The 70,069-nt window shown below is 51.2% G+C and overlaps 1 protein-coding gene, 1 long non-coding RNA gene and 1 pseudogene across 3 annotated transcripts; 1 reads left to right on the top strand and 2 right to left on the bottom strand.

Moving 5' to 3' along the window:
• Positions 1 to 28,515: 28,515 nt before the first annotated feature.
• LOC129023255 (uncharacterized) lies at positions 28,516 to 31,602 on the bottom strand. Of its 2 annotated transcripts, XM_063663148.1 has the most exons (5): positions 31,503 to 31,602; positions 31,282 to 31,347; positions 30,370 to 30,458; positions 29,466 to 29,582; positions 28,516 to 28,926 (listed from the first exon to the last, which is right to left on the bottom strand). In XM_063663148.1, the coding sequence occupies exons 1-5, from the start codon at positions 31,536 to 31,538 to the stop codon at positions 28,827 to 28,829; spliced, it is 408 nt and encodes a 135-aa protein (XP_063519218.1). In that variant the 5' UTR covers positions 31,539 to 31,602; the 3' UTR covers positions 28,516 to 28,826. The 2 variants fall into 2 exon arrangements, with proteins under 2 accessions (XP_063519218.1, XP_054325831.2); XM_054469856.2 differs by lacking the exon at positions 31,282 to 31,347.
• Positions 31,603 to 32,685: 1,083 nt separating this feature from the next.
• Positions 32,686 to 52,218, bottom strand: LOC129023170 (keratin, type I cytoskeletal 18-like; annotated as a pseudogene).
• A 731-nt stretch (positions 52,219 to 52,949) lies between these two features.
• LOC134739322 (uncharacterized) lies at positions 52,950 to 66,114 on the top strand. The gene is made up of 4 exons (XR_010125940.1): positions 52,950 to 53,214; positions 53,506 to 53,700; positions 58,916 to 59,062; positions 63,405 to 66,114. It is a non-coding gene; the product is annotated as an uncharacterized LOC134739322 (long non-coding RNA).
• Positions 66,115 to 70,069: the final 3,955 nt, after the last annotated feature.

Here is a 70,069-nt window from a genome sequence, read left to right as displayed (position 1 = left end):
TGGAGAGAGTGGGCTGGTGGCACGTAGAGGGACACAGTCCTGGGAGTGGGTCCAGAGTGCCGAGATTTGTGGGGGTCATTTCACCTCCCAGAGCCTCGACTTTTCTTATCTGTAAAATGGGGATTAAAAACATGTTCCCCACAGGATCACCATGAGAAGGCGGGTGGGACGCCCTTTGCGAAATGAAGGGTTGACCTGTGTGATCCAGTTCTGCCGATGCTCTGGCCACGCGTGTGACCGCCGGCTGCTGTGGCTTTTTCTCTGCACATGCTGCTTCTTCTGAGCCTTCAGGTCTCAGGTGAGAGGCCTCCCCCTCCGAGAGCCCTCTTTGACTGCTCTGTCAAGGTTGCCTTGCTGGAGACACCTACCGTCCCTGTGGGACTCACCATGGTGCAGATTCTGTGTGACATTTGTGTGTTCCTCTGTCTGTCCCCTGCACTGAGTTACAAGCTCTGCAAGGCCAGGGCTGGGTGTGGCTTTCCTCACCAACACTCTGGGGCAGTCCTTAGCGTGAAGGAGACACTCAGTGAACATCTGCGGTTAAAAAAAAAAAAAAAGCACACAAAAACACCTGCCGGCTGGGCGCGGTGGCTCACGCCTGTAATCCCAGCACTTTGGGAGGCCCAGGTCGGCAGATCACTTGAGGTCAGCAGATCAAGACCATCATGGCTAACATGGTGAAAGCAGGGTAAAAATGCAAAAAAGTTAGCAGGGTTTGGTGGCATGTGTCTGTAATCCCAGCTACTCAGGAGGCTGAGGCGGGAGAATCATTTGAACCCGGGAGGCGGAGGTTGCAGTGAGCCAAGATCCCACCTCTGCACTCCAGCCTGTGTGACAGAGTGAGACTCTGTCTCGGGAAAAAAAAAAAAAAAAAGAAACACACCTGCTGTGTTGGTGGGACTCCCCTTATTCAGCCTGCGCAAAAGTCCCACCAGGTTCTGACCCCCTGAGGCCAGGGACCGGGAAAGCTGGAGGCTCTCCAGCCAAGGGCAGGCCAAGCCCTGGAGGATGCCCCAAGCCCTGGAGCTGCCCGGGCCTGGGCACCCCTGGAACCCAGCTTCCCTCCCCCTTCCTGCTGTAACTCACAGCCACTTGGTGTTTTTCCACGAGAGGCGGGAATCAAAGTCTTCGGGGCTTTGAAGCTACAGAGCTGATCTTTTCAACTAATTAAAACACAATTTGCAAATAGGCTGGCAGGAGCATCCTGTCTCTGCCAGGTTGGCAACCTGGGTCCCACTCATCTGGAAAAGAGCATCCAGGGCTGGAGGGAGGCCATGTTCCCTCCCTGGGCCTCAGGGTCCTCAGCTTGCAGCCAATCCCATGGGTTCTGGCTTCTGAATACCCCAGGGGAGCCACTGCTCAGCCTCCGTGTGGCCACACCAGCTTCATTGCAGAGGCCCCTGTTGCCACCCTTAACCCCGGCTGTCTCTTCCACACAGCGGTCAGAGTGGCCGGTTGGAGTGCACAGCAGGCCCTGCCACATGGCCTCCGCACTCTCCAGCTGCTCCCCAAGTCTTCACTGTGGTCTTTGGGGGCCTCAGGACCTGAGCTCCGGCTCCTGGCCTCCTCACCCTCCCCAGGGCCTCCCCACCCCACTGGCTCCACCCCAGGACTTGCTGTTTCCAGGGCGGGCAGAGCACCATCCTAGGGTCTTTGCACCTGCTGTGCCCCCTAAACTGTGGGGAACAGTTTTGCCTTCTCACCGGGCTAAGGTCAAGGTGAAGGACCCACTTATCTCCCCCATGGCCAGGGGCGGGGGAAATGCCTGAGTGTCCCCAGTGTTCAGGGAACCCCCTCTCTGGCTTCTCAGCTCCCCACACTGCTTCCCCAGGGAGGTGGCTGGGCTATGGGTCCAAAGATGAGCTCACTTTGGAAATATGGAGGTTCTGGAAACCTGCCTTTTCTTCTTCCCCTTCTTCCTCCTCCTCTTCTCCTCTCCTTCCTCCTCTTCTTCTCCCCTCCTTCCTCTTCTTAGCAGCCTCTTCTTCTCCCTATTTTCCTTTCTCTTTTTCTTGATGATGTCTTAGGGCTTCTGATGACAGAGGCAGAAGGGCTCCTCTGAGCATGGCTTATAATAGATACTCACAGTCCACTGTGTTCCGATGTCCCTCTGGCATCCGTTTGTGAAGCGCACCCGTCTGTGTGTCTGTCCAGCCTTTCTCTGTCCCCCAGTGGGGTGGGGCTGGCCATTTGTTGCTGAGTCTTCAGGGACTACCTGAAAAGCCTCAGTGGGCATATCTGGAACACATGAATTACCAAGTCTACGAAATGGGCTTAGTGATGCTTCCGCCTTCACCAGCAGCCTCACAGGATTCACAAAACCACCTTCATCTGGCTACAGTTTGTTGACATGGACTGGGGCTGGGCACTGTGCCTTTTATGCCGTGGTCCTGGTCTCGTGGTGCTGCAGATTTTTAGAGCATGAATTATCCCTGTTTTACAGCAAGGAAGTTCGGTGAGGATCCAGGGTGGCGAGCAGGGGAACGCACGTTGCAGGATCCTAAATTCTCCCTCTTGGCGGCTGTTTCCTGTAAACCCAGGATCTGGAAGTTTCCATGGTTAGGGTCCTAGAGAACTTGGTGTCCGCCCCCCAGCTCTGAGCTCGCTGCATTGTCAGGACCTCTTTCCCTCAATCTCTGCACGGGTGGGCTCCTCTCACTGAGGGACAGGGGCTGGGTCACCTCGTGGCCCCAGGAGACACGGGGGAGACATTCTGTCCCAGGTGGAGATGGAGATGTGGGAGGGATTGTGTTTGGGTCTAAGCAGCACTAAACAGGGTGAGTTCTAGTCCCAGGGGAAGGTTCTGGATGGCAGCTAACAGCAGAACCACTGCCTAGCGTGCTCTGGAGGAAGGAGCCTTAAAGAGCCTTCCCCCGGACGGGGTGCCCTGCGCTCAATCCGGACAGGCTGTTTCCACCTTCCCATCACTGCCGTGCTGAGGCCGTGCCTGTTTTGAGATGTCAGATGAGACAGGAACAGCTGCTCCAGTGGGTTGGGAATGTTTACCTGCTAAACATGGAGTGCCCGTCACCATGGCAACAGCCCAGTCCTAGGAACAATCCCCCACATCTGCCCGGCACCTGGCATTTCTCAATGTACCACCTCAGACGTTGGCTCATCCAGTCCTTACAATGTCCTGGGCGTAGATTCTCTAATGGCCCCGTCCTACAGGTGGGGGACTGAGGCTGCGAGAGGTGAGAGGACTTGGCCAGACTCTCACGGCAGGGGGCCGATGCAGAGGGGCTTCCTGGTGGCAGCCTCCACACCCTAATCAGGGCCCCTTCGAGTTGGTGTGACCTGGTGCTGTGGAAGCCCACGGCCTACTTTGGAAAGCACCACTGCTTGTTCTGATGACCCCAGCGGGGGCTGGTGTGGGGCCTGGGGGGTGTACAGATGGCTCCTGACCACTTCAGAAGGAGCCCAGTGCTGGGAATGCAGGGCGCTTGCAGACGTGTGGGCTATGGACAGGAATGGGGAGCTGGGCACCCACTCGGACCTGTCCCGGGCCATTGAGTCAGGCAAGCCACCTGACTCCTACCTCATCCTCCTCATTTGGGGAGTGGGCTGATGTAAATGTTGAATGCGCACACAGTTGGTGTCTCCTTCACCTGACCCTTCAGCCTCCTGCCCCTGCCCGAGCACGCACACCCTCCCTTCCCCAGCCACGTTCCTGAGTGCTCTCAGCCCTGGCCTGCCCCCAGTTGCCTGTGTGTCCCCAGGCCAGGCCCTCTCCCTCTCCCTCTCTGGGCAGGGCTGCTCCCACATTGCTGGGATGAGCTCCCTGGGTAGTAGGCTGTGCCCTCTGGGTCTGGCCTTCTTGGCTTCTGGTGTCCTGCTTGTCCCCAGTCTTGCCGGTACCAGCCTCTCACTGGATAGAGCCAGTAGGGGAAGAGCGTGGCCCAAGTGGCCGTCCCAGCCTTTGTCCTAGAGGACAAAGGCTGCCCTGCACTGCTGTGGTGGTTGGTGACCCCACTAAAGTCACAGAAGCCACTGCTATGGGCCTGCAGTGGGCACCGTCCTGGGTGCTGCTCATTGTCCACCAAAGCTGGCCAGGGTCCTGCTGGTCAACGCTGTCGAAGGGGTGGGATTTGGTGCCCCTCTGCTGGGTGTGACGGTGGAGAAGGTGCACTGGGTCCTGGGCTAATGGGGCCAAAGAATCAGCTTTGTCCTCTCAGGCTCTCAGGGTGTCATTTTGCTGTGCTTGTCCAGGCAGCTGCAGGCTGAGTTGCAGGGTTACGGGGGCAGTTCCCACAATCAGGGCCAGCAACCCCACCTGTTAGTAAGCCAGGGCTGGTGCAGGTCAGAACAGGGAAATGAGCCTTCTTCTCCCTTCATCCCCCAGGGTGAGTATCCCAGGACTCTCCGGGTACGACCTGCAAATGCCCCTGGGATATTCACCCTAAGGGATGAAGGGAGAGGGCCACGCTGTCCTCTCTGTGATCATATTAGACAATGAATGCAAGAGTGTGTTTCAGAACAAGATGCTGTTCCATGGGAGCAGCAGCAGAAGGGCTCATGTCAGATGGTGACGGAATCGCAATCACCTGCCAGAAGCTTCCCAGGCAGCCTCCTGTGTCCCCCGCTGGGAGCTCCCCTACCCCCACTGCCCCAACTTCTGGCAAGGAGAGATTACCAGCTCACTCAAGCGTGACCCTGCTTGTGTCAGGCGGGAAGCTGTCGGGAACGGGCGCAAGTCCCATTTCCTCGCCGCTAACTGCCTGCTGTATAAATGTCAGCCTGGCTGTTAAATGACCCTGGTGAAAGGGCTGCTCCATTAGGCAGAGGGCAGAGTGATGGCTGAGCAGATCCACACAAACAGCCGCGGTGATTGCTTCCGCCGTGGAGCAGGGTGACATTTGCGTCATCATTTGGTGGTCTCCTAGGAGAAGCTGCAAGCAATTGCGTGGGATAACAACCAGAAAAAACAGCCTAAATGACAGCACGGCTGCCCAGGCTCCATCAGAGGGGCTCTGGGGACGGGGAACGGCTGGGGGTTGGCCCGGGTGGGGGCGGGTACTGTTATTTCATTCTCCAAACTTGTGGTTCATCATTCATTCACTCATTCACTAGTTCAGTCAGTGTTTTTATCAGTAAAATTCTTTTTTTTTTTTTTTTTGAGACAGAGTTTTCCTCTTGTTGCCCAGGCTAGAGTGCAGTGGCTCGATCTCGTCTCACTGTAACCTCTGCCTCCCGGGTTGTAGCAATTCTCCTGCCTCAGCCTCCTGAGTAGCTGGGATTACAGGTGTGTGCCACCACGCACAGCTAATTTTTTGTATTTTTAGTAGAGACAGGGTTTCATCATGTTGCCAGGCTGGTCTTGAACTCCGGACGTCAGGTGATCCACCACCTCGGCCCTCCAAAGTACAGGGATTACAGGCATGAGCCACCTTGCCTGGCCTATGAGCAAAATTCGTGATTTTCACCCTCTTCTCTTTACTATCTCCTTCATCTCTCATGCACTGTCCCTGAAGATCCGGCGTGCGTAGCAGCGCTCGAGGGGATCTCTTTTCCTCCCCCACGCCCCCTTTTCCTGGGCCTGGAGCTGGGATAAGGTTTCCCCTCGATGCATGCTGCTTCTCCCGAATCATTCTCCCCCTTCCCCAAACCCTGGCTTTGAATCGCAAAACACCAGCTTGTACAACTCACTGCCCAGCTCTGGCCACTCCCTGCTGGTTTCTGCCGCTGCTTTTCCCATCTCTGTGACCTCTGACCACAGTCACACCCCGTAGGCCTCAGCCCTCAGGTCTCTTCTCTCCCTTCCCTCATTCCTCCCTGGAAGCCCCTCCAGCTGCCCGGCTCACATGCACCTGGCAGCCTTTGAATCCATCTCCAGCCCAGACCTCTCCCTTGACTCCTAAACTCACACATCACTGCCAGCTCCATGTCCCCATCTGGGTGTTTGGGGGTGGACTCCCAGGCCCCCTCCACTCCTGCTGTTCCCCCAGACCTGCTCCAACCTTCCAGTGGCTCAAAGAAAAAATCTGGGGGTCGTCCTTGATGTCTCCCTCTCTCTAACATCCATAGGTGACCCACTTGCAAATCCGTCTGCAAAATACGCGGCCAGAATCGGGCCCCATCTTCCTACCTGCACAGTCTTTGCCCTGGGCTGAGCTGTCCTCATGGCTTACTTGGATTTTTGCAATATCCCCAACAGGTCTTCCTGCCGTCCGGCACCCACTGCTATGTGCTCCCCGCCACAGCACCTGCCACCCTTTAACGCCCGAGTCTCATGTAAGCAGCTGCATCTTGTTCAGGAAAAAGCTGTGTCCTTGGGGCTATAAGGTCCTCCATGATGCAGCCTCTTCCCCTCCAGACTGGTCACAATAGGGAGGTGAGGGAGGGAGCTTTGAGGCTGCCTAGCGGTGGGAGGGGGCAGGAGGAAGTGGGGCGTCAGGGCCTCCTGCAAACTTTGGCTTTACTCTGAGTAGGTGAGGAGGGAGGTGGTCGGCCCCTGAGATGTTGCTGCACTGTGGGCCATGACTGGAGAGAGACTGGGGATGGTGGGGGTCAGGGGACAGCTCAGACTGAGGACAGGGACCTGGGCCAGGCCAGGGAATGTGGTTGACAAGTGACTGGAGTTTTTGGTTTTTTTGTTTTTTGTTTTTTGGAAATGGAGTTTTGCTCTTGTTGTCCAGCCTGGAGTGTAATAGTGCCACCTCGGCTCACTGCAATCTCTGCCTCCCGGGTTCGAGCGATTCTCCTGCCTCAGCCTCCCAAGTAGCTGGGATTACAGGTATGCACCACCACGCCCAGCTAATTTTGTATTTTTAGTAGAGATGGGGTTTCGCCATGTTGGCCAGGCTGGTCTCGAACTCCTGACCTCAGGTGATTTGCCCGCCTTGGCCTCCCAAAGTGCTGGGATTACAGGCGTGAGCCACTGCACCCGGCCACAAGTGACTGGATTCTAAATAAATCTGTAAGTAGACCCGAGAGTATTTTCTGATCAACTGGACACAGGGTATGTGAAATGGAGGAGTGGAGAGGGATCCTGAGCTTGCAGCCACTGACAAAGAGTGGTCCTGTCACTCTAAAATCCAGTCACTTGTCACCATGGTTGCTGGCCTGGTCCTGGCCCCCGTCTCCAGCCTCTGTGGTCCCCTCACCATGCGCCCCGTCCCCACAACTCCAAGGCTGTTGGAGGTCTTTCAAGGTGACCTGGGCGCCTGCCATGCACTCAGGGATGAAGGCCTTTGTTCTGTGAATGTTGTTTTGATCTCGCAGGGCTGGTTAAGGATGAAATGAGGTGATAGCATGTCGGAGACTATGGTTCTCATCTTCCTTCTGCCCAGTCTGAGATGACTGCATTTGTGTCCCCAGAGTCTGGAGGGCAGGTGTCTCCCGGACAGCCAGGACCACTTCGTCATTGGTGGGGTGGGGTCGGCATGAAAGTGTGGGCCTCTTGCTTCGGAATTGTCACAGGCTGGGCACGGTGGCTCACTCCTGTAATCCCAGCACTTTTGGAGGCTGAGGCAGGCGGATCACTTGAGGCCAGGAGTTCAAGACCAGCCTGTGCAACATAAGGAGATGCCCTCCGTCTCTACAAAATATACAAAAGTTAGCCAGGGGTGGTGGTGTGTGCCTGTAGTCCCAGCCACTCTGGAGGCTGAATTGGGAGGATTGCTAGAGCCCAGGAGGTTGAGGCTGCAGTCAATTTCACATCATTGTACTCCAGCCTGGGCAATAGAGCGAGACCCTGTCTCAAAACGAACAAACAAAAAGAATTGTCACAAACCACAGAGGGCTAAGCACTGCACAGGCTCTGGGTAGCTGCACCGGTCACATGCTTGTGAGGCCCACCCTGCTCAGTGTCTCGCGGCCTTTTGTGGTGTGGGGGACGGGCAGAGGGACAGCACGGAGAAGCCAGCCCCATGGTTTCACGTCACCTCATCAAGCATTTGTGCTGGACAAAAATTGCCCTCCTTCCTTTTGGACCTATTTTAAGCTTGGCAGGCCCATGAATATTTGATCAGGAAATCATTTTCTCCATAAATGCCGGAGGTTGGAAGCTTTGCTATAGGAGGGGGCCTGAGAGTTAAGTGTCCCCTGAGTGATGGTGGAGGGGCTGGCCAGCCTGGAGGAGAGCAGGCTCAGGGCCGGGCTGGCTCCAAACTGCTGACCAGCTCTTCTGGGCGGGGGAACCACGGGTCTGAGGCCTCTAGCATGGAGCTGGTCTTGGTGGGGCAGCCACGGGAGGAGGCAAGCTCCCTTCTCAACAGGGGCTTGGGCTGGCCCTAGTGTGGAGGTGGGCTCCCTGTGTCCAGGTGTGCGCAGGGGAGGGGAATGGGAGGGGTGTCAAACCTCAGGGTGGTGGGTAGGTCAAGTGATTCCTAAATATACCATTACAACTCCCAGAACCGCAGTAGAAAAAAACCGCCCCTGCCATGCCTCTGCATGAAAAGTTCTTCTAAAACAGTGCATTTGAGTGAGAAGTTGCCCCAAATCATACCCGAGTGCCTGCTACTAACGTCAAGATTCCCCACATCAATGGGGCCCTGAGAGCTAGTGGGCTCTGCTTTTCTGCACATGGCTGTCTCTGGGAACAGCCCCAGTGCCTGAAGAAAACAGAGCCCCGCTCTGGGTTGTCCTCTGTGTCCTCCCCACACAGCTGGGAGACACATGCTGTTCTCTCCCCAATTTAGAGACCTGAAAATTGGCCTATAGCTTCAGTGGGCAGGCCCACTGTGCCTTCAAGGTCAGCGTCTGCGAGGGCTAAGCCCTCTCCCAGTGGTCACAGGTCACAGGGCAGCCTGGTTGTGTCCCCATGCCCTGCATTGGTGGAGTTAGGAGTGGGGGTGCTGACGGTGTGTGCCTGCGGAGCCTGTGTCTCCCCATGTGCTGGCTGCTGCCTGCTGCTTTGTTTCTGCCCCTGTATCAGCATCTCCATCCCATCTGCACACCCAGATGCAGTGAGCAGGGCCTCCTGGTGCCAGGAGGAGGCCGTAACAGCAGAAGGAAAAAGGAGGGGCACCCCCACTCCCCTTTATCTGCCTTGAAATTTTTAGCTCTGAAGTTGCCTGCAAATACGGCCTCAAAGAGCTGCAGCCGCAGTTTGGAGGTTGGTTGCCTGGAGGGGTTGCTGGGGTCTCAGAGTCTCTGGGCGAGGACAGGGGGCTGAGCTGGGGGCCTGCCTGCTGCAGAGCGGGGCAGAGCCTTGCAAGGACTTGGGTCGGCAGCAGTGTGGTCACAGGCAGGACAGCCCAGCAGGATGTTGAAGGAGGCATCTTTTACCTCCCAGTTCGTGGAGGCGGTCGGGCAGCTGTGGGCAGACAAGGACGCCAGCGCTGCTGTTGAGGGTGAGCAGCTCCAGCCCGGGTATGGGTCCTCACTTGTCCTTACCGCAGGCCCGGGAGGGAGTATGACTGTTTAGGTCTCTGCTGCTTCCTCCTTGCATGGCCAGGTGAGGCGGCCTCTTGGGAGACCCCAAGTGGGTGAGGGAATTGGCACTCACAGAGGGAGGCTCCCACAGTCACAGCCACACCTGGGACCCTTCTGCCACTCCCCAAGCCTAGAAGTCCGGGCTGGGCCCCACTCTCAGTGCTAGTTGACCTTGGGGACATCTGGCTTCTGCCTGAGCCTCAGTGTCCTCATCTGTGCTATGGGTGTTCTCTTCACCATGTTAGCATGTAGTGAGGTGAGATGGGATGGGTGCTGGGGTCATTGTCCCAGCTCCTCTGCTGGGTCTAATTTGGTGGCCCCGCCTCCTGGTGACTTTCTGACACCTGACTTTCCTGGTCTCCTCTTGCTGGGATGCCAGCATCAGAGGTGCCTCTCCAGCTCCTCAAATCCAGCCCTGGAGGTTTCTTCTCCTGTCTCCACCTGCCTTGGCCCAAGTGTGGCTTCCAGCTGCTTCCAGCCCTTAATTGCACTAAAGCACCCACTCTCATAGGCCACGGTGTGTCTTAGGCTCTGCAGAAGGTTCTAGACAGGGGGACGTGGTGGTGGGGAGTGGGCAATTACCTCCACCAGCCTGGTATGGCATTGCTGATCTTAGAGCTGGTCCAGGAATTCTCACCACCAGGAATTCCTCAGCTCCAAGGGTCTCAGCCCAGGGCCCTGTGTGGTCTCGATTCCCCTCTCTCAAAGCCCCTATCTTCCACTCGGTGGTCTGAACTGTTGTCTTCTCTTTGGCCCTCTTGGGAGCCTCTAGGAACAGGCCTCTGGGAAAGCCACACTCTCACCAGCCGTGGGTAAAGGGGGCTGGGGTGTGGGCAAATCCCAGACAGCCTCCCTGAAGAGGAGCTCCGTGACCACCTTTCATACAACGGCCCCTTTCCTTCCTCCCATGGGGCCTCTCAACATGCCTGGTGTCCCACAGGGTGCCGGCCGCCTCGCCCACAGCCGCTTAGCCCTGGGCCAGTGCTGCCCCTCTCCTCGCTCACAGGGTGGCCTTGGCAGCCCGGCCCCAAGGTCTACCCGGTGGTCCTTTAACCACCCAGAATACACTTAGGTCCTGGCCCGGAAGCTCTCTCGGCCCTGGAGCCATGACACTTTAAATCCATCCCGAGAGGCCGGCTGCCCTCATGAGGGATGGAGAGACTTAGAGACCAGCCCGGAGCTTGAATTTGACCTCCCTTACTTGCCGTATAGCCTCAGACAAGTTGGCCAGTCTGATGTGAGCTTTGCCATTTACCAAGTGGGGCTGTAGCCCCTGCATTGTGAGGTCGGTTAACTGTGCAAGATGGAGCAGACCCTTGGTGCCAGTGCTTGCATGGCTGGAGGGCCCAGAAGGTCTGGCCTGAGGTCTGTCTGGCCTCTCTACTAACTTGAGAGTCTCCTCCGGGACTGTAACAGCATCTGCAGATGCCATGAGTGGTCTGTGGCTGGTGGTCAGCGTGGCAGGCTTGGTCCAGCAGGTGGACTTGGATGTCTATCATGGGGACTTTGTGCTGAGGTGGCAGTGGCCTCTCGAGCTACTACTGTTGATTTCATTTCATGAAAAAAATTGTTTAATGAAAAGAAATACGAAAACTTCAAAGGACTAACAAGGATGCAGGTTTCTACCTCACAAAATTAATTACATAACATTTTGGCATATTTGCTTCTAATTTTCTTTTTCCCTCTCTCCTTCCCTCCTTTTCTGCCTCCTCCTTTCTCCTCCTTCTTATTGGAAAAAAAAAAACACTCTACGGTTTTTTATAAAACGATCCGTGCTCATTGTATCAGTCAGAAGAATGTAGGTTGTGTTGCAGTAACAAACAGCTCCACATATCGGTGACTTTAAAGCCTCTCCTCTGAAGTGACAGCTCTCATTTTCTCACATCTCATTTCTACATGCATAGGCCAAAGCAAGCCACACGGCCACGCCTGGCGTCAAGGGGACCAGGAGGTGCGTGACCCCATCATGTGCCCCGGGGAGACATCTGGACACTCAAGTGACCACCACGCTCAGCAAACAGGACACAAATAAGGGAGGAAAAAAGCAATACTGAGGGTGCAGAAAGTACCCACATCCTGCTCTCCAGAAGTGACCATCTCTGATAGCATTTGAATATCACTCTGGACAAATGAAGGGAGAGAGGGAGACTTTTTTGAAGATGTTATCTCACTATAAAAGATGACTAATGGGCTGGGCACTGTGGCTCATGCCTGTAATCCCAGCACTTTGGGAGGCCAAGGCAGGTGGATCACTGATCAGCAGTTTGAGACCAGTCTGGCCAACATGGCGAAACCCCGTCTCCACTAAAAATACAAAAATTAGCTGGGTGTGGTGGCAGGTTCCCATAGTCCCAGCTACTTGGGAGGCTGAGGCAGGAGAATTGCTTGAACGTGGGAGGTGGAGGTTGCAGTGAGCTGAGATCACACCACTGCCCTCCAGCCTGGGCAACAGAGTGAAACTCCATCTCAAAAAAAAAAAAAAGATGATTAATGAACATATTCTATTTAATTTTTACATTCAAGTAAAATTAAGAAGAATTTGAAGCAATTGTGAAACTTCAAGTAAACTATTTCTTCAAAGATCTCTTTATGAATTTTTTTTTAAAAAAAGCTTCTGAAGAACATTAAAGGATGAAAATTATGGTCAGTATTTACTCACTGACTTGTGCCAATTTCAGACGGTGTCCACCAGCTCCCTGGAGGGAACGTGAATCCAGAGCCCCACTTCCCCTCCCCTCGCCCCCGCCTTCAGTTATATTATCATCATTTTACAATATCTTAGTCTGAAACATTCGCATTATTTTTTGTAACCACAATTCCTATAATTATTTGTTATTAGTTGTATCTTTTTTTGTTTTTTTAAAGACAAAGTCTCGCTCTTTGGCCCAGGCCGGAGTGCAGTGGCGCAATCTCAGCTCACCACAACCTCTGCCTTCCGGGTTCAAGAGCGTCTCCTGCCTCAACCTCCCGAGTAGCTGGGATTACAGGCACCCGCAACCACGCCAGGCTAATTTTTGTATTTTCAGTAGAGACAAGGTTTTGCCATGTTGCCCAAGGTGGTCTCGATCTCCTGGCCTCAAGTGCTCCACCCGCCTTAGCCTCCCAAAATGTTGAGATTACAGACGTGAGCCATCATGCCCAGCCACTAGTTGTATCTTTACATGCATTGGACATTCAGCAGTTCTTTAGTCGGCTGGATTTTATTCTAGCTTATTTATGTTTTTTCCCAAAAAGGTGCGTGGGTATGTGCTCCCTAAGTTTTTCTGTCAGGTCAGTTTATTTACCATACAATAAGTGACATCCCGGAAGTGAATAATTTTGCAAGCCATGCTTTCTTTCCTTCAAAGCCTGGTGCCTCATGGCCTTAGGAACCAAAGGTTGCTGTGCAGAGCCTGAGGCAGGCAGTTCTCCTTGCAAACGATTTTCTCATTTATCCTAAATGCTGGAAGGATTCTTTTTCCTTGAAATTCATAACTTTGCTAAGAAATCTGTGTGGAGCACTCTAGCAGATTTTCCTGAAATGTGGAGTGCTTGCTCTAATTTTGGATCCAATGCCTCCTCCCTTTCCAAGCCTCTCTCTCATCTGCTGTATTTACTGCATCATTTGCAGCATGTATCAGGGGCTCTGAATCAGGGACGCCAATTATCTTTGGGTTGTGCTCATTCTCCAAGTCTAGGAACTGTTCTCAAATTCCCTTTTATCTCTGTCTTTTCAGCTGCAATCACTATGGTTATCTCAAGGTTTTCCTCTATACCGGTAATTCCACGTTCATCAGTGTCTAGTCATCCATTTAGTCTTTCACTAAGTATTTATCAAGTGCCGGCCAGGTGCCAGGCGAAGACGGTATTGGGGCAAGAGCATGGCAGGACAGGGAAGGCCTCCTCTTGGAAGTGGTGGGGTTAGAGAGAGGATTGGCAAAATAAACAGTGCCTCTAGCACACGAGATGTCCACAAGGGCTGTGAGGAGCGTGAACCACGATGGGGAGGATGGCTGGGAATGCTTCCTGGGAAGGGGATGTTTGAGCAAAGTCGTGAGGGAGGTGAGGTCCTTTGCTGCTTCAAGTCTGTTAGGTTCACAAGGATGGACTGTCCCACGTTTCTTTCCTCAGGTTCCAAATCTCCCTTTTTATCTCATTCTGCTGGCTTCTCGCCTCTGGGAGTGTTGCTTTTGTGGAATTCATGTCCTCAGCCATTTGTTCTCCAGCGTGAAGCCACCGGGAGGCCACACCTGTTTCTGGCTGATGCGGTCTGGGTTGGGCTGTTTGCCTCGCTTTTGCTTATGAGATCCCCCTTCTTTCTCCCTTCTTTTCGGTGCCGTCTGCTTGCGCGGTTGCCATGGCATCGTTTCATCTCACTCACGCTTCGGCAGCTTGGTCCTGACCGTCTATTTGTTCTGGGGAATTGGCGTATTTGGTTCCAGTTTCTCTTTTGATGCGTTCTCTCTTGTTTTTCTTTGAAAATCGCATCTTAGTGTTTGCAAAATGATGCACACTTGCCATGGGTGACTTTTGGGGTGCCCCGGTGATTGGCCCCCACTTTTCCGGGAAGTCGCTTTACCCTCCAGCTTCTGCCCACGGTGGGTGTCTGGCTGCAGCCCCTGTCTCTGAGCACAGCAGGGGAAATGCCAGCTGGGCTGGAAAACCCGGCTTGGTTTTCTCTCTTGAGATGGTGTTAAATGTCTACACTGCAGCTCACACACCTACTTAGGAGCCTCTGTGAGGATCCCACAGAATGCCGTCTGTAGTTCCTGAGTCTTCCCGTCGTGTGAAGAGGCTCAGCCCTGCAGCTCACATTCTCCATTCTGCCTACCCCCCGGCCAGAGCTGGGTTCACTCCTCTGTGGTCAGAAAGCAGTGAAGCTTAGAACACCACCCACCTTGCTGTGTTCGTTTGGAAGGAGGGGGCAAGAGACGGTCGGGGCTGGGGCATGAGAGCGCCGAGCTGGAAAGGTGGGGCTGGTGGTGACTGCTTCCCACTGAGCAGGAGCTCTGTGCTTCAGTGGCTGTGGATGGTGAGGCGCAGGGCGGGGTGAACGCAGGGTTGGTGCACACCTGCATGGCCACACCTGTCTGCAGGGCCACCCCTTCCCAGGCTGGCTGTTAGGGATTTGAAATCACTCCTGACCCTAGGAGTGGGTGGCTGAGATCAGGTGGAGGAAGGTTATGAGAAAAGGGGTCCCGGGAGCCCAGAGGCCAGGCTGTTGGGAGGATCAAGCCTGTGGCTGCAGCAGTCACCAGGAATTCTACCAGGAGTGGTGTTGAGGGGATGATAGTGACTGAGGAGCGGTGTGACCTGGGGGTAGGCCGCAACTGTTGCAGGGAGGGTGTTGGGTGACAAAGTCCAACAGCGTGAATTGGGTGAGTGGGGGACATTCAGGACGGAGGGAGGAAGAATGGCACAGAAGCCACAGTGAGGCACAAGGAGACCACCATGGCCAGTGGGATGTGGGCAAGGGAACAGCCCCCCGAAAGCAGACCCCATGGGGGTGGCAGGATCCTTGGGGACCGACTGGATTTAACTCGAGCAGAGTCTGAAAGTGTAGGTGGTTTTGTTGACAGTTGACTGAAGCCCGGGGGGTGTCGTGGAGGGGAAGGGAGAGGAGCCGAGGGGGGCATCGCTGTGGGAGGGATATGCAGGGCCTTATGCGGCAGAGGGTGACGGGGTCCCCGGCTTCTCTTGAGGACTGATACCATCAGGACATAGGATGAGATGAACTTCATCTCAACGCCTAAGTCAGATGGTGATGGCGGCGGGGTGCTGGAGGGAAGCTGTCTTGCTCCAGACCACAGGGCTCTGAGGCGACCCCCCGGCTCCTGCTGCTGGAGCATGGGCCCCTGAGGACCCGCATCTCATTCCTAGCGGGCAGGTTTTCTTCCAGCCCCTAACGATGGTCGACTCCTCCATGGCGTGCAGGGCAGGTACTTGGCTTCTAACCCATTTTGTCTTCAGGTAATTAATGCCAGTTTATGATTCCCCTAAGTCTGTCCTCCTTCCTGCCTTCCCTTCTTTTCTCGGGTCCTGCTTTTTTTTTTTTTTTTTAATTATTTTGTTTTGAGATGGAGTCTTGCTTTGTTGCCCAGACTGGAGTGCAGTGGCTTGATCTTGGCTCACTGCAACCTCCTCCTCCCCGGTTCAAGGGATTCTCCTGCCTCAGCCTTCTAAGTAGCTGGGGCTACAGGCGCCTGCCACCATGCCCAACTAATTTTTGTGTTTTTAGTAGAGATGGGGTTTCGCCATGTTGGGCAGGCTGGTCGCGAACTCCTGACCTCAGGTGATCCTCCCGCCTCAGCCTCCCAAGGTGCTGGGATTACAGGCGTGAGCCACCACACCTGGCCTCTCCATTCTTTCTTTTCCTAGAGTTTCTGTAGTTTCTGTTTTCTATCACTGCATACTTATTCCACCTGCCATTTGTGGAAGTTTTTTACTAGCAAAGCTGTGACTTTTAGGCCCAAACCCTACCGAATGTGTTATTTATTAAGAGAAATAATGAACTGCTGTGAAGAGTCAGGGCTCACATCATTTTGAATCTTGGTCTACTCATTATCTGGGTGACCTTGAAGGAATCGCTTGGCTTCTCTGAGCCTCAGTTTCCCCACCTGTAGGAGGGAGGCAGTAACAGTGCATAATTTGTGAAGCTATCATAGGGATTCACTCTGCAGCCCTTCACACAGGTGTGGACCAAAGCTTGTGCCCAGCAGAGGCCAGCTGCTCCCCTGTGGCCACGTGCCAGGACCTCCTCCTCACTGACCTCACCAGGCACTCACAGCTCTACATGGCAGGCTCTGTTTGCTCCACACCAGCCTCCTCCAAAACCCTCTCCTCCAGGCAGCGTCTGGGCTTGCTGGCCAGGTTCTTAGAGGTGCCAGTAACTACCATACTCAGGGTTACACCTCTCAGTCTCCAAAAGGCACCCTCTGCTCATCTCCTTTTTCGTTGGGTCAGTGAAGGTGTGGGCTGCCACTTGGTGCCAGGCACTGTTCTGGGGGCCTGAGGGAGGTCTGAGATCAGGATAGACAGAGCGCGCCCCCCTGCCCCAACCGTGGAGCTGCTGATCTAGTGGGGGATATCAGACGACCCTGCATAGAAATGCGTATTTATATAAAGCACAGAGCAAGGGGGCGGAAATGGGTCCTGGGAAGAAACATGATGCAGGTGATGGGGCGGGGGCACCAGGGTGCTAGTGGAGCTGGCAGGTTTAGACAAGGTGGTCAGAAAGGTGACACTGAGCAGAGACTTGCAGGAGGTGAGGGAGGGGCCCTGCCAATACCCAGTACCCGGTGACAAGTGTCCAGGCAGCAGGAACAGCTAAGGCAGAGACCCTGAGGCTGGCACGTGCCTGGAGCCAGGTGAGGGGACGGTGGGGGGTGGGTGTCACATAGGATATCTAGGGAGTGGGGTTGGAGTAGAGGCTGGCATGGGGCTGTGACAGGATGGATGTGCTGGGATCACAGCAGCCACTGCATGAAGAGGAGACCTGTGGTCTGGCCGGGTGGGGGGTGGTAGGGGGCAATGGTGGGGAACCATTAAGGGCTTGGAGCATCGTACAGGACAGCTGCTGGTGGTTCTGCCTGGGGCCATCGTGGGGGGTGCAGAGGGAAATAAGGGGGGAGGGCCGATGATGTTTGGAGCCTGTGACACTGGCCATTTCCTTGTTTTGTCCTCTGGGAAGAGGTCTTGAAACAGGACCCCACAGAGTGATTGAAAGCAGACTTCACCTTTCAAGGCTCTCTAGGAAGCAGGAGGTTGCACAGGTCCTTGCCCCTCGTCCTTCCTGCCCCACTCACGACCCTGGTCCTAGCCTCAGAAGTGCAGTCCCTGGCTGTGCACTGATCTGCTGAGTGACGTAGTGGGTCACTTGCCTCCTGGGATAATCAGTTTCCCCACTGGCTCCATGAGAGGTGACTGAGGTCCTTCCAGCCTGCCTGGTGCCTATGACAGGAGGAGAGGAGTCATCAGCATCAATTTCCTGTTATTATTGGGTATCTGTTATTACTGGAAACAAACAGCAGCGTCTGTCCCTGTCTCCGCTGATTAATGAGAGCCCATCCTTATTCATTTCCAAGATCAAAACACAAGCAGACCTCCTCCTGCGGGCTGTTCTCTCCCTCCCTGCTTCCTTCAGTATCAGGGCGGAAGAGGAAATGGCGCCATCTCTTCTGGCTCTGACTCAGCCCCAATTAGTGGCTCAGTTCAGCAAGTGCTCACCGAGGCCACTTGGCTGGGTGCTGCGGACACAGCCGAGCTAGACATGGTCCCTGCACTTGACAAGGGGCTCATCCAGTGGGAAAAGCAAGCAGTGGACATGATATCACAGTGGGTGGATAAGAGGTGTGCAGGTGGCTGGCAGTGGGGGTCCACCTTGGGGTGGGAATGTGGCTTTTAAGCTGAGTCTTAAGTGATGCTTTAGGTTTGGACAGTGAGCGGGTAGCAGGGGAAGGGAAGTCCAGTCAGGAAGCAGGAAGAGAGGCATCAAAGAGCAGGAGGTGGAAAGAAGTTGGATTTGAGAGGGGTGGAGGGTGCATAGGAACAGGAAGGTGTCCACACCAGCCTCCCGAGAACTGCAATGGGAGGCTTGAACCAGAGGTGGTGGCTTTGAATGACCTAGTCCAATCCCCTTCCTTACCTCCCTGTAATGTAGAGACTGGAAAACAAAACTTTCAAATTCCCAGGTTCTCTTACAGCCAGACACATGCAACCGTGTAACTGAGCTCTGGCCAGTGAAAGGTGGGTGGAACTCCTTGGAGAGAGCTTCTGTATTCTAATAAAAAGACAAAGCCTTCCAAGGAGATGGTTTGTAACTGTCAGCCTTTAGCTTTTCTCTTCTTTCTGCCTGGAATGTGGATGTGATGCTTGGATGCACAGCAGCCATCTTCTGACCATGAAGACAGAGATGCTCTTGAGGGTGGTGGAGCAGGAAGCTACAAAGAATCAGGTCTACATGAGTTTCCCGAGCACCTCACCAGCTCTGGGCTGTCTACTCCTGAGCAGCCACATGGTATGACTGAGCATACAGGGGCTGGTGGAGGTCAGAGAAGTCCCTGCCCCACTCTGGGAGCAGGAAGGCTTTTGGGAGCAGCCTGTGCCTGAAGGCTATTTAGGGTTCCTCCGGACTCCAAGCCTCCTGCTAATGTCGGTCACCACTTTCTCCTGGGACCTGGGTTTGCTAACTGGGGTGTCCTCAGGGCCCAGCCTGGGGAAGGTGCCAAATACCTTTTTGCTGCAAGAGGGAAGGATGGCAGTGGCACCAGCGGGATGAGGAGCTTGGGAGCTAGAGCGGGAAGGGGAGGAGGTGGTGGGGAATGCTGGGTTTCAGGAGGAACACTGTAGGTCTGCTGGATCAACGGGTGGGGCGTTGGGGTCTGGGCTGGAGAGGGACATTGGGATTTGTGAGCAGAGTGGGCAGGAGAAACGGTGAGAAAAGGAAAGGTTGCTGCAGGATGCCCACATGAAGTCTCAGGAGGAGGCTGGAGAGACGGCAGAGATGCTGCTGGCAGCAGGAGGGGACTGAGCGCTGTTCCCCCAGGAGGGCCTATGCTGGGCGAGACTCTGGAAATATCCTGGGGCTGTAGTCACAAAGGAGGACACACCTGGGCCTTAAAACAATGAATATTTAGAACTTCCAGTACTATGCATCCTTGTCTTGTGCCAGTTTTCGAAGGGAATGCTTCCAGGTTTTGCCCATTCAGTATAATATTGGCTATGGGTTTGTCATAAATAGCTCTTATTATTTGGACATATGTTCCATCAATACCTAGCTTATTGAGAGTTTTTAGCATGAAGAGGTGTTGAACTTTATCGAAGGCCTCTTCTGCATCTATTGAGATAATCATGTGGTTTTTGTCATTGCTTCTGTTTATGTGATAGATTACGTTTATTGATTTGTGTAGGGAAAGGAGAGCATTAAGACAAATATCTAATGCATGAGGGGCTTAAAACCTAAATGACGGGTTGATAGGCGCATCAAACCACCATGGCACGTGTATACCCATGTAACAAACCTACACATTCAGCACATGTATCCCAGAACTTAAAGTAAAATAAAAAAACAAAAACAAAAACAAAAAGGATGTTTATTCTCTCACTCTGCTGGAGGCCAGACATCCAAAGCCAAGGTATTGGGAGCGCAGCGCTCACTCTGAAGGCTGCACGGGAGGAGCCTCTCTGCCTCTTCCGCCTCTGCTGACTCCAGGCGGTCCTCGGCTAGAACACATCACTCTTATCTCTCCTCTCTTCACTTGGCCGCCTTTTTCTTGTCTCTGCTGACTCCAGGCAGTCCTTGGCTGGGACACATCACTCCCATCTCTCCTCTTTTCACTCGGCCGCCTTTTTCGTGTGTCTGCGTCTTTTTTCCTCTTCTTATAAGGACACCAGTCATTGGACTTAGAGCCCACCCTAAATGCAGGATGCTCTAGAGATCTCGAATCCCATCTGCAAAGACCTTATTTCCAAATAGGGTCACACTCTGAGCTTCTGGGTGGACACGAACCTTTGGGGTAGGCTGTTCAACCCACACAGGGACTCTGTGTCAGGCATGGGTCCCAAGGGCTGCCGCCCCCAATCCTACCAGTGGAAGGTCATGGCAGCTGGGCTCCAAACCTCCCCACCCTGGCCACTGGCTTTCTGGGTTCAGCCCCTGCCAGGAGCCACCACGCACTGATGTCCGTGCCGACTGCAGCTCTGTTCCACTGTTTCCCATAATTAAGCTCCCAGGCCAGAGAAAATCTCCCCTGCTCTCCCGGAGAAATGTGGACAATGCTGATAATGAGTTCTGCCATCCGAAATTACTTGTTCTGAGCGTTAGAAGTAATTTTCTGTCTGGGAATAATTAACTCAAAGACCTGGGTGAAGCAAGCTAAAAACGGGGAAGTGGGTGGTTGAAAAGACTGTTTGAAAAGGACCTTGAACAAAGCCTTCTGCACTGGGAAGGCACGTCTGGGCCATGCAGATTCTCAAGGGACCCAATTACCCCCAGGGTCTCTTCCCTCTACCACCTGCCCGATAGCTCCATGGGCTCTGATGGCTTCCAAGGGCTTCTGCTCTCCAGTGCCTTCGGGAGGAAGGGAGGTGCTCAGGGTGACCTGGGGATCGGGACTGAATGACGTGGGTTCAAATCCTGACTCCGGCATGGCTGGCTCCAGCCTCAGCTTCCTCTTCTGTAAAAAAAGATAATGGGACAGGCCACTGGGGCGGTTGGGTATGGGGGTCACATGGAACAATGCGTGTGATGTGTGAGCCAGGGCCCAGCATATAGTAGGTACTTAGGAAAAGTGGCAGAAGTGTGGGCTGAACGAAGAGAAGAGTTAAGACGAATGGGAAAAGGTACAAGGTCTGGATTCGATTAGATTCCAACCAGTTGCTGAGCAAGCCACGAGACCTGGGGCAAGCCGTGTGATATCCTTGGGCAAATATAAAATGAAAAACAATACGAACAGGGTGGCGGAGAGGTGAGATGAGACGTAAAATTATCTCGCAAACTGTAAAGTGCGGTCTGTCTGTGTTTTATAAATAACAATAGGAAAATCCCAGTGTCCACATCCTTCCTGCTAGGCTGCCCTTTCTTGTTACCCTGGTGGTTCTCAAAGTGGGGTTCCTAAGCTAGCCTGCATCAGCTGGAAACTTGCTAGAAATGCACATTTTAGGGCCTCACCACAGACCCGATGAATTCAGGGTGGGATGGGCAATCTGTGTCGCGGCAAGTCCTCTAGGGGATTCTGATGCGTGCCAAAGTTTGTGACCCACTTGTATCATATGGGCCCCCTTTTCCAGCTCAGAGACCCCCAAACACATTTGACTTCTCACCTTAACCCTCTTCTGAGCCTCCAGGGCTTCCTGGAGGAGGTGGGATGGGAAACTTGTTCTGCAGGGTGATGTGGCTGAGGTTGCCAGATGTCCCCCCAGCACCCACTCTCCCATTCTTCAGGGGTGAAACAGGCCTGGAGCTTTGGATGGACACACGGCTTTGGGAATAAAGCATTGCCTTTGCCAGCCCTCCTTACAGACAGATGTAGCCTCAGAATGAAGTTTTGGCTAAGAAGATAAGCAGACTTGATGCATAAGGGGAACTGGCTCCCCTTAGGGAGTGGCCCTTGTTAACTGTCTGCTTTTCCTCTTCCTTCCAATCTGCAAGGAGAATGTGATGGCTGGAGCTCCAGTAGCCATCCTGGATCATGAGACGACCTTGAGGACGGAAGCCTTGTGTTGAGAATGGTGACACAGACATAGCAATGCCAGCATTCTGGATAAAGGACCAGCCATCACTCCAGTTCTGAAGGGCCCACCTCTGAGTTTTTAAGGATGGGGAATGAGCTTCTATTTCATTTAAGCTTCTCTTATTTCAGGTTTTTGTCTTATGTAGCTAGACCAATTCTGACTGGTGAAGTAGGGAGAGAGAGCTTCCCATGGGCAGTGAGGTGCCCCTGGAGGATGCAAGGTGGCTGGGGGCTGTAGCTCAGAGGAGAGATTGGAGGGAGCAACTAGAGTCCAATGAGGGGCTCTGCAGTGCCCAGGCCTGAGGTGATGGGGTCTTAGCTGGACATGATTGTGTGAGCATCTTCTCCCACCTCCGAGCCAAAATTGTCCAGCATGCCGTGTAGTGAAGACTACAAATGAGATTGGGCAGGGATTTGTCAGGGGATCGCATAGTGCTATTGACGTCATAAGCCGTTAGGCGGTACCTTCAGGTAAAGGAAAGGGGAGGCGCTCTTGTTATCAATTTCCCAGAGGGATGGAGACCAACTGAGTATCAGGGAGATCACGAAGGGACAGAGAGAGCCAAGCAGTCCCCAGGCCGGATGCCCCAGGGAGTGTTAGGGATGACTCCAGGCTTCAGGGCGGGGAGTTATGCCCTCGAGGAAGGATTTGCTTCTTCATTTCTTCCTTGATTCAGGCCCCAAACCTGAAGAACAAAGCCTTCTCTGCTGCCCCTTGCAAGCAGGTGGCCAGATGAAAACATCAGCTCATGTCTCCTCTGCTCCCTAAGGTTTGACCCAGGGCTTAGGAAGAGCTGGCCCAGGACAATTACTTAGAAATACTGAGACCTGGAGAATCTAGGGCCCAGGGTCTTTCCTCTCCTCATTCTACAGATGAAGAAACTGAGGACTAGAGGGGGACAGCAACTTGCCCAAAGTGCCTGCAAAGCTATAGTGGTGCCAGGACAGCACCTGCTCCCAGCTCCCTGTTCAATGCTCCTGGTGTGCTGCAGGCTGTGACCTGGCCTTCCCGGAGCCTGTCTGTACATGCAGGGGCAGGTGACACCTGAGACCTACAGAGGGGTCTCTGCTGGGAGCCGGGACCCAGGAGGGAGAGGCACTGAGTGTGGGAGAGGGGCATATGCCCGAACCCACCACACACAGGGACTCTGAGGAAGATTTTGTAACTCCTGTGGAGCCCTGGTGTCACTACCCAAAGCTGGGAAGGGAAGGCGTAGATGCCAGCGAGAGTGGGGAGCCGGGTGCAGCGGTTTCTGCGGAGCTTCAGACTTGCGCTTCAGGCCCCAGTCAAGTTCATGCTCCGAGCACTGCAGATCAGCAGTGGGCGGGGAGAAGAGCCAGGAATGGGGGGATCCCAGCTGTAAAGTCCCCACGGGGAATGGTGCATGCCGGCTGGTGGGCGCCGTGGCTTGTGGTTCCAGCTCCTTCTGGTCTAGGCTGTGCCGGCCACTCGTTCCCTCTGCCAAGCTCAGCCTTGGTCTATGGCATAGTAGCCCCGACTGGGGATTTTGGGGGTTTGAAGGGATGGGGACAGGCGCCAGCATGGGAGAAAGGCTTCTTCAGAACAAGGAGAGCATCTCAGGACGTGAGACACATGGGCAGCGATGGAGGTGCAGGGAGAGTGGGGGCCGGAGCTCCACACCATACCAGGGAGGCAGACAGAAGGGCCGGGTTTGAATGTGCCACGACCTTGGGGTGAGGTGGCCCCGACCACAGTTAACGCTAATGGGCAGGGGCTGGAGGACTAGAGGGCGTTCCAGTCCTGGGACCTGAGTCAGGGAGTGCAGAGGCCATCCTGCCTGAACTCAGCTAATGCAGGCAGCCCACTCCGGCCCTGCTGGCATCCTCCTGTGACGGGGACCTCACCTCCACACAGGCAGTAAGCCCCTCATGGGGTCCCTCTGTCCCTACTGAGCTGAAGTCTTCCCCTGTGTAGCATGCCTCTGGGATCTTACCTTCAACCGGCCTGGAGTTATTCCCAGGACTCAGCAGAGGAAATGGACACGCCCGCTACTCTTTAGTCATTTGCTGGTCTCCCCAAGGGTTCTATGTGCTAATGACAATGGCCTCCACTTTCCAAGGGCTCTGGGACAAGTGCAGGGCTGGGCACCTCCCCTGTCTGAGGTTGTCAATTCCTTACAACAAATCCAAGAGTCCGAGATTTCCTCGCCATTCTGTAGATGAGATCGTGGAAGCGCAGAGTGGGGAAGTGACTTGCTCAGGGTCACGTGGCTGGTCCATGGAAGCAGGATCCCAGCCTAGGTTGGGCTGCTCCACCCTCTGTGCCGTGGTGTGACCCGGTGCCCATTTTCCCCACCTCTGTGAGGACCAGGCTCCCTCTGAGATCGCCTGTTCAGTCCCCACATGCTCTGCAGGGAATGTGGGCTCAGTTCTGGACAACCTCACTGAGTGGTTCTGGCCCATCTTCCATCTTCAGGCTGGTGCCTCAGGGTTTCTAGGGCCTAGACTGCACCCCCAGTGAGAGAGGACCCCCCCAGCTTTGCACTCCTTTCTAGCAGACCACAGCTGGGCCATACGGGCACCTGGCTGCCCCACAGCTCCCTCGGGCTCCATCCCAGCTGGCTGCCCACAAGCTTCTGCTCAGGGCTTGGCAAAATGGCCCTGCTCATCCAAAGCAGGCATCCTGCTGAGCCTCAGATGCCTGCAAGGCCAGTGAGGAGCTGTTCCTCCCATACACCTGGCCACACAGGACCCTGACTGCACAGGCCAGTGCCGTCACAGCCTCCCCTTTCCCAGGGCTGGGGACCAACTCTCTCCTCTCTGTCCAGCCACGGTGGCTTCCTGGCATCCATCCAGTGCACCAAGCTCACTTCTGCCTCAGGGCCTTGGCACCTGCTCTCCCTTCTGCCTGAGATGCCATTGCTCCAGCTACTCTGGTGCCCACTCCTCCTAATTGGGGCATGTTCCCAAATGCCACCTCCTTGTAGGGCTTTCCCTGGCCACCCCATCTCCCGTGGCGTCTCAGCACCTCACATCTCTGCTGACCGTTATCCTGTTCTAATCCCTTCTTAGCACGTGGCAACACATGCAGTTGCAGTACTTAATTTTCTTCTCTGCCTCCTCCTCTTCCTCCTTCTTCCTCTTTCTCCTTCTTTCTCTTCCTCCTCCTTCTTTCTCTTCCTCCTCCTTCTTTCTCTTCCTCCTCCTTCTTTCTCTTCCTCCTCCTCCTTCCTCTTCCTCCTCCCTCCTCCTCTTCCTCCCTCTCCTCCTCTTCCTCCCTCTCCTCCTCTTCCTCCCTCTCCTCCTCTTCCTCCCTCCTCCTCTTCCTCCCTCCTCCTCTTCCTCCCTCCTCCTCCCTCCTCCTCTTCCTCCCTCCTCCTCTTCCCCCCTCCTCCTCTTCCTCCCTCTCCTCCTCTTCTTCCCCCCTCCTCCCCTTCCTCCTTCCTTCTTCCTCCCTCCTCCTCCTCTTTCTCCCCTTCTCCTCCCTCTCTTCCTCCCCTTCTTTCTCTTCCTCCTCTTCCTCCCCCTCCTCCTTCTTTTCTTCCTCTTCTTCCTCTTTCTGCTCCTCCCTTCTTCCTCTTCCTCCCTCCTCCTCCTCTTTCTCCCCTTCTCCTCCCTCTCTTCCTCTCCTTCTTTCTCCTCCCTCTCCTCCTCTTCTTTCCCCTTCCTCCTTCTCTTCTTCGTCTTCCTCCTCCTCCTTTCCCTCCTCCTCTGCTTCTCTCTTCTTCCTCCTCCTCCCTCCTCCCTTCTTTCTTTTTCTCCTCTTCTTCTTCCTTTTCCTATCCCCCTTCTCCTTGTCGTCCTCCTCCTCCTCTGTGTCCCAGCAGCACATTGGCTCCAGGAGAAGTTGCTCTTGTCTGCTCTGCCTGCTGCTGGGTGCTGGGCACCTAGAATCATGCCTGCGCACAGTAGGCGCTGGGTGAGTGTTTACTGACTGAGCAGTTACATGTGCCTGGGGGTCTCGTGAGATGGAGGAAGAATGGATCTTGGTGCCAGACTCTATAAAACCGTGTGGCCTGGATGACTCACAGGGCCTGCCTGAACCCCAGCATCTACTTCTGTAAAATTGGGGAAAGGACACCAACCTGCCTGGAAGATTCCACTCCAGGTGTGATCTAGGTGGGAGGTGCCCAGCCCACAGGGTGCAGGGCAGCTTACAACACACCCCGGCTTCTCAGCCAGAGCCTCCCAGGCTCCCCACCTCAGCCTCCTGCACACCACTCAGGCGTCCACAACACATTTAATTTGATTTAGGGAGGGAAATCTCTATTTTTTCGGTGGTGTTAGCACTGACGGTCTATTTCCTGCTTGGGACTCGGTGCTGAGTTGGCATTAATGTAGAAAAATTAGTATTATCAGGGCTGCTTTCAGAGCCATCGCTCACACTGCAGCCCGTGACACGTTAATTAAACTTGATAAATGCTCTTGTCTAAAGATAACTTTTGAACAAAGGATCCAGTCACCTACTTATTAGCTGGCTACATGCTCCGGTAAATTGCCTGGGAGGCTTTTGGAACTCCCTAGGGCCTGTGGCTGGGGACTGCAGGACTCTGTCTTGGGGAGAGGGTTCCTCGGCTCTCCCAGTTCTGGGGATGGGCAGTGGCACCATGGCGGGGGCACCCTACACGTCCCAGGGGCTGGGGAGGGCACTGTGGACCCGGAGGGCAGGATGGGCATCTCAACCCAGCTCCCACCAGGGGCTCCGTCCTCTTCCGATTTGCAGTTCCCTTCACAAGCCCCTTCTGGCTCAGCAGCCTGCCCTATCACCGTAACAACCCCATCCCATATGGACCATCCATCAGGAAGCCCACCACTATGACGGCTGCCCCCGCTGTGGCGTGGTCCTTGGGGCCCATCTTCATGCCATTCAGCTACCGGTCCTCCTCTCCCTCCTTCTCTTTCTCCTCCTTCACCATCCTCCTCCTCTTCCTCCCCACCCCCAGTGATCTCGGCTCACTGTAACCTCTGCCTCCCAGGTTCAAGCGATTCTCCTGCCTTAGCTTCTCAAGTAGCTGGGGTTACAGGCATGCACCAGCATGCCTGGCTAATTTTTTTGTATTTTTAGTAGAGGCAGGTTTTGCCATGTTGGCCAGGGTGGCCTTGAACTCCTGACCTCGGGTGATCCACCCGCTTCGGCCTCCCAAAGTGCTGGGATTACGGGCTTGAGTCACCTCACCCGGTTGGCAGAGTCAGTTTCTAAGGAGAGGGAAGGAGGGGCACTGGGCAGGCCCTTGGCAGTCTCTGCCAGGAGGGCTTTCCCAGCTCTGAGTAATTCTCTTTGTAGCACGTCTCAATTGCAGTTTCATATTTGCTTTTTTCTTGACTTATTTGAGGACTGTGGGCTTCACAAGGGCAGGGGTTTCTGTATTTTCTATATTCCCCAGCAAACAGTAGGTGTGTAATAAAAATTTGTTGAGTGAATGAATGAATGAACAACTTTTCTCCGTGTCCCTAGGCAAGCTCCTCTCCTTCTCTGGGCCTCAGTTTCCCCATCTATAAATCAGGCCATCTTTAAGCCTCCTCCTGCTTCTCAACCTCATGATGCTGCCCTCACCCAGCGCTCCAAAGATCAGACAGGGTAAGGTGGAGGTAATATTTATTAGGCACCAACTGTGTGCCAGGCCCTGTGCAGGGCAATGGGAGCTTGAAGATGGATCTGACAATGTTCTAGCATTCCAGAGACAGGGTAAGCAGTTCCACAGTGTGGCCTGTGGCCACACGGAGAAGCCCCTGGGTGGTGGAAGCCAAGAGGAGGCACCTGGCCCTGGATGGAGGATCAAGGAAGGCTGCAGGGGCCTGAGTGAAGGGTGCAGAAATAATAAATGGCAGGCTGGGCCCAGTGGCTCACGCCTATCATCCCAGCACTTTTGGAGGCTGATGCAAGTGGATCACCTGAGGTCAGGAGTTCAAGACTAGCCTGGCCAACATAGTGAAACCCCATGTCTACTAAAAATACAAAAACTAGCCAGGAGTGGTGGTGGGCACCTGTAATCCCATCTACTTGGGAGGCTGAGGCAGGAGACTCGCTTGAACCCAGGAGGTGGAGGTTGCAGTGAGCTGAGATGGTACCACTGCACTCCAGCCTGGGTGACAGAGCGAGACTCCACCTCAAAAAAAAAAAAAAAAAAAAGAAAGAAAGAAATAATAGGAGGCAAAGTTTCCAGGCCAAGGGAACTGCCTGTGCAAAGGTCCAGGGGCAGGAGAGAGCATAGGTCCCATTCTGTTGGTGTTGCCCTGAGGTGGGGGATAAAAGGGGACATCGAGGCCCAAGAGGAAAGCCTAGGATGAATCAGAGAGGCCCAGAGGGCAGTGGGGAGCCATGGATGAGCTTAAAGCAGGGGAGTGGCAATGATCAGAATTGTATTTCAGCATGAGCAGGCTGACTCTTCTGAGAAGGCCGGCCCAGAGGGCCAGAGGCTGAAGGCTGGGATGTGGTGCAGAGATGGCACCTGGACTCATCAAGGCAGCCTCCATTGGTGACTGGATGTGGGAGGCCTCTGCATTTTTTCATAAGGTGTTTTCATGACCCTTCATTCACTTAATCCTCCAGATTATAGCCCTGGGGACAGGCATTGGTGCTAGGTCGCACGGATGGCCCCACTCTCCCACCTTCCCTGGAGCTGCCCATTTCACCGGGGCTGGGTTGGCCTGCCCACCTCTCACTCTGGGCTTGGCCCTGTGATCCATGTGGGTCAACAGGACAAAGTGGAAGTGGCTATGGCCCACCTTGAGCTGAGTCTCAGGGGGCTGTGTACCCTCTGCTTGCTCTCCTGCACCTCTGCCATTGCCACGAGGACACACCCAGCTCAGCCTGGGAGGGTGAGGAGCACTCAGACTCATTGCCAGCAGCTGGCCACCCACAAGACACATGGGTGAGCCCTGCCAAGACCAGAAGAATCGCGCCACAGAGCCCAGCCGAAACTGCTGAACTCTGAGCCAAATAAACACTTATTTGAAGCTTCCAAGTTTTGGGTAGTTTGTTATGCAGCTTTATTGTGGCGCTAAATACAGTTTTCTGTCCTCACTTTAAAGACTGTGTCTTTTGAGTTCTCACAGCCAGGGACCCTGCTCTGAGGTCCGTGTGATTTGCCTGCACTGTGCGACCTCCCAGCGCCGATCTCAGAGGCCTTGGCTCCCGGGGGATAGGAAGGCGGTTTTGCCTGGTCCTGGGCTGCGGCAGTGCTGGAGCCTCACCTGTATCAGTGTGGCCGCTCCACTCTGCCGGCTGTTCACTCATCACCACTGCTGTGGTTCCGGCTGGGAGCAACAGCATCATTATCTTCAAGATGCAGCAGCAGGAGTCTTCATTTGATTGTGAGCCTCACGTCTCAGAGCAGAACTGACTCCCGCTGGGAGGCGGGGCTGCATCCTCTTTGTGAAGCTGAAAATGAAGAGGAAAATGTCATCGGGGGTTACGAAGAATGCGGTGGCATTTGCGACAGATGGCAACACAGCTAAGTTTCCAATCATCGGGCTTGAAGCCGTTCTTTATTTGTAACTTTGCCTTTTCAGTGCAGATAAGTTTGGGCCTCGTTATTTTTCTCTAGGCTGATGGCAGAAAGCTGGGCATGGTGCTGCTGGCCATGGGGCAGGGTCCGAGTGCCCTCCTTTAGCTGGCCTGTCCAGCCTCTTCTCTGATGCTGTCTCTGCTGTGCTATGGTGTAAGGAAGAAGCCAGAAGGCAGGCGACGTGGGTTCCAGCCCTAGTTCTGCCTGTTACTGGCTGTGTGGCTGTGGGCATGTTACGCTCCTCTCTGGCCTTGAGGTTGTCTTTTGCTACACCAGATGCCATTGGGGCTTGGGGGAGGAGACAGAAGATGTTGGTGGGAGCCAGACCATGAGGCTCAAAAACATCAGGGGCACAGAGAGGTCAGTGGGGGCTGAACACATTGGCCAGGACTCCCAGCAGCAGGAAACTCACCAGTCCAGCCTGCTCTGCTGACAAGACGTCCCTCCAGATGTCCAGAGGAAGTTCCAGAGGAAGTCTGCCAGCTTGATTTCCCGAGCCTCGGTTTCCTCATCTGTAGAGTGGGTAGGGCTGTGGCAAAAGTTCCGTGGCACAAGGCGTGAAGAGTGCTCACCTAGGCCAGCACATCATGGGCCCTCTGGGGACATGGTCCATTTTCTCCTCCTCCCGAGGCAGGCCAAGCTCCAGAAAGCAGAAGACCTTCCAGTGTGGGAGGAGAGGGTACTCTAGGGGTAGCCCAGTAGGGCTGAAGGTCTTCCCTGGTGCCCTGTGCAAACTTGGGGGCGGGTGGGTGGTGCATGGCAGACCTGGTGTTCCTGGACATGGAGGCAGCCCATGGCCACAGCTGTGCTGAGACTCAGGCCACTCAGTCCATCCCTCTGCATCCCTCTCCCCCTCCTCCTTAAAGCCCTGCAAACCTGCCTTCGTGGCCCTTTTCTTCCCTGATGAGGCTTTGGAATGAGCTGCTTTTTTTAGCTTCTCCAATCAGGCCGGCATCGTGCTTGGCTATTGTTAGCATCTCAGCTCGACGCCTCCTTCAGAAAGTGATGAGATCATCCTCCCAGAGGTCCACGGTCACCTTTCCACAAGGCTCAGCAACGTGCAGACCTCTCCTCCCATCCCCTACCCTGGTCCCAGGACAGGGACAGTGACAGCACTGAGAAGAGGAGTCAGGGACTGAACTAGGAGCAGGAAGGGAACTGGGAGTGAATGATCAAGGAGAATCTACTGTGGGCTCCGGACAACATCCTCTCTGCCCGCCAGCAACCCTTCCTTGCCTCTGGGGCCAGCACTTTGTTTTTCCCTCAAGGAGCCAGCTCTCCTTCTGTGTCATGCTGTACTGACCCCCACGCCTTACCAGCCCATCATGCACTGTGTTCCCCTCTGGTTCAGTGATTGGCTCCCAAGCAGGATGTGTAACCATCCATTCTCCTCTTTAAACAGAACCTGTTTTGTTGGAGTGAAAGTTTGCCCCTTAAAAATAGGTGTTACCAGGTTCCCTTGCAGCTAGGAGTGGCCATGGACATAAGAGGAAGTCTGCCAGTTTGATTTCCCATCAAAGGGAATGGTCTCAGGGGCACAGACCCTTCTTCCTGCCTGGAATGTGGATCTGATGCCCAGAGCAGGAGCAGCCACATTGCAACCATGAGGATAAAAGGTACAAAGACCGGACTTTCTGAGAAAGATGGTGGCACAGACACACACATGTACATTTGCCTCTTCTTGAAACCTCACTAAAATGATGGTAAAGATCACTTTATGGACATTACCCTCAAGCAGAAAGAGAAAAGGGGAGGAGGCCCAAGCACCAACATTTTGGAGACTGGAAACCTGGTGGATGAGCTGTAACCCACTAGGTGAGCTTGAGAAGCTGAAAGACGGCCAGCAGCATGCAAAGATGAGAAGCAACAATGGGCTGGGAGGCTGGAGATGCCAGGTACTTCCGGAGGGGAGTGAAGGAGGATTGTTTCAAACAAGAGCAGTTAGTCTTCCTCTCACGGGAGGGACAGGGACAGAGACAGCTATCCACTCCCACTGCTTGTACAGCTGGGAGAGTGCCCCTCCCTGAGCCTGGCAGAAAACCCAAGATTTGAAAGGGTGGGGCAGAGGCCTCTGGATTGGGGGATGCCACTCCAAAAGCAGGGCATGTACTGAGTATTGGAGACCCCCGCCTCTTTCTCCTTGCAGCCCCCAGAACACCGGCAGCCAGGCCTCACATGCAGCAGTGGGGAGCTGGGGGATCATTTTGGTTGGGGTCAGTTCCACTGACCTTCCAAGTGGAAAGCCTCACACTCTGACCCCCAGTGACCCCCGGGGAAGCACTCTGCCAGATCACCTGCAGTGGAGACCGCAGTCAGAAAACGCTACCCAAGGGCTCAGCACTTCCAATCAGCTTCTTTGTTTTTTAAATGAAGTAGACATTTAAATGACGTTTATATTCAGTGAAGTGCACAGATCTTAGCACAATCTGATGAATTTTGGCAAACTTACTCCCATGTCACATGCCTCCCTCAAGGTAGAGGACATTTGTGCCAGCTGGAAAATCTCTCACCAGGTCACCCTCCCAGCTGATCCTCGTCTCCAGCACCTGCCCTCCCCATCCCCTGCAGGCCGTGCTGTTCCGATTTCTATCAGCATAGAGGAGCCCTGTCTGTTCTAGAAGTTCATATAGATGACATCACACAGCACATACTCTTCTGTATCAGGCTTTGTCACCTAGTAGAATGTTTTTGAGAGTCATCCATGTGTTGCAGGCATCAGGGGTTTGCTCCTTTCTGTGGTTAAATGATCTTCCATGGTTTAGAATGGAATATTTATCCACTCTCCTGTTGACCGACATTTGAGTTGTTGACAGTTCTTGGCTATCGCAAATAAAAGTGCTAGGAACATTCTTGTACAAGTTTTTATGTGGACACGTGCTTTCATTTTTTTTAATTGAATAAGTAACTAGACATAGAATTGTTTGGTCACAGCAATTTTGTTTAACTTTATGGGAAATTGCCATATTGATTTTTAAAGCGATTGTACCATTTCACATTCTTACCAACAATGTATGCATTCTAGTTGCTCCATATCTTTGTCAACACTTGCTAGGGTCTTTAAATTTTAGCCATTCTGGTGGATATGTAGTGGTATCTTGCTGTGATTAAAATGTGTACTCCCCTCTCCCAATGACTAATGGTGTTGAAGATCATTTTTACGTACTTATTTGCCATTTATATATCTTTTTTGGTGAAGTGTTTGTTTAAATCTTCTGCCCATTTTTGGGAATTTTTAATGCTTTTTTTTTTTTTTTTCCAGACAGTGTTTTGCTCTTGTTGCCCAGGTTGGAGTGCAATGGCGCGATCTTGGCTCACTGCAACTCCCACCTCCCAGGTTCAAGTGATTCTCCTGCCTCAGCCTCCTGTGTAAGCATGCACCACCATGCCCAGCTAGATTTTTGTATTTTTAGTAGAGAGGGGATTTCACCACATTGGCCAGGCTGGTCTAGAACTCCTGACCTCAGGTGATCCACCGTCCTCAGGCTCCCAAAGTGCTGGGATTACAGGCATGAGCCACCCCACCCAGCCGGATTTTTAAAATTATTGAGTTGTAAGAGTTCTTTTTTTTTTTTTTAACCTCTGAACTTTTTATTGGCCTCCCGCTCCCTAAAGGGTACCCTGCTTCTGCTGCCTTAATATCTCAGAACTTTTGTGTCGGTCTCAGACACCACTTTGCCATCCACTAACTGGTGGGTGGTGGTCTTTTGAATGGTTTGCGTGGAGTTGCTGCTGTCCAGGGCATCACCAAGATTGAAGTCCTCGCCATCTTCCAGCAGGTGGCAGTAGGTGGCGATCTCAGCCTCCAGCTTGACCTTGATGTTCAGCAGGTCCTCGTACTCCTGGACCTGGCACTGTCCCTCTGCCCGCATCTGTGCCAGCTCTGACTGCAGGTGCAGCAGGATCCCGTTGAGCTGCTCCATCTGCAAGGTGTAGCAGGCCTTCACCTCCCTGAGGCTGTTCTTCAAGCTGGCTTTCAGATTTCTCATGCAGTCCAGGTCGATCTCCAAGGACTGGACTGTACATCTCAGCTCTGTGAGTGTCATCTCAGCAGCTCCAGCCTTGGCAGACTGCGTGGTGACCACTGTGGTGCTCTCCTCAATCTGCTGAGATAAGTACTTGTCCAGCTCCTCTCTGTTCTTCCAAGCCAGCTCGTCATATTGGGCCCGGATGGCTGCCATGACCTTGGCGAGGTCCTGAGATTTGGGGATCTACCTCCACGGTCAACCCAGAGCTGGCAATCTGGGTTTGTAGGCCTTTTACTTCCTCTTTGTGGTTCTTCTTCATGAAGAACAGCTCCTCCTTGAGAGCCTTGATCTCTGTCTCCAGCTGCAGCCGAGTGACATTGGTGTCATCAATGACCTTGCGGAGTCCATGGATGTTGCTCTCCATAGATTGGCGCATGGCCAGCTCTGTCTCATACTTGACTCTAATGTCATCAGCAGCAAGATGGGTATTGTCGATCTGCAGAACAATGCAGGCATTGTCCACAGTAATTGCCAAGCTCTGAGCCCTCTGGTCCTTGATGGTCTTGAAGTAATGGCTCCAGTCTCTGAACTGGGGTCCCTTCTTCTCCAGGTGCTCCCGGATTTTGCTCTCCAGCTTCCGGTTCTTGGTCTCCAGGTGCCTCACTCTGTCCAGGTAGGAGGCCAGCAGTCGTTCAGGCTTTGTATGGTCTCCTCGTTCTGGGTGCCTCCCATTCCTGCCAGACCCCCAGTCATCCCCGTGGCCAGGCCCCCGGACCCCATGCTGCCCCGGAAGCTGGTGGAGCAGGACATGGAGATCCTGGAACCAGAGCTCCCAGTGCCTGCATAGATGCTGGCCGCACTGCTGACCAGCCGGGCGCCATAGCTGGGCACCTGGGCAGGGCCCAGGGACCGGTAGTTGGTGGAGAATGTGGAGAGAGTGGTGAAGCTCAAGCTGTCCGGGGAGGAGGGTGAGAGGACAGGACTCAAGCTTTGCCGACCAAGAGTTCTTTACATAATTCTAGATACAAGCCCTTTGTCCGATGCATATTTTGTATATATTTTCTTCTAGTGTGTGACTTTCCTTTTCATTTTTGGAACAGTGTGTTTTAAAGAACAAACACTTATAACTTTGATGCAGTTCAATTTATCCAGTTTTTCTTTTTATAATTAGTGGTTTTTGTAAGATATTTTTCCAAACTTGAAGTCACAAAGATTTTCTCCTATATCTTCTTGAAAAAGTTTTATGTCTTTAGCTCTTACATTTAGGTCTAGGATGCATTTCAAGTGACTTTTTGTATATAATGTGAAGTTTCAAAGTTCATTTTTTAAAAACATACGGCCTGAAATCATTTCAGCACTTTTTGTTGGAAAAAGTTTATTTAAACGTTTGTTGAAAATCAATTGACTATATATGTGTGGGTCTATTTCTACAGTCTGTTTTCTCTTCTATTGATCTCTATGTCCATCTTTATGCAAATTCCACAGTCTTGATTACTGTAGCTTTGTAATAAGTCTTGAAACCAAGTGTGTAAATCCTCCAACTTTGTTCTTCTTTTTCAAAACGGCTCTGGTTATTCTGAGTTGTTTGCATTTTCAAATTTTAGAACCGGCTTGTCAAATTCTACCAGAAAAGCCTGTTGGGATTTTAATTGGGATTGTGTTACATCTATAGATGAATTTGGGGAAAATTGACATCCTAGCAATTACATTAGTTTGGGTTTTCTCAGGGTTCTTCTGTTTCCAGAGAAACAGAACCAATAGTATATCTCTCTATCTGTATTTATCTAGTCAGATGGATATGAGAGAAGATTTATTGTAGAGATTGGCTCATGTAATCATGAAGGCCAAGAAGTCCCATGATGTGCAGCCTGCAACTTGGAGACGCAAGGGTGCAGGTGCTGTCATTTAGTCTGAAGGCCTGAGTAGTGGGTAGGGGCAGAAGAATGCTGGTGTCTGTTCCAGTGTCTGATGGCCCAAGAACCAGGAGCTCTAGTGTCCAGGGGTAGAAGAAGATGGATGCCCCAACTCAAGGAGAGAGAGAGAGAGAGAGAGAGAGAGAGAGAGAGAGAGAGATAGAGAATTCATCCTTCCTCTGCATTTTTGCCCACCCACATTTATAAGGATGGATGTCTTTACTCTGTCTACTGATTTAAATTCTAATCTCTTTCAGAAACACCCTCCCAGATACACCCAGAAATCATGTTTTACCAGCTACCTGGGCATCCGTTAACCCAGTCAAGTTGACATGTAATGGTAACCATCACAACAATGCTGAGTCTTTCACTCCATGAACACATTGTATCACCCTATTTATTTAAGTCTTTAATTTCTCTTGCCAATGTTCCATAGTTTCCAGTGAACAGTTCTTGTTTATATCTAAATAGTTCATGTTATGCTATGTTAAATGGTTATTTTCTAAAATTGCCATTTCTGATGGTTCATTGCTGGTATATAGAAATCAATTAATTTTTATATATAGATTTTGTATCCTGAAACCTTGCCAAACTCACTTATTCTTGTGGGTTTTTGTAGATGCATTTAGATTTTCCACAGAAACAGTCACGTTGTATATGAATAAAGACAGTTTTAGTACATCCTTTCTGATCTGGATGCCTTTATTTCTTTTTTTTTGTGCCTCAACACACTGGTAAGCACCTCCAATACAATGTTAAGTACAAGTGGTAAGAGTAGGCATACTTGCCTCATTTCTGATTTGGGGAGGAAGGAGGAAGCATTTAGCTTTTCATCATTCACTATGATATTAACCATGGGTTTTCCTTAGATGCTGTTTTTCAGGTTGAGAAAGTAATCTTCTATTTCTAGTTTGCTGAGTTTAAAAAAGGAAAATCAGGAATGGATGTTGGATTTGGTCAAATGCCTTTTCTATATCTATTGAGAGGATTATATTGTTCTTTGAGAATATTTTAAACTAATTAGTTGATAAATAATAGCTGTGCATATTTTTGAGGTACACGTGATAATTTGATATATTTACATAATCAAATCAGGGTAATTGCAATTGCAATGGATGGATATTTATCTTTTCTTTACACTAGGAACATTCAAATTACTCCCTTCTAGCTATTTTGAAATGTATAATCAATTAATATTAACTATAATCATCCTATTCATCTGTTGGACACCAGATCTTATTTCTTCTATCTAATGTTTTTCTTATTTAGTCTTTTAAGATGGTGAATTACATTGACTGATTTTCAGACATTAAATCAAGCTTGTCCTCCTTGGGTAAGCCCCATGCTAACAAGGTGCATTATTCTTTCTATCTCTCTGTCTGTCTCTGTGTATGTGTGTGTGTGTGAATTTAAATTTGATATGCTAAAATTTGTTTAAGAACTTTTGTGAGAGATGTTGGCCTGTAGTTTTTTTTCTTGTAATATTTTTGACTAGTTTTAATATCAGGATATTGCTGGCCTTACAGAATGAATTGAGGTGTGTTCCAGCATTTTCAATTTTATGAAAGAGTTTGTATAGAACTGGCATTATTTCTTCTTTATATGTTTGGTAGAATTCACAAGCGAAGCCATTTGGACCTGGAGTTTTCTTTGTTGGAAGGTTTTCTTTCACTACAAATTAAATTTCTTTACTAGGTATAAAGTTATTTAGGTTGTCTATTTCTTCTTGAGTGAGATTTGGTAGTACGAACACTTTCAAGGAATTTGTCAAGTTCATCTAAGTTGTGTGATGTATTGGCATCACATTGCTCATATTAGCCTTTTAATGTCTGTAGGGTCTGTAGTGGTATCTCCTCTCTCATTCACAATGCTGAAAACTTGTGTCTGCTCTCTTTTGGTCATGATTAGTCTGGCTACAGTTGTTTATTAATTTTAACAACTTACTTAAAAGAACAAATATTTGCTTCTATTTATTTTCTTTGTTGTTCTCCTGTTTTCCAGTTCATTAATTTCTGCTTCTCATCATTCCCTTTTTTCTGCCTACTTAGCTCTCCTTTGTCTGATTTCTTTTTTTTTTTTTTTTTTACTATACCATAAAATGATTTTATTTATTTATTTTTTGTTTTTTTATTATTATTTTTTTAATTTATGAAGTATTTGTTGATCATTCTTGGGTGTTTCTCGGAGAGGGGGATGTGGCAGGGTCATAGGATAATAGTGGAGAGAAGGTCAGGAGATAAACACATGAACAAAGGTCTCTGGTTTTCCTAGGCAGAGGTCCCTGCGGCCTTCTGCAGTGTTTGTGTCCCTGGGTACTTGAGATTAGGGAGTGGTGATGACTCTTAAAGAGCATGCTGCCTTCAAGCATCTGTTTAACAAAGCACATCTTGCACCGCCCTTAATCCATTTAACCCTGAGTTGACACAGCATATGTTTCAGAGAGCACAGGGCTGGGGGAAAGGCCATAGATCAACAGCATCCCAAGGCAGAAGAATTTCTCCCAGTCAGAACAAAATGGAGTCTCCTATGCCCACCCCCTTCTACACAGACACAGCAACAAACTGATCTCTCCCCCCTTTCCCCACACTTCCTCCCCCCCTCTTCAACAAAACCGCCATCGTCCTCATGGCCCGCTCCCGATGGTCGCTGTCTCTTCGGAGCTGTTGGGTACACCTCCCAGACAGGGCAGCTGGGCAGAGGTGCTCCTCACCTCCCAGACAGGGCGGCCGGGCAGAGACGCTCCTCACTTCCCAGACGGAGCCCCCCGGGCAGAGGCGCTCCTCACTTCCTCCCAGACCGGGTGGCAGCCGGGCAGAGGCGCTCCTCACCTCCCAGAGTGGGCGGCTGGGCAGAGGCGCTCCTCACCTCCCAGAGTGGGCGGCTGGGCAGAGGCGCTCCTCACTTCCCATAGGGGGTGGCGGCCGGGCAGAGGCGCTCCTCACTTCCTCCCAGACGGGGTGGCGGCCAGGCAGAGGCGCTCCTCACCTCCCAGACGGGGCGGCCGGGCAGTGGCACTCCTCACCTCCCAGACGGGGCGGCCGGGCAGAGGCGCTCCTCACCTCCCAGACGGGGCAGCCGGGCAGAGGCGCTCCTCACTTCCCAGACGGGGTGGCGGCCAGGCAGAGGCGCTCCTCACCTCCCAGACGGGGCGGCCGGGCAGAGGCACTCCTCACCTCCCAGACGGGGCGGCCGGGCAGAGGCACTCCTCACCTCCCAGACGGGGCGGCCGGGCAGAGGCACTCCTCACCTCCCAGAAGGGGCGGCTGGGCAGAGGCGCTCCTCACTTCCCAGACGGGGTGGCGGCCGGGCAGAGGCGCTCCTCACTTCCCAGATGGGGCAGCCGGGCAGAGGCGCTCCTCACTTTCTCCCAGACAGGGTGGCGGCCAGGCAGAGGCGCTCCTCACCTCCCAGACGGGGCGGTCGGGCAGAGGTGCTCCTCATCTCCCAGACGGGGCAGCCGGGCAGAGGTGCTCCTCACTTCCTCCCAGACGGGGTGGCAGCCGGGCAGAGGCACTCCTCACCTCCCAGACGGGGCGGCCGGGCAGAGGGGCTCCTCACTTCCCAGATAGGGCGGCCGGGCAGAGGGGCTCCTCACCTCCCAGATAGGGCGGCCGGGCAGAGGGGCTCCTCACTTCCCAGATAGGGCGGCCGGGCAGAGGCGCTCCTCACCTCCCAGACGGGGCGGTCGGGCAGAGGTGCTCCTCATCTCCCAGACGGGGCAGCCGGGCAGAGGCGCTCCTCACTTCCTCCCAGACGGGGTGGCAGCCGGGCAGAGGCGCTCCTCACATCCCAGATGATGGGCGGCCGGGCAGAGGCGCTCCTCACTTCCCAGATAGGGCGGCCGGGCAGAGGGGCTCCTCACATCCCAGACGATGGGCGGCCAGGCAGAGATGCTCCTCACTTCCTAGACGGGGTGGCGGCGGGGCAGAGGCTGTAATCTTAGCACTATAAGAGGCCAAGGCAGGAGGCTGGTAGGTGGAGGTTGCAGCCAGCCGAGATCACACCACTGCACTCCAGCCTGAGCACCATTGAGCATTGAGTGAGCGAGACTCCGTCTGCAATCCCAGCACCTCGGGAGGCCGAGGCAGGCAGATCACTCGAGGCCAGGAGCTGGAGACCAGCCCGGTCAACACGGCGAAACCCCGTCTCCACCAAAAATACAAAAACCATTCAGGCGTGGCGGCGCGCGCCTGCAATCCCAGGCACTCGGCAGGCCGAGGCAGGAGAGTCACAGGAGCCCGAGGCAGGGAGGTTGCAGCGAGCCGAGATCATGGCAGTACAGTCCAGCTTCGATAACAGCGGGAGACCGAAAAAAGAAGGAAAGGGAGACCGAAGAAAGGGGAGGGAGAGGGGGAGGGGGAGGGGGAGGGGGAGGGGGAGGGGGAGAGGGAGAGTCTGATTTCTTAAGGTGCAAGTTTAAGTCAATCTGAAAACTTTCTTCTTTTCTAATAGAAGCATTTACTAATACAAAATTTCCCTCTATGCACTGCATTAGCTGTATCCCACATATTTTGGTATGTGAAGTTTTCATTTTCATTTAGTTAAAATGATAATTTCACTTGTGATTTATTCTTTAAACAGTGAATTATTTAGAAATGTATTTTTTAGTTTCAAAATATTTGGGCATTTTCCAGGCATCTCTCCATTATTGATTTCTAATTTAACCCAATCGTGGTCAGAGAACATACTTTGTATGATTTAAACCCATTCCAACTTTTTGAGACTTGTTTTAGTGCCCAGGAAATTGTCTATCTTGGTAAACGTTTTGTGCACTTGAAAATAGTGTGCTTTCTGCTATTGTGGGGTGGAGTGCTTTATATGTTGATTAGGTTATGTGGTTGATAATGTTCAAATCTTTCATATTCTACTGATTTTCTATCTCATCATTATATTATTAAACAGGGGTATTGAAATCTCCAGTTACAACTGTAGATATGTCTATTTCTTCTTTCAGTTCTGTTCTGTCAGTTTTACTGTATGCATTTTGAATTTCTGTTAACTAGTGCCTAAACTTTTAGAATTATTCGTCTCTTGATGCAGGGACCCTTTCATCATTCAATGACATTCTGTATTATTGGTAATATTATTTTCTCTAAACTCTACCTTTCCAATATTAATATCCACACTTTGACTTTTTTTGAGGTTAATCTTAAGATGGCATATCTTTTTCCATCTTTATTTATTTTTTATTTTTTGAGATGGAGTTTCACTCTTGTCACCCAGGCTGGAGTGCAGCGGTGCGATGTCAGCTCACTGCAACCTCTGCCTCCCGGGTTCAAGCGATTCTTCTGTCTCAGCTTCCTGAGTAGCTGGGATTACAGGCATGTGCCACCACGGCTAATTTTTTGTAGTTTCAGTAGAGACAGGGTTTCACCATGTTGGCCAGGCTGGTCTTAAACTCCTGACCTCAGGTGATTTGCCCACCTCAGCCTCCCAAAGCCCTGGGATTACAGGCATGAGCCAGCATGCCCAGGCTTTTTCCATCTTTTTACTCTTAGCCTATACATGTCTTTATGTTTAATGTTGACTTTTTGTAATCAGTGTATAGAGTCTTACCTTTAAAAAAAAAAATCTTAGCTGGGCATGGTGGCTCCCGTCTGTAATCCTAGCACTTTGGGAGGCTGAGGCAGGCAGATCACCTGAGGTCAAGAGTTTGAGGCCAGCCTGGGCAACATGGTGAAACCCCATCCCTATTAAAATACAAAAGAATAGCTGGGCTTGGCAGCGGGCATCTTTAACCCCGGCTACTTGGGAGGCTGAGGCAGGAGAATTGCTTGAGCCCAGGAGGCGGAAGTTGCAGTGAGCCAAGATTGCACCACTGCACTTCAGCCTGGTGACAGAGCGAGACTCCGTCTCAAAAAAAAGAAAGAAACCTGAAATCAGTCTCACAATCTTTACCTTTAAATTAGAGTGTCTGGACTGCTTACGTTGAAGATGATATAGTTACAATTGAATTTAAATCTTTCACTTTGCTTTCTCCCCCTCTATTTGTCTCATCTATTCTTTGCTTCTCTTTCCTTCTTTTGCCTTAATTGGATATTTTTATAATACTACTTTATTTCCTTCATGGGCATATTAGCTACCCGCCCCATCCTGTGTTTTAAAGTAGTTGCTCTAGTATTTATTGTAGACATCTTTAACTTGTCACAGTTAACATTTGAGGACTCCTGCACCCCTTCACATGGAGTGTGAAGCTCCCATGACAGTACCCTTCCCTTTACATCTCTCTGCTTTTCCACTAGTACCGCCATGATTTTACTTCTACATTTATTATAAATCTCACAATACATTGTTGTTATTTTGCCTGAAAGAGAAATAATCTTTTAAAGGGCATTAACAATTTAAAAAATGTCTTTTACATTTACTGACATGATTACCATTTTTGTTTCGTTTTGTTTCTGAGATAGGGTCTCACTGTCACCCAGGCTAGAGTGCAATGGTGCGACCTTGGCTCACTGCAAACTCAACCTCCCCAGGCTCAAGCGATCCTCCTACCTCAGCCTCCTGAGTAGCTGGGACTACAGATACATGCCACCACACCACAAAAAAAATTTGTGTAGTTTTTTTTTTGTAGAGACAGGGTCTTCCTATGTTGCCCAGGCTGGTCTCAAACTCCTGGGCTCAAGTGATCCTCCCGCTGTGGCCTCCCAAAGTGCTGGATTCAGGTGTGAGCCACCGTGCCCGGCCTGATCACCATTTTTGATGCTCTTTGTTTCTACATGTTTATTCAGGGTTCTGCTTAGTATGTGCATCATTTTCCTTCTGCCCAAAGGAGGTCTTTTAGCATTTCTTGTAGTGCTGGTCTGCTTAGGATCAAATCTCTCAGCTTCTTATGTTAAATTAAATCTTTACCTTGTCTTCATTAAAAATATATTATCTCTATATAGAGTTCAAACTTGACAGTTAATTCTCCGTCAATACTTCAAAGTGATGATGTCACCCATCTTCTGACCTCTATTGTTTCTTCTAAAAAGCTTTCTGTAAGCTTTGTCTTTGTTCTTCTGTGTGTGATGTGTCTTTTTTTGGTCTCTTGCTGTTTTTAATGCTTTCCTTTAACATCTGTTTCCAGAAATTTGATGATGAAGCACCTTGGTGTGGTTTTCTTCATGTTTCTTAGGCTTGAGTTCATTGAGATGTTTGGATCTACGGATTGATAGTTTTCATTAAATTTGAAAAAATATAACCACTATTTTTCCAAACTTTTTTTTTTGTGTCCATCCCTCTTCCCCACTGCTTTTCTTTTCTGAGATTCCAATGACATGCATATAGGTCATTTGATGCTTTGTTCATTATATTTCACTTTTTTTCCTGCATTTTTTGATAGCTTCTTAGTCTTACGTATCCATATTCACCTAATTTTTCTTCTGTGTTGTCTAATTTGTTGTGTGTTTTACATCTCTTAAAATCTGACTTGGGTCTTTTAAAAAACTCTTTCAGTCTGTTATTATCAGGTGCACGCTTGCCTCTATTTTCTTGAACAAATAGAGTCTATTTCTTAGAGTTGTTTTAGTATCTTCATCAAATAATTCTATCATTGATGTCATTTCTGGGTCTGTTTCTACTGACTGATTTTTCCCCATATTATGACCTGTCTTTTTCTACCTCTTTGCATAGATGGTGATTTTTGATTAGGTACAAGAAATTGTGAGCTCTGGTTGTTGGGTATGGTTTAATTAATTCATTAATTTTGCCTGTATTCCTTTAAATATTTTTTACAAAATTTTCTGGGCATTAGATCAGCTACTTGGAAACAGTTGGATCTTTCTGAGGCTTGATTTTAAGCTTTGTTCCAGTGTTTCTTTTTCTAATCTGAGGTCAGTTCCTCACATGAATGTGCTGATCAGTACTCAGCTAAAGAATAGAGGGTAACCACTCAAGGTTATAGATGTAGGTATAGTCAGTTGTTTGGATACCATTTGTTAAAAAGATTTTTCTTTTCCCTAACTTGCTTTAGCACCTAAGGTAAAAAGAAATCAATTGACCGTATAAATGTGAGTTTCCTTCTGGCCTCTATTCTGTTCTAGTGCTTTTATTTGTCTATGTTTATGCCATTATTGTACTGTCTTCACTATCATAACTTTATAGCAAGTCTTGAAATTATGTTGTAAAAGCCCACCAATCTTATTTTTCTTTTTGAAGACTTTTTTTTTTTTGGCTATTCAAGGTTTTCCAATTTCTGCATACATTTTGGAATCAACTGTGATGATTGTAAGGTTCCAGAGGCCCTCACAGAAGCCAAGTAGATGTTGAAGCCGTGATTGTATAGTCTGCAGAGCCATGAGCCAATTAATTCTCTTTTCTTTATGAATTATTCAGTCTCATGTATTTCTTTATAGCAATGCATGAGTGGTCTAACACAGAAACTGTACTGAGGAGGGGGTCTCAGATGAGACTTTAGACCAGACGTGGGGCTTTTGAGTTAATGCTGGAATAAGTTGAGATTTCAGGGGACTATTGGGAAGGTATGATTGTATTTTGCAATATGAGAAGGACATGAGATTTGGGGGGGCCAGGGGCAGAATGATGTAGTTTGGATATTTGTACCCACTCAAATCTCATGTTGATTTTACCTTCAACGTTGCAGACGGGTCCTGGTGGGAGGTGATTGGATCATGGGGGCGGATCCCTTATGGCTTGGCGCTATTCTCCGCATAGTGAGTGCGTAATCATGAGACCTGCCTGTTTAAAAGTGTGTGTCGCGGCCTGGTGTGGTGGCTCACGCCTGTAATCCCAGCACTTTGGGAGGCCGAGGTGGGTGAATCACGAGGTCAAGAGTTCGAGATCAGCCTGGCCAACATGGTGAAACCCCGTCTCTACTAAAAGAAAAAAATACAAAAATTAGCTGGGCATGGTGGCACGTGCCTGTAGTCCCAGCTACTCGGGAGGCTGGGGCAGAAGAATTGCTTGAACCCAGGAGGCGGAGGTTGCAGTGAGCAAAGATCGTGCCACTGCACTCCAACCTGGGCGACAGAGCGAGACTCCATCTCAAAAAAAAAAATAAATTAAAAAAAAAAAAAAAAAAAAAGTAAAAGTCTGTGTCACTGCTCCCCCATCTCTTTTGCTCTGCTCTTGCCATGTGAGATGCCTGCCTCTCCTTCACCTTCTGCTATGACTGCAAAGTTCCAGAGGTCCGTGACAGAAGCTGAGCAGATTTTGGTGCCATGCAGAATTGTGAGCCAATTCAACCTCTTTTTTTTTATTTTTAAAAAAGAGAGAATCAACTTTTAACTTTAAAAATGACTGCTAGGGCTGGGCGCGGTGGCTCACACCTGTAATCTCAGCACTTTGGGAGGCCGAGGTGGGTGGATCACTTGAGGTCAGGAGTTCAAGACCAGCCTGGGCAATATGGTGAAACCCCGTCTCTATCAAAAATACAAAAAAAGTAGGTGGGCTTGGTGGTGTGTGCCTGTAGTCCCAGTGACTCACAAGGCTGAGGCAGGAGGATTGCTTGCGCCTGGGAGACGGAAGTTGCAGTGAGCTGAGATTGTGCCACTGCACTTCAGCTTGGGTGACAGAGTGAGACTGTCTAAAAAACAAAACCAAACCAAAAAAAAAATGACTACTGAGATTAAAATATTTAAAAAACGTATCATTGAGCTATAATTGACATACAATAAATGACACACATTTAAAGTACACAGTTTAGTAAGTTATGAAACGTGTGTCCATGTGTGAGCCATCATCACAACCAAGACAATGGACACGAGCATCAGCCCCAGGAGTTTTCCTCTGACTCTTCTGTTTCCTTAATGCCCAACCCACCCTGGCCCCTAGGCAATCACCGATTTGCTTTTTGCCACTATAGATTGGTTTGTCGAAATTTTGATTGGGATTGCATTGAATCATTAGATAAATTTGGGGCAAATTACTATCTTATAAATATTGAATCTTCCAGTCAATGATCATGGTATATCTCCCCATTTGCTTATTTCATCTTTATTTTATCTCAGTACACATTATTGTTATTATTATTATTAGAGATGGAGCCTGGCTCCCAGGCTGGAGTGCAGTAGCACGATCTCTGCTCACTACAGCCTCCACCTCCCGGGTTTCAGCTATTCTCCTACCTCAGCCTCCTGGGTAGCTGGGATTACAGGCACCCACCACCACACCTGGCTAATTTTGGAATTTTTTTGTTAGTAGAGACGGGGTTTCATCATGTCGGCCAGGCTGGTCTCGAACTCCTGACCTCAGGTGATCCTCCCGCCTCGCCTCCCAAAGTATTAGGATTACAGGCATGAGCCACCATGCCCGGCCAGTACACATTATTTTATAGCCTTTAGTGTAGAGGCTTTACACATATTTTATTAAATGTATTCCTATTTGATGTTTTTTATGGTATTGCAAAGGTATTACTTTTAGTGGCAGTCATTACAGTGTATAGAAATTTGTCTTTCTCTTTTGCCTTTTTATCCTGTGACCTTGTTAAATTTGCTTTCTAGTAAAGCAGTTAAAAGATCCCTTAGCATTTCCAACATATATAATATTATCTGTGAATAAAGACAGGTCTATCTCTTTCTTTCCATTTTGTAAGCTTAAACATTTTTTTTTTCCTGCTGTGTTTCCCTGGGCAGGCCCTCCAGTCTAATGTTGAACAGAAAGCTCACATCCCTGCCTTGCTTTGAATCTTCAGGAGGAAGCATTTATTCTTCATGGTGATGTGTGATGCTAACTGTAGAATTTTGTTTTGCTTTGTTTGTACATGCCTTTAATCAGGTTGAGGAAGTATCTTTTCATTCCTAGTTTGCTAAGAGTTTTTTCTGACAAATGATCGTTGAATTTTATCAAATGCTTTTTCTGCATCTGTGGAGCTGGTCATATGGGTTGTCACCTTTATTTTGTGAATCTTGATTCATCTTGTAATGAATGACAGTAATTGAGTTTTGGATGTTGAAGATCTGAAAACAATATTTCATCTATTCCTCCCCTCCAGTTTTATAATTATTAACCGCAGCAGGGCAAGTGCCGTACCTTTGTGGCTGAGAGCAGTCACTCAAAACCAGCTCTGCTAGAGCTGCCCAGTCAAATATGATCAACAACCCAGGGTCACCTGATGAAAGATGTGACCAAAATAAACTATCAGCAAGAAGCAACTTGGAGGAAATGACACTATGGAAAGAGAAGAAAAAGTTAAAAATACCATCACTGATCTGCTCAGAGGAATAAGACATCCTTCTATCAGAACAAGCAGCCATAAAACAGAACAGGAGTGCTTAGAAAATAAAAATATTACAGCAGAAATGAAAAACTCAGTAGAAAAGCTGGAAACTAAATATAATCCACTATGGTAGAAAGCAGAACAAAAAAGACACAGAGGGCCAGCCGTGGTGGCTCAGGCCTATAATCCCAGCACTTTGGGAGGCCGAGGTGGGCCGATCATGAGATCAAGAGATCGAGACCATCCTGGCCAACATGGTGAAACCCCATCTCTTCTAAAAATACAAAAATTAGCTAGGCATGGTGGTGCCCGCCTGTAGTTCCAGCTACTTGGGAGGCTGAGGAAGGAGAATCGCTTGAACCTGGGAGGCAGAGGTTGCAGTGAGCTGAGATTGTGCCACTGCACTCCAGCCTGGTGACAGAGCGAGACACTGTCTAAAAAAAAAAAAAAGACACAGGGAAAATAGAAGAGAAAAGGTAAGAAAATGAGGGGAAAGCCCAGAAGTTCCACAAGGAGAGAACAGAAAGGCAGAGCAAAGCATTTATCAAAGAAACGATGAAAAGATTTTCTACTTGCAGGACCACTGATTGTCCAGAAAAACAGATGAAAATAAACCAAGACCAAACAGATGACCCTGACATTTCGTGATGCTTAGGCACAGAGAAATGAAGCTGGGGGATGGGGAGGAGAAGCTGTATACAAAAGATGGGGGAAAAGAATATCTTTTAACTTCTCAATAGCAATTTTGGGAGTGAGAGAACTGTGGAGCAATTCCTGCAGAATTCTACACCCAGTGTGCTGAAAGTGATTGCTGTGAACAAAATTCCATTATCCATGAAGTTTGGCCAAAAAGATAATTTGCAGGACTTGAGCAGCAGATGGGGTGTAGTAGCCGTTACTTTCTGAAAGTCTCTGATTGATGACAGGGTTCTGCAGACGTGCCCAGTGGGTTCCAGTTTATTTTCAGTCTTTCTTCTTCACCCACACTCTTCTTCCTGCCAGCCCCACTGACCACCTGCAGCCCCAGGCCCATCTCAGAGGCAATGGCTTCTCCCAGACCCTCCCTAAAAACCCGTCCGGCTTGTTCTCACATCTATGACTGGATACGCTTGGCTTCAGGGGTTTTCCTGAAAGCCCCGACTTGTCCACCTGTGTCGACAACAGGTGGCTAGTGACCCTCTGCCCATCTGTGCCTTCCCTTTTCCAGCCCCTCCCACCATTGTGCAAGGTCTAATTTTCTTTCTTTCTCTTTCTTTCTTTCTTTCTTCCTTTCTCTTTCTTTCTTCTTTCTCTTTCTTTCTTTCTTCCTTTCTTTCTCTTTCTTTCTTTTTCTTTCTCTTTCTTTCTTCCTTTCTTTCTTTCTTCCTTTCTCTTTCTTCCTTTCTGTTTCTTTCTCTTTCTTTTTTCCTTTCTTTTTCTTTCTTTCCTTTTTTTTTCTTTCTTTCTTTCCTTCTTTCTTTCTTTCCTTCCTTCCCTTTTCTTTCCCTTTCTCATTCCTTTCTCTCTGTTTCCCCTTCCTTCCTTCCTTTTTTCTTTCTTAAATGGAGTCTTGCTCTGTCACCCAGGCTACAATGCAGTGGCACGATCTTGGCTCACTGCAACCTCTGCCTCCTGGGTTCAAGCGATTCTCCTGCCTCAGCCTCCCAAGTAGCTGCGACTACAGTCGCACACCACCATGCCCAGCTAATTTTTAGTATTTTTAGTAGAAATGGGGTTTCACCATTTTGGCCAGGCTGGTCTCGAACTCCTGGCCTCAAGTGATCCACCCTCCTCGGCCTCCCAAAGTGCCGGGATTACAGGCATGAGCCACCATGCCTAGCTGCAAGGTCTAATTTCTGCAATAACATCCATACTAGCTCTGCTCCCTAAACAATCACTGTCTGATAGAATTTTTGGCATCTTTTAGAAGTGTTTCCAGGGAACAGAAACATATGTGTAGCAATCTAGAATTGATTTTCTGGTTCGACTAGATTTAAAGGCATTAACAACCCCATGGCCAGAGGTAATTAGGAGATTTGTCATCCATGGCATACGTTGGCAAAGCAACTACTTAAATCATCACCCAGAGTCTCCCAGACCAAGTGCCTATAGAGGCAAGGCTTTGAGTGACTGAGAAGCTGCAGCCGAGAATGTTTTAGTGACCATGAGGAATAGACGGACAGTGGGTCTGGCTGGTGACATGTAAGTGTTTTGGGGAATTTGGAGAAGGAAATGATAGCTCAGGATTGTAAATTCCCAGCAAAAGTTCTAGGTTGGGAAGACGAGAGTGCCTCTGACTTCCTGGAAAGACATCCTCATCTCTTGCAGCCACAGGATTGAGAGATTTTTGAAAACCCATCCCAAAGTCTAATCTCGCAGATGAATGCAGTTTAAGAATGCAATTAAATTCACAACACCTCATATCTAAATTAGAATGATTGGGAAAAAGCAAGACTCTCAGAATTGGAATGAATGGACGCCTGGACAGATTGTGATGAAACTGAGCACTAGCAATCCCTGAATCCTGCTATGCATCCTCAGCTCATAGAGGCAGCCTCTCCTCCTGAGTGTGTGGAGGTCAGTCTCCCATTGCCTGAGAGCCTGTAGTGACCTCTTCTGAGGTGGCCGATCCCCACCACCTCTCATTTCTTCTAGACCTGTCACTAGACTCATGTCCAGTTGGCCCCAGGGTGCTGGGTACAAAGAGTGACCAGGAAGAAGTACCATACCCAGGCTCCCCTTGGGTGTATTACATGTTTGGTTCCAGATCACCACAATGAAGAGAGTGTCACAATAAAGCAAGTCACACAAATGTATTGGCTTCTCAGTATTATATAAACTGGGAAACGTTGCCCAGATCCATCAGGCAGCTATAGCCTTAAGAAACGTATTTCTTAAATAATAAGACTTGAAAGTCAAAATGACTCCTTGATCCATGGGCTGCAGAATGGATGAAGTGTTAGCAGGCATGAAAACAACATTCTTCTTATACGTCTCCATCAGAGCTCTTGGGTGACCAGATGCAGAGTCAATGAACAGTAATATTTTGAAAGGAATCTTTTTCTGAGGAGTAGGTCTCAATAGTGGGTTTCAAATATGTAGCAAGCCATTCTGTAAACAGATGTGCTGTCACCAGGCTTTGTTGTTCCATGTATAGAGCACAGGCAGAGTAGATATAGCATCCTTCTTTTTTTTTTTTTTTCTGAGATGGAGTCTCTCTCTGTCGCCCAGGCTAGAGTGTAATGGCACGATCTCGGCTCATTGCAAACCCCGCCTCCCGGGTTCAAGCAATTCTCGTGCCTCAGCCTCCCCAGTAGCTGGGACTACAGGTCCCTGCCACCAAGCCTGGCTAATTTTTGTATTTTTAGCAGAGACAGGGTTTCACCATGTTGGCCAGGCTCCTCTTGAACTCCTGACCTCAGGTGATCCACCTGCCTCAACCTCCCAAAGGGCTGGGATTACTGGTGTGAGCCACCGCACCCGGCTGGTATAGCATCATTCTTAAGGGTCCTAGGATTTTCAAGGTTTTCAGAATTGCAAGTTAACATTGGCTTCCACTTAAAGTCACCAGCTTCACTAGCCCCTCGCAAGAGAGTCAATCTGTCCTCTGAAGCTTCAAAGCTAACCATTGACTTCTCTTCTCTAGCTATACACTAGATGGCATTTTCTTCCAATAGAAGGCTATTTTATTTACATTGGAAATCAGTTGTTTAGTGTAGCCACCTGCATCGATGATCTCAGCTGGATCTTCTGGATAACTTGCTGCAGCTACTCTATCAGCACTTGATGCTTCACCTTATACTTTTAAGTTAAGGAGATGGCCTCTTTCCTTAACATGTTGTGGCTGGTAGGATCTGCCATCCATGTCACTCAAACTTCACATCAGCAAGAAGGCTGTTTCAATTTCTTAGCATTCTGTGTTCACTGGAGTAGCACTTTTTTCTTTGTTGTTTTTTTGGAGAGGAGTCTCACTGTCGACCAGGCTTGAGTGCAGTGGTGCAATCTCAGCTCACTGCAACCTCCACTTCCCAAGTTCAAGCGATTCTCCTGCCTCTGCCTCCCAAGTAGCTGGGATTACAGGCACGCACCACCAGGCCCGGCTAATTTTTGTATTTTTAGTAGAGACAGGGTTTCACCATGTTGGCCAGGCTGGTCTCGAACTCCTGACCTCAGGTGATCCACCCACCTCATCCTTCCAAAGTGCTAGGATTACAGGTGTGAGCCATTGTGCCTGGCTTGGAGTAGCACTTTTAATTTCCTTCAATAACTTTTTCTTGGCCAGGTGCTGTGGCTCACACCTGTAATCTCAGCACTTTGGGAGGCTGAGGCAGGTGAATCACCTGTGGTCAGGAGTTCAAGACCAGCCCGGCCAACAGGTGAAACTCCATCTCTACTAAAAATACAAAAATTAGCCGGGCGTGGTAGCACGTGCTTGTAATCCCAGCTACTTGGGAGGCAGAGGCAGGAGAATCGCTTGAACCTGGGAAGTGGAGGTTGCAATGAGCTGAGATCGCTCCACTGCACTCCAGCCTGGGCAACAGAGTGAGACTTTTTCTTTGCATTCACAAGAGCCCCAGCTTTTGGCCTGTCTCAGCTTTTCGCATGCCTTCCCCACCAAGCTTAGCCATTTCTAACTTTTGATTTAAAGGGAGGGATGTGGACTCTTCCTTTCATGGAACACTTAAAGGCCATTGTAAGGTTATAATTGGCCTATTTTTAATATTACTGTGTCTCAGGGAATAAAGAGGCCCGAGGAGAGGAAGAGAGACAACGGAAAGACGGGTCGGCAGAACCCTTAGAGCACACACGATATTCCTCTGTTAAGTTTGCCGTGGTTTTTGGCGCCCCAAAACAATGACAATAGCAACGCCAGGGATCGCCAAAGGCGTAGTCACCACACTAGACAAGGAACCCAGCTGCAGTGCTTGCTTTGGGCAGAGGAAATACGGGATGAATACAGAAGAGGAGGCTGCACACACCAGGCACAAGCATGTGAGCGGTGGTGGAAGGGAAGGGGGTCGGTTAGGAGTGCTCACTCTTTATGCTGTTGTTACTAACATTTTCAATCACATTAACCAATTATTATTATTATTTAGAGGGAATTTTGCTCTTATCACCCAGGCTGGAGTGCAGTGGTGTGATCTCGGCTCACTGCAGCCTCCACCTCCCAGGTTCAAGTGATTCTCCTGCCTCAGCCTCTCGAGTAGCTGGGATTACAGGCACCTGCCACCACGCCCGGCTAATTTTTGTATTTTTAGTAGAGATGGGGTTTCACCATGTTGGCCAGGCTGGTCTTGAATCCCTGATCTCAGGTGATCCGCCTGTCTCAGCCTCTCAAAGTGCTGGGATTACAGACATGAGCCACCACGCCCGGCCCCCATATTAACCAATTATCATTTCCTTCTTCCATTCCCCTGCTATCTCACATAAGCTATGTTCATCATGACTGGTCTTACGTCTGATATTTAAGTCACAGGATGTCAAAGAAGGAGTGTGACTCAGCCAGAAGGGGGATTGCCCCCTTCACAGATGGAGAAAGTCTCTTTTTGAGGCTGGGAGGGTAGGTTAGTGCACTTTTGATTTTAATAAGGAACAGTTGCGTCATGTGAGGAAGCAGCCTGATTTCATTGCTGTCTTTATTAGGAAGTTAAATATAGTGAGAAGGGGTTTGTTTAGATGGCAGGCTGACAACTTACGGGCTGTTGGCAGGCAAAAGCAAGCAGGCTGCGCTCCTCTGAGCGTCTTTGTGATCGGAGATGGGGAGAGACCGCTGCAGAGGTTCTCCGTGAGTTCCAGGGTGTCCGCACTCTTCCTCACCCTGGGTCCTGCTCCTGCTCCCCACCGTTGACCCTGCTGCCCAGACAGTGGCCCTGGGCTTTCCCACAGAGGCGGCAGCTGCAGAGGCAGCAGCTCCTGCAGCCTCTTTGCCAGACCTCCCCCGGCGCCCTGACCTCTGCTGCTGGATGTGCGTGACTTTCTTATGACTTCCCTACGAGCTCCGAGCTGGCCTCCTGCCCCGGGCTTCAGGAGGGCGGGCTGCTGAGTCTTTCCTGACTCTCCTCCCCTCCTCCCCAGCTCCGCTCCTCTCTTCTTCCCAGGATTGTGCAAGGTCTCATTCCTATGATGGGCCCCTCCTCCCACAATGCTCATTGTCGCTTCTCTTCCTGTACTGAACTTGGCCTAGGATAACCACTCAAGCCACTGATCAGCTAGGAGAGTAGAATAAAGATATTTCAAGGCCGGGCACGGTGGCTCACACCTGTAATCCCAGCATTTTGGGAGGCCATGGCAGGCGGATCACGAGGTCAAGAAGTCAAGACTATCCTGGCCAACATGGTGAAACCCCGTCTCTACTAAAAATACAAAAATTAGCTGGACATGGGCTGGGCGCGGTGGCTCACGCCTGTAATCCCAGCACTTTGGGAGGCCGAGGCAGGTGGATCACGAGGTCAGGAGATCGAGACCATCCTGGCTAACATGGTGAAACCCCATCTCTACTAAAAATACAAAAAAATAAAAATAAAAAAATTAGCCAGGTGTGGTGGCGGGCGCCTGTAGTCCCAGCTACTCGGGAGGCTGAGGCAGGAGAATAGCGTGAACCTGGGAGGCAGAGGTCACAGTGAGCCAAGACTGCGCCACTGCACTCCAGCCTGGGTGACAGAGTGATACTCTGTCTCAAAAAAAAAAAAAAAAAAAAAAAAAAATTAGCTGGGCGTGGTGGTGTGCTCTCATAGTCCCAGCTACTCGGGAAGCTGAGGCAGGAGAATCGCTTGAACCCAGGAGGCGGAGGTTGCAGTGAGCCAAGATCGTGCCTTGGCTCGATCTTGCCAAGGTCACGCCTTGGCTCGATCTTGCCAAGATCACTCTGTTGCACCAAGATCACTCTGTTGCACTCCAGCCTGGCAACAGAGTGAGACTCTGTCTCAAAAAAAAAAAAAAAAGATATTTCAAGTTTTGCAATATAGCAAACATTTTATATGAGCTTGTATGAGCTCCTGTATGAGGTCTTTCTCATGAAGCTACTGAGGATGTTTTCCATCAAAATAAGCAAGAAAAATCAAGACAGAAAGATATAGGACAATGGACACAGACAATCCCACTCAGGAAAGAGGAGAAGGAGTGTCCGGGGCACCAGCTTGCACCGAGGTACTGTGGATCACAGCCTGGCGAGAGCCTGAGCCTGCTGGGGGCCCCAGGGGAGAGCTTTGAGAAGAGAATGCTTCAAGGGTAGACAATTGATAGGGAGTTTGGTAACAGGAACTTGGGAACAAGCTAAGAACAAAACAAAGCAAAGAATATTAACTTCAGAAAGACAAAATGCTGTTTAAGGAAGGGTACATAGCATAGTGTACTCTGCAATCAGCTGTGAATAGCATTTTTATAGTCATTGTGATGTGAACACTGATGATTGATTCTTTTTCTTTTTTTGTAAGCCAGAGTTTCACCCTGTCACCCACGGTGGAGTGCAGTGGTACGATCTCGGCTCTCGTCAACCTCTGCTCCTGGGTTCAAGTGATTCTCCTGGCCCCATCAGGGGGAAGGAAGGGGAGACCCTGTTGGCATCACGAGAGAATCTGGGTCAAGTCATGCCTGAAGCTGATCAATCCAGGGCCCTCTGCATTTTAGGAGCGAGTAAGTTGCACTTTTTCCTTAAGTCATTTTGAGTGGGGTTCTGACCTGGCCGGTAACAGACATCACACTGCATTCTTGCATCAACTCGACAAGTCACTACCTGATCTCTAGTTTACTGATGTGGGCAGTGAAGGTGGGGAAGGAGAGGGTCGATGTCTGCTCCCTCCTCTCTCTGTGATCCTCAGATATGAGGTAGGGCCTGGGGCCCGAGCCAGGCTGTCACTGCCTTGAGGCCCATGGTCCTCACTGCTGACCACGTCTGTGCCTCTCCTTTCTCTAAGAAGCCCGTTGGTGGGAGAAGCCACCCTTGTTCTCAGGCAGACTCCTGCAGATCGCTCAGCGTCGGGTGCTCTCAATCCCAGCAAGAGAGGCCTACCGCTCAGAAGTTTTCTTTGCCATGAGTGGAACTTCGGATGTTTTCTGTAAACCTGTGAAGCAGCTCAGCTTCACCGAGAACTCCAAACTCTTACGCCTCTGTGTGACCTTGACCAAGTTCATTAACCTCTCTGTGTTTTACTTTTCCCATCTGTAAAATGAAAGGGGTGGATGAGACCAGCACTATAATAGAAATGGAATTTGAGCCACATACAGAGTTTGTGGCTAAAGTTTTCTAGGAGCCAGGTTTAGAAAAGAAATAGGTAAAAGTTTTAATAATACATTTTATTTAACTCAATATATCTAAAACATTGGTACAACATGGACTCTAGATGAGTTGTTAAAGAGACATTTTGCAATTTTTTTTTTTTTTTTTTTTGACATGGAGTTTCACTCTTGTCACCCAGGCTGGAATGCAATGGTGAGATCTCGGCTCACTGCAACCTCCGCCTCCCAGGTTCAAGCGATTCTCCTGCATCAGCCTCCCGAGTAGCTGAGATTACAGGCATGCACCACCACGTCCAGCTAATTTTGTATTTTTAGTAGACATGGGGTTTCTCCATGTCGGTCAGGCTGGTCTCCAACTCCCTACCTCAGGAGATCCGCCCGCCTCAGCCTCCTAAAGTGCTGGGATTATAGGGTGGGCCACCACACCCGGCCACAGTTGCTTTCTTTCTCACAAAAGATTTAACACAAGTGGGTAGCTCTCCCAGGTGGTGTCCTCCATATGGTGACTCAGGGACCCAGCCAGGCCACTTTCATGTTCTCCAGTGAGGACGAGAGAGCTGGGCATGGCCTGGCTGTGCAGACCACCCTATGCCATTGGACAGAGCTCAGGAACATGGCCCTACCTTAGTGCAAGGGGGACTGCGGGTCGGAGTCTTCCTCGGAGCTGGGAAGACGAGCGACGCTTCCAGCGAATGGTTTTGTCCGCCTCAGGGCCCTTGCCCATTCTCTTCCCTCTGCTTGGAATGCTCTTCCTTTCCCTTCTCTGGGGATTAAGTTCTGCTTATCTCTGGTGGGATGCAGTGGCTCACGCCTTTAATCCCCGTACTTTGGGAGGTTGAGGTGGGCGGATCACCTGAGGTCAGGAGTTCGAGACCAGCCTGGCCAACATGGTAAAACCCCATCTCTACTAAAAATACAAAACTTAAGAGGAAACTGAGACTCAGAGTCCCACCCAAGGTCACCTGGCTGCTAAAGGGGGAGCTGGAACCCAAACTGCAGGTCCTGAAGGCAAATCCCATGCTCTCCCCTCCACACCCTCCACCCAGCATGAGCACAGCTCAGGGAGAAGTCCTGAGCCCAGGCTTGGGGGTGACCAGGATCAAGGTGGAGGGCTGGGCTGGGCCCCCACCAACAACCAGCAGCAGCAGATTCCACGCACCTGAGACCACGAGCAAACAACACATGCAGATACCTGGGCCAGGTGTAGCTGATTTGCATATACTGTTTCTAGGCCCCTTGCTGGCCTTTCCTTCGGGCCTGCGCTCAGTCACAGTGAGGGAGGTGGGATCTGAACCCAGGTAGGTGTCACTCCAGGCCATATGCATCCCGTGCTGCAGGCTGCCCAAAGCTCCCCCTTCTTGCTATGGATCCCCGGCAGGGGGCTTAGGGCTGGCACCTGGGCCCAGGTGAGCTGGGTGGAGACGGGCTGAGGTGCCCATGCTGGGCTGTGGGAGGCAATGGTACCCTGTCCAGCCAGGGTGGACTTGAGGTGGGAAGAGCTGGTCTGAGTGGCTGTGTGGTTCAGAGGCACCTGCTCTGCCTAGCCATGGTCCACATTTTGCGGGTCACTGTGCTGAAGACCCACATCCTCCCCGACGTCCTCACTGTCTCCCCTGCTCTGCCCACTTCAGCCCCTAGCACATGTGGAGGGGGCCCCATTGAGTAAGTGTCCTTCTGTGCCACCTGCTTGGATCTAGTCTGGGCTGGACACGCTGGGGACAGAGCGGCAGGTCAGGCCCAGGCTCTGCCCTTGAGGAGCCTGGGGCATGTAGAGGAGCTGGAACCTGTGTGCTCAGGTATCAGAGAGCAGGACACGGGGCTAGGGGGAGCCCCTGGAGGAGGGGATGTTTCAGCTGGGTTATAAAGATGAGTGAAATTTCACCTGGGAAAGAGGAGAGGCCAGTGCATGCTGAGCGCAGGGTGGAGTCAGCAGAGCTCAGCGGAGGGCATCCCGGCTGGACAGGGCTCACCTCCCTGACGCCCCAGCCTCAAGCATTCTCCCCGCTTCTTCCTAGACTGTCAGGTACCCCCGTGGCTTTAAGCCCCTTGGGTGTGCTGGGCTTAGTCCCCTCATCACTACCTTGATGCTGAACCCTTTCCTGTCGCTACCTGCCCCCACTTCCTAACAGATGGCCCCAGGCCTCTCAAATGACACACTGCTGAGAAACGCTGATGATGCAGAGGTAAGAGGGTATCCCGGGCGAGAGCAGGGACCCTGGAATCAGGCTGCCACTGTCCCCTCCAGGCTCTGCTTCTCAGCTGTGCAGCCCTGGACAAATTACTTAACCTCTCTGTGCAAACTAAGAAGGTGTCAGGAAGTCAAGGGCCAGGAGGCTTTCGGGCAAGTGGACTGGGTGGGGAGTGGGGACAGTGGAGGGGGTGGGTAGGCAGTGCAGGACTGAGATTGACTGAGGCAGGGATGAGTAGTGACAGCTTCTCTGTGTGGTGCTGCCTCAGGGCTGGGGCTGGCTGTGGGGTCAGGCCAGGCTGAGGCAGGAATCGAGCCTGGGCTCCGTGGATCCACAGAGCTGCTCTCAAATTGAGAGCCACGCTGTCCCCAAGGTGCACGCTTGGCCCAGCCCAGGCCGGCTCTGGAATCCTGATGGTTGAGTATAAACATGCTGCAGATAAATGTGGCCTCGCCCTCTGGATGAGGCAGGGGAAGAGGCCTCCCCATGCACAGCGGCTGGCAGAGTGGAATGTGCCGATCCTCTCGGGAAGGGAACCTGGCGATTTCTGCTGCAACTACCTGGTGCACCTATACTTTGACCCGCCAGCCCCACTCGCAGGAATCTGTCCTATAGACACCCCTGCCCCCTGCCGGCCCCCCCTCCCTGCCCCCACAGAGCACCCCTCTAGACAAGAGCGTCCAGGCAAGGAAATTCGCAAAGCATGACTTACAGTAGCAAAAAATAGAAATAGCCCCTGAGTCGATCAATAGGGGGCTGACTGGATAAAGTATGGAGCAGAAAAAAATTAAAGACTGCCATTTGTCAATAAGACTATGCCCCTAAGTGAAAACAGCCACTCAAAGTGCTACACTCTGAGTAAGAACATAGATTTGCTATATTTACATAAAGAAACACTTTTGGAAGATGCAAAGAGAAATGAATGAAAACGACAACTTCAGAGGCAGGGGCAGAGTGTGAGTGTGGGAGCCTGCCTAATGTTATAACATAGAAGTTAATTCGTGTTTTGAATGGAGTTATATTTATTGTTTATTTGAAAGCTTAAAAGAGTAAAATGAGAACATTCATTAGAAGGCTCCCCTTAAGAAAAGCATCTGATTTTCTCCATGTTCTGCTTTTGCTATGAGCCGTGCTCTCAGCCCCGCCTGACTTGGTGATGTTCCTGGGCCGTGGGGAATGTGAGATGCTAAGTGGATGCCCACGTGGGGTCCATTTGGGCAGAGGGAGAGTCTGAGAGGGCAGGGATGGCTGCTCCCAGGCCAGGGAATGCTGCAGAAACTGGCAGCCAGAAGTGAGGGATGCTTATGTGCAGGGACTTCATAGCTTCCCCTTTAATCTGGAGAGCAATGCCTTGAAGGAGGCTCTGTGATGCCCATTCCACAGATGAGTAAACTGAGGCTCCTAAAGGTGAAGTGACTTGCCCAAGGCCACATGGCTGCGAGGCAGCAGGATGATAAGTCGAACCCAGATCGGTCTTCCTCTGCAGCCCGCACTGCTGGCCAGGGAGCTGGGACCCAGGAGCCCAGCAGTCACACACAGGGAAGGGGGAAGGGGCTGCTCAGAGCAGTGGAGCTCAGCCTCCCACTTCATGCCCACGTGGGTTCTGCCCCCGTCTGTTCAGGCTCAGAGCAGGAGCCAACCTTAAAGGCTCTGATGCATCTGACTGGGGTTAAGGCTGAGCCTGAGAAGGTTCTGGAGCCAGAGCCAGAGCAGAGGCACATCACTGTGGGCAGAGCTGAAATGAACAGGCGCAGGGCACAGGCACAGGAGCCAGGCATGGAGCAGGAGGCTGAGGCTCCTCCTGGCCAGATGCCAAAGAGAGGCGAGGGGCTGGCAGTGATGCCCCTGCCTGAAAGCCATGACAAGGAGAGGTAGAGCAGAGCCTGCCAGGCCCCATCTCCCCATACACTGAGAACAACTGCTCCCTTGCTCGCCAATCATTCTTTTTTTGTTGTTTTTTTTTGAGATGGAGTTTCGCTCTTGTGGCCCAGGCTGGAGTGCAATGGCACGATCTTGGCTCACCGCAACCTCTGCATCCCAAGTTCAAGTGATTCTCCTGCCTCAGCCTCCCAAGTAGCTGGGATTGCAGGTGCCCACCACCATGCCCGGCTAATTTTTGTATTTTTAGTAGAGACGGGATTTTATCATGTTGGCCAGGCTGGTCTTGAACTTCTGACCTCAGGTGATCCACCAGCCTCGGCTTCCCAAAGTGCTGGGATTACAGGCGTGAGCCATTGCACCTGGCCGCCAACCATTCTTAAGGTCTGCCATGAGCGCGCCAGCAGGTGTCTCCCCCACATCTCCCTCGTGGGCCCCAGTGGTGGGAGTTTGTCCTTTCTGCAAAGTGAAGCACTCGAACCTCTGCACGTGTTCTTGACCACCAAGGATCTGAAGCTAACAAAGTGCTCTTGTATCTGGCCTAGGTTTTGTGAAATTTCCCTCTGAGGCTGCTACTCTGATGGTTGGCGTTTCTGGGCTGACTGCAAGAGGCCATCCTGGTGGGGCTGGACCCCCTTAGCTCTGGCTGATGAAGCCACTGCTCGGGACACCCAGAATCCTGGCTCCTCCAGGTACATCAGCCTGCATGGGTACGGGTGCACTGTCTGTGAGCACTGACTGTGTACCGAGCCCTGGGCAGATCTTGGGTGGGGACACAAGCAGCCCTATGGCTCTCATAACTCCTGTGCCTGCAAGGCTCCCAGGAAACCCCATGCCCTCAGCCGAAAATATGCTGGAAAAACTGCCCTGGGACCCTGGCATCAACACCACCCTCTCTTCTTTACCATCTCTTCTTCCCCTCGTTCTCAGTGAGCGCTTCCATTCTGCACTCTATTAACCAATACTTGTTCTGATGCTGGAATTGTGAGGTCTTTCTTCTTGATCAGGCCAACTCCTACTCATCCTTCAAAACCCAGAAATGCCACCTTCTTTGTGAACCTTTCCCAGTTCCTCCAAGCAGACACTCCCTCACTCCTGGTGCTACCAAAACACTGTGTGAATGAGGGACATGACCCCAGCTGCCCTGGGGAGTTTCCCATGGGGATGAGGGTGCTCTCTCCATGGGGATGGCATCAAACAGAGACCCGGCAAGTGAGGGCTGGCCGTGCTCATCTATAGGAGCACAAGTGCAAAGACCCAAAGACCCTAAGTGGGCAGCCTGCTTGGCAAGTTTGAGAAACAGTGGGGAAGCCAGGAGCAGAGAGCAGGGTAGGGGAGAAGCTAGGGAGGGAGGGAGGAGTAGGAGTGAGGGGGCGCAACTGAACGGCTCGGTGCAACACGCCGCACAGTGATGACCACTGTAACCCACCCATTCTCACAGCAGTCATGTGGGAACTTAGACCCCGGGGGCAAGGGACAGGCTCAAGGGCACACAGCCATCCAGTGGCAGAGTCAGCATTGAACCTGGGGCTGTCTGTCCTCGAGTTCATGTCTTGCGGCCTCACCTTGCAGCATCCCTTAAGGGGCAGAACAAGAGGCTGAGTCCCATGTCCCCACTGTCACTCCCACCTGGCTGGTTACCCTGTAGACCTGGAGCCCAGGTGGGCCAGGCTTCCCTTCTAGGAGGATCCCTCCTAACCCCAGTTGGCTTGGCTGGCTTGGCTCTAGCCTTCTGCCTTTATTTCTACATAAACAGCTCCACCATAAATGTGAGGGATGCCGTCCCTGGTTGCTGCTCCTATGTGGTCCCAGGCCAGAGAGAGGCTCTTGCCAATGCCAGTGTATTTGGTGGAGGCCATGCTGGCCTTCCTGGAAGAGCCCAGTGTAGAATGAGTGGTGCAGGTGCCAATGTGTCATAGTCATCTGCCTCTCCAGCACCTGTAGCTTGAGTGAGTCCTGCCACTCAAGGGGCTATGTGCCAGGCCCTGTGCTGGGCACTGTATACAGAGAGCTGACCCTCAGGGTCTCATGGTCAGGGGGTGGACATAAATGCAGACCCAGAGGGTGACCACACAATGTGCTCAGGGCTGTGGCACAAGGGAGCTCAGGAAGGGGAGAGGGAGCCCAGAAAAGTTCCTAACATTGTTGGGGGAGGGTGCGGCAGGGTGGGGCTTGGGGGTTTTCTTGCTATAGAAGAAGCAAAACTGATCCATCATATTAAAGCACAGGATGTCAGTTCTACTCCTTCCTTCTATCCATTCATCCATCCATATGCCCAACCATCAATTCACTCACCAATCCTCCCGTCCACCATTCATCCATCTATCCATCCATCCATCCACTCACCTATCCACCTATCCACTCATCCACTCATCCATCCATCCATCTACACACCCACCCATCCACCCACAGATCCATCCACCTAACCATAGATCCATCCACCTACCCATCCATCCATCCACCTGCCCATTCACCCATCCATCCATCCATCCATCCATCCATCCATCCATCCATCCATCCATCCACTCACCCACCCATCCACCCACCTATCCATCCATCCACCTACCCATTCATCCATCCACTGTCCACCTACCCATCCATCCATCCATCCATCCATCCATCCATCCACCCACTCACCTATCCACCTACCCACTCATCCACCTATCCAGCCATCCATCTACACACCCACCCATCCATCCACCCACCCACCCATCCACCTACCCATAGATCCATCCACCTACCCATCCATCCATCCACTGACCCATTCACCTACACATCCATCCATTCATCCATCCATCCACTCATCCATCTATCCACTCACCCACCCATCCACCCACCTATCCATCCATCCACGTACTCATCCATCCATCCACCTACCCATCCATTCATTAACTTATCCATCCATCCACCTACCCATTCATCCATCCATAGTCCACCTACCCATCCATCCATCCGTCCACTCACATATCCACCCACCCACCTAACTACCCACCTGTCCCTCAAATACTTGTGTCTGCTCTCTGCCATACTCCAAGGATGCTAAGCAAAGTTAAACCTAGTCCCTGGCCTTGACCCCTTGCAGACCTCAAGCCCTAGGACTTGGTACTGACTTTCCTCAACCTTTGTTGCCCTTGGTGGTGGAGGAGGGAAGAAGGGCAGGGGCTGAGAGCCCAGAGGCAGTGCCCAGGGGTATGGTAGATTCAGGAGGGGACATCTGAGATGAATCTAGTTAGATCTGAAGGAGGGCTCCAGGCAAGGGGTGACAGAAAGGTCTTCAGGCAGGGGAGAGAGGTCAGCCCAAGCCAGGGCAGGGAAGCCAGGCCAGGGCAAGAGGTACAGGGAGTTGAGTCAAGTTGGGCCAAGGGTGCTGGGTCCATGAGGCTGGAGGAGTGAGCAGGGCCAAACCTGGGCTGGCCTGGGGTCAGGCTGCAGGGTTGGAGGCAGCTCTGACAGCTGGGCCTGGAAAGGCCGGGATCTGCCTGGGGTTCGACACTGACCCTTGACGCAAGCCCTTTGTGTGGGCCAGTTCAGGTTAGAAATTATGGGCCAGGCACAGTGGCTCATGACTGTAATCCCAGCACTTTGGGAGAAAGCAGGGGTGTTGCTGTCAGATGAGGGGGGCTCCAGCCTTGCCTGAGCCATCTCAGAGCACTGGTTAAGTATCTGTGCTCACAGATCAGGCATCCTGGGACTTGAATCCCGGCCCTGCCACTTCCTGGCTGTGTGACCCTGAGAAAGTGACTTAGCCTCTCTGAGCCTCCACTGCTGCATTTGCAGTGTAGGGAGTGCCAATCACCCGGAGTGCCCAGAAGCCTCCGGGAAGATATCAGGGTCAAGCTGAGTCATGAGGCTGAGAAGGTTGGCCTGGTGTACAGGAAGGTAGGGACTCAGGTGGGGAAAATGAGGGCAGGTGCAAAGGTGACTGAGGCACGTCCTGGCTGACCTTTGGGCTCCAGGTCTGGCTGCCAGGGTTCAAGTCCCTGCTCTGCCTCTTGCTAGATGTGCAGCCCTGGACACCTGACTTCTCTCCATGCCTCAGTGTCCCATAGGTAATTGGGGATGACAGTAACACTGTTTGCCACACAGAGCTGTTAAGAGAGTTGGAAGAGGAATGTGTGTGCAGCGTTTTAAGCAGCGCCCGTGTGCCGAAAGCACTGTGCAAATGTTAGTTAAGGTTAACGCCGTGTGACTCATCGGAGAGTGCTCTCATCTCTTTAGGCTTTTTTACCTCCCGCTCTCTGCAGTGGAGAGCAGCTTGAGGAAATAACAGCATGAATGCAAATTCTTGACAGGCAAACAGGTTTCCAGTCCCGCTGCTGACGACCTTCTCATTGGCATTGAAAAAGAGCGTTTTCGGCTCCCTGCTCAGACTCTGGTGGCTTCTGGGTGACAAGCGGCTGTCAGATGCTTTTAACAAGCCTTGGGTTTTAGTGGGTCAATCAAGGTACCGACCAGACCAGGTCTGGGATAATTGGGTCCTTCAAAAAGGCCTCCAAGAGGGACATGGATAAAACCTTCTCCAACTCTGAGTCCAGTGACTGCGGGCACAGGTGTGGGTGGTAGTTCCTCAGCCACAGGCTCCCCCGCCAGCCCCAGGAATCTCTAGCATCTCGGGCCCCAGGATGTCCCACCCCAGAAACAGGTGATGTTGCTGCCAGGGATTCCATCGCCTGGAGCAGGGGATGCCAGGGGCTTGGCTACCTCCTCACATCCCCTGGAGGAGCGGGTGGGCTCCAGGGCTATTTCAGGAACGCTCCCTGCGCCCGCCTCTGGCTGTTGAGCTAATAAACAGCTGTTGCCTCCTTGCATCCCAGATGGATCCTGGCACCACATACACCCAGAGATTTCTGCTAATTAAAGTCAGGTTTTGACATTTGAGGCATTTTGCTGAGACAGGAGCTCATGCCCTGTGGGAGAACTGAAGCGTCGGGTTCTTCCTAAGCTCGACCCCAGACAGCTGGGCGTTATGAGGGCAGACATCCTAATGCTTTTGTTTATTCATTGGATGCATTTGTACTCTTCCCCACATTTCAGAGAGGATTGGAATCAGCCTTAAGAACAAGTTTGTCTTGATATGGGGGGAGAAAAACCCACACGGCTTTTGGAGTCAGAAAGGACTGTGTATGAATCCTTTGTATCACTTTGTAGCTGTATGTCCTTGGACAAGTCGCCTCACCCCTCTGAGCCTGTTTCCTCCTCTGCACAACGGGAGCATGCAGTGCCTCCATTGTTGGACTCTATTGAAGATACAATGAGATCATGAGATAAAATACCATTGCTGCTTCATAGATGTTTCCGAAATAGGCTTGTTTAAAATGCTAGCCGGGTGCGGTGGCTCACGCCTGTAATCCAGCACTTTGGGAGGCTGAGGTGGGTGGATCGCTTGGGGTCAGCAGTTCGAGACCAGCCTGGCCAATATGGTGAAACCCCATCTCTACTAAAAATGCAAAAATTAGCCGGGTGCGGTGGTGCATGCCTGTAATCCCAGCTACTTGGGAGGCTGGGGTAGGAGAATCACTTGAACCTGGGAGGTGGAGGTTGCAGTGAGCCGAGATTGCACCACTGCACTCCAGCCTGGGAGACAGAGTGAGACTCTGTCTCAAACAAATAAATACATAAAAAATAAAATAAATTGGTTCACAGAATAAGAACAGAAAAGTTAAGTAAAGGAAAGAAGAGGCAGGGGATACCTACTGTTGCACAGTGCAGGGGCTGCATCCTTGCCCCAGGCCTGCCCCTTTCCACCTGATGCTCTTTGGGAACTGCCCAGGTCCTGCCGCCTCCTGCCCTTGGACAGAGAAGACCTATTCAGGTCTGGGCTGAGACACAGAAATCAAGGGCCAGGGTGACTGAGGCACAGAGCCTGTCACCTGGAGAGAAACTGTTTCTCCTGCACGGGGATGGATGGGGTAGAGAGAATGAAGCCAGATGCACGGAGTGGAAACCCCAGGAAGCCTCCAGCGCAGCAGCTCTGCTCTGAGCCGTTCTTAGGCTTTCCCAGACTTCTACATTATCCTGATAATAAGCCCCTCAACTTTGTGTAAGTCTGAGTCTTGGAATCAAGAGGTACCAACACAAAGGGAATACATCACGCTGAAGAGAGCTGCTGGGAAGACGGTCAAGCCTGGCTCCAAGAATGGGCTGTGGGGGCAGGATCTTGGTCCTGGAGAGAAGAAAAGATCGTGGGGGCTTCTCAGGAGAGGCGGAGCTTTTCCCAGCCTGGATGTAAGACTGTGGCCTCAAGTGGAGCTTCCTGCGGGGGTCCTGGTGAATGACCTGGATGCAGTGCCCAACCTCATCACTGGCAAAGGCCGGGGCCACCTTATGGCCGTGTCTGGACGTGAGACTCCCCAAAAGCCGAGGGTGGGATGTAGACTCGTTAAGATGTGCCTGGGAAAGCTGCTGTTTCCAAAGGCCAGATGGCCACCACCATGCCACGGTCACAGTAGGGGGTGGCAAACCCACTGCCCCAGGCAATGGTGGCGATAGAGTGAGGGTGCGGGCTGGTGAGGCGCTGGTGGGATGAAGCTGGCTACTGCCCTCCTCTTTCTCTCATTTCCCCACACAACAAGACCCATGGGGGACCCCGAAGCTTCACCAGCAGAGCTGATGCAGGCACAGCGGTGCCTCTCTGCAGCCCACTGCTATGGCCGGCATGTCCCCGCGTCTCCCCTGGAGCCAAAGGAGGGGCCATGGGGGTGTCCCTGCTGCTGCCCTTGATGCTTGCAGTGCAGCGGCCCAAATGTCCCTTTAAAATGAGGCTGGTCAGTTCTCTCCTCTGCACGATACCTGGAGCCATCTCACTCAGAGTGAGAGCCAATGGCCTTAAGTGACCCTCTGTGACCGGCTCACTGCCTCCTCTCCAGGCCCGACGCCAGCTTCCTTGTTTGTGCCCTTGACCTTGCCAGGCACGCAGCCCTCACATCCCCAAGAGCCTTGACTCTGCCTGAGGAGCTCTCCCTCCAGGGGCCTGCAGGCCTTCCCTTCCCCAGGGGCCTCCCCGACCACCCGGGGGTAGGACACTCCACCTTGGGTGCTCCCCACCTGCCTTGTCTGTCCTTACCTCCTTCTGGCACTGTAAGAACTGAACTTGTCTACTTCCTTCATGCTTTACCATCTTTCTCTCCCTGCAGGAAGATAAGTTCCCCAGGGACAGGGACTCCTACTTTTTTGTTCATTGATGTGTCCCATGAGCCTAGAGAAGTACCTGGATCAGAGTCCCTGCTCCACAAACCTGCCAGGATGAAATGGATGAGGACCTGTTCCTGCACTAGCTGAAGCCGGGATGCATGGCACACCTTTTCAAAAACCTCCTTTGGGTCGGGTGTGGTGGCTCATGCCTGTAATCCCAGCACTTTTGGAGACTGAGGCAGGCGGATCACCAGAGGTCAGGAGTTCGAGACCAGCCTGGCCAGGTATAGATGGTGAAACCCCATCTATACTAAAAATACAAAAATTAGCTGGGTATGGTGGCGGGTGCCTATAATCCTAGCTACTCTGGAGGCTGAAGCAGGAGAATTGTCTGAATCCGGAGGCGGAGGCTGCAGTGAGCCAAGATTGCGCCACTGCACTCCAGCCTGGGTGACAGAGCGAGACTCCATCTCAAAAGGGGGAAAAAAAAAAGAAACCCTCCTTTGAATGAAACATATTCATTGCCCCAAGTTAAAAAAAAAATCTTAATTATATGTTAATATATAATAAACATGTATTTGCATTTGTATATAATAAACATGTATTTGTATGTAATATGTAATCGTAATGTAAGAATTACTTGAAGAAAATTTGGGTGCAAACCTTATATAAAGAGGCACATTTGCCTCACCCTTCCTCCCAGGGACAATGATGACAGCCTTTTGGTGCAGCTCCTTCCAGTGTTCCTTTTAGGGGTGGGTGACCCCGAGTGTGACTGCCCAGGAATTTGGAGTGTGAGGCCAGGAAACTCCAGGAGAGACGGTGGCCTGTGTGGCGTTATCATGGGGAGGTGCAGGTTGGCACCTAAACTTGATCATGCCACTGTCCTGTCTGAACACTCTGTGGCTCCCACTGCTCTTAGGATGAGACTCCAGCTCCTTGTTCCTCCAGCTGCCTCCTCACCCTGCCTTATGCCATTCCCCTGCCTTGCTCTCTGGCCCTCAGGCCTACAGCTTCTTTGCTGGTCCCTGGATGCCCCAAGATCTTCTCCTCTTGTTCCCAGTGCCCAGGATACTTGTTACCCGCTACTTCCTCCTGGCTGGGCCTACCTGGCCTCACGAGGACAGCTCTTTCTGGATGCCCTGGCTAAGTGAAGGCTGGATCCTTCATTCCTCTCTGCAGCCCCTGTTGTTTCAGAGCACACGTCACAGCCGCTATCACAGATGTGCCCACCTGGCTACTCGTCTATGATTTTTTCCTGCCCCTAGCGTGTATGCATTGTGTGTGCAAGCACTGTCTGGTGAACCACTGTATACCCAGTGTCTGGCACATAGCAGGTGACCTGTACATATTTGCATATTAAGGGGAAAGATGGCAATAACTAGAGGACATAGGGACATTTGACTCATGCGTGTATTTTTTTTTTTTTTTGAGACAGGATCTCACTCTGTTGCCCAGGCTGGAGGGCAGTAGCATGACCTCAGCTCACTGTAGCCTCAACCTCCTGGGCTACGGCGATCCTCCTGCCTCAGCCTCCTGTGTAGCTGGGACCGTACACGCATGCCACTGCAGCTGGCTAATTTTAAAACTTTTTTTGTAGAGATGAGGTCTCACTTTGTTGTCCAGGCTGGTCTGGAACTCCTAGGCTCAAGCAATCTGCCGCCCTCCGCCTCCCAAAGTACTGGGACTACAGGCGTGAGCCACCACGTGCAGCCATGTATCTTTTTAAAATATTTATTTTGTAATTTTTCACACCCCTTACTGCAGAGTTGTGTATATGTATCTGTGTTTATGGACATATTTCTTCTAAAACATATTGAAGTATGATATGTATCTAGAAAAGTGCACCAATTCTAAGTGTGCAGCTGGGTGAATTGTCAATGGTTACAAACCCATGTATCCAGCACCCAGATCTGGATACAATGCTATCAGCACCTCAAAAACTGCCTCCCGGCATGGTGGCTCATGCCTGTAGTTCCAGTACTTTGGGAGGTCGAGGAGGGGGGATTGCTTGAGCCCAGGAGTTCGAGACCAGCCTGGGCAACCAAGTGAGACCCTTGTCTCTACAAAAAATACCAAAAAAACTAGCCAGGGGTGGTGGCGCACACCTGTAGTCCCAGCTACTCGGGAGGCTGAGGTGGGAAGTTCACTTGAGCCTGGGAGGTGGAGGCTGCAGTGAGCTAAGATCACGCCACTGAACTCCAGCCTGGGTGGTAGAGTGAGACCCTGTCTCTAAAACCAAAACCAACACCAAAACCGAGCAATCCAAAACAAACAAACAAACAAAAAACCTCCTCCATGCCCCTTCTAGTCTCTGCTCCTCCTTGCAATAATCACAGCCTCTGTGCTATAGATGAAATAAATGCTGGCAGGATTGGAAACCGGCTCAGCCATTTTGAAAACCACTTGGCAGTATCTACTAAGCTGAACCTGAGCCCCGCAGTGACCCGGCCATCCTGTTCTGAAGGATGTTTGCAGAGGGAAAAAATGCACACGGCTGCTCACCGCAGGTGCAGAGACACCCACTGGGGTGTTCCTGACCGTCTCATACTAGAAGCCCACCCATACGCCCATCACGGTGGGTGGAGAAGTGCACTTGGGAGAGCCACACAATGGAATACTTCACAACAACAAGAACGCAGGTGCCACAGACAAAGGCAGCAGTGACGATGACTCTCTCAGTGTTGAGTGGAAAACATCAGACAGAAAAGATGACCCATTCCAAGATGACATTTATATGTCAAACCAGAACAGACAAAACAACCCAACAGGGCTATGTGTGGGAGGATATTTACTTTGCTTCTTTTCACTTTCCTTGTCTTCCCTTCTCTTTCTCCCTCTCTTCTCTCCCTCCCTCCTTTTCTTCCTTCCTTCCACATTTGGGATCCCTATCCCTCTCTGGAAACATACACACACACACACACACACACACACACACACGCACACACACACACACAGCTTCTTCTCTACATCAAGAAATACTAGGCCGGGCGCAGTGGCTCAAGCCTGTAATCCCAGCACTTTGGGAGGCCGAGGCAGGTGGATCACGAGGTCAAGAGATTGAGACCATCGTGGCCAACATGGTGAAATCCCATCTCTATTAAAAAGACAAAAATTAGCTGGGCGTGGTGGTGCGCGCCTGTGGTCCCAGCTACTCGGGAGGCTGAGGCAGGACAATTGCTTGAACCTGGGAGGTTGCCAGGAGCCGAGATCACACCACTGCACTCCAGCCTGGTGACAGAGCAAGACTCTGTCTCAATTAAAAAAAAAAAAAAAAGAAAAAGAAATAATACCCTTTAAAATAATGGCCACCATGGATGCATGAAGGCTTGTAAGCGTTTTATATGCTGATGCTTTGGAAAGTCCACGATCTTTTTCAGAAATCATCATGAGTTCAAGGTCAACGTCAGGTACAGGGGTCTCTGAGGCATTTGCTTAGCTGGAATGAGGGGGTGCTCGTGGCCATGCTCACATGACAGGCGGTGTGTGCTGCACTGGTCAGGTGGGTGTGCTCGGGGGAGAGGGGTATGGGACACCATCTACGGTGGCTGTTCAGCAAAAGGAAAGGGTGAGGACTGACCATTTAACCTGTGTGTCTGTGTCTTTTTAAGGGCTGCAGACATTCTGTTATCTGGGTTGTTAATGGCTTATGGAGCCAAATCTCTGCCACCAGTGTGAATAAACATCTGGGTGCCAGAGCCAAGCTGCACAAGTTCAAATCTGGGCTCTACCAGGCACTGGTGATTCATCAGAGACAACTTATTTATCTCTCTTTTTTTTCTGAGACGGAGTCTCGTTCTTTTTGCCCAGGCTTGAGTGCAGTGGCACAATCTCAGCTCACTGCAACCTCCACCTCCCAGGTTCAAGCGAGTCTCCTGTCTCAGCCTCCCACGTAGCTGGGATTACAGGTGCACGCCACCACACCTGGCTAGTTTTTGTATTTTTAGTTGAGACAAGGTTTCACCATGTTGGCCAGGCTGCTCTCGAACTCCTGACCTCAGGTGATCCACCCGCCTCAGCCTCCCAAAGTTCTGGGATTACAGCCATGAGCCACTGCACCCAGCAACTTATTTACTTCTTAGGGCCTCCGTTTCCTTATCTGTAAAATAAATAACTGACCACATACAGTTGCTGTACAGTTACAGTTGCTGTAAGAATTAAATGAGTTATTTATTTATTTTTTTTGTTGAGATGGAGTCTCACTCTGTCACCCAGGCTGGAGTGCAGTGGTGTGATCTCGGCTCACTGCAACCTCTGCCTCCTGAGTTCACGCCATTCTCCTGCCTCAGCCTCCTGAGTAGCTGGGACTACAGGCGCCCGCCATCATGCCTGACTAATTTTTTTTGTATTTTTAGTAAAGACAGGGTTTCACCACGTTAGCCAGGATGGTCTTGATCTCTTGACCTCCTGATCTGCCCACCTTGGCCTCCCAAAGTGCTGGGATTACAGGTATGACCCACCACACCCGGCCGTGAGTTATTATTTGTAAAGCTCTTGGTTAAGTGCCTGCATGGAACACAGTAAGCATTTAACAATGTTTTTCTACTTTTGCTCAGTTGTTTTAAAAT

Source organism: Pongo pygmaeus, chromosome 23 (assembly GCF_028885625.2).
Source record: "Pongo pygmaeus isolate AG05252 chromosome 23, NHGRI_mPonPyg2-v2.0_pri, whole genome shotgun sequence".
Classification (NCBI taxonomy): Eukaryota; Metazoa; Chordata; class Mammalia; order Primates; family Hominidae; genus Pongo; species Pongo pygmaeus.
The sequence above is the reverse complement of the archived record's forward strand: the minus strand, read 5'-3'. Positions and strand labels throughout refer to the sequence as shown.

Bases quoted from the DNA above. Each gene is read 5' to 3' on its own strand.
- LOC129023255 (XM_063663148.1), bottom strand. From the start codon at position 31,538: ATGTCCTCTACCTTGAGGGAGGCATGTGACATGGGA. The intron at 30,459-31,281 runs GTCAGTGGAACT...CCAACAAAACAG, and splicing joins TGAGGCTTTCCACTTGGAAG to GTTCTGTTTAAAGAGGAGAA. The intron at 28,927-29,465 runs GTGAGTTTCCTG...CTTCATTTTCAG, and splicing joins CAGCAGAGCAGGCTGGACTG to CTTCACAAAGAGGATGCAGC.